The sequence below is a fragment of the Ranitomeya variabilis genome, chromosome 2 (genome assembly GCF_051348905.1).
Source record: "Ranitomeya variabilis isolate aRanVar5 chromosome 2, aRanVar5.hap1, whole genome shotgun sequence".
NCBI lineage: Eukaryota > Metazoa > Chordata > Amphibia > Anura > Dendrobatidae > Ranitomeya > Ranitomeya variabilis.
Window position 1 is genome coordinate 898,975,079 of NC_135233.1, and position 72,089 is coordinate 899,047,167.

Genomic DNA, 72,089 nt, shown 5'->3' on the forward strand with positions numbered 1-72,089 from the left:
ACAGAGCGGTTATAAGAAGAAAGCACTCAGAAGTTTACACTGTTAGATGTCACAGGAGTAAATCAGTAATGATGCTAGTTGGGGTCCCTATAGCTACCCCGCAGGGAAGTCTAGGCGGGTGGTTGTGCTCACTCTGATACTCGGCTGTGCTAACACAACATGAGCCGCCCAGAGTCAGATTCTAAGCCAAGTGGGAGTTCTCGCCCTACACTGCCTGCCTAGACACACAATCGCCATGCTAGAAGCGGTACACGTGCACACACAGAGTGGTAACGTATCCACCAACACACATAACATAAATGATCTTAACATGCAAACGTGTGCTCCATGAAACCTAATATATGCTCCTGTTCAAGTCCAGTCAGACAGGACCTTGCTCGTGGACCAATCCGGAACTGCCACATCACCTAAGCAACTAACGACCGACCACTAGTGATGAGCATTCTGATACCGTAAGTATCAGGCATCGGCCGATATTTGCGGTATCAGAATTCCGATACCGAGTTCCGATATTTTCAGTATATCGGATACCGGAATCAGAAGTTCCCACAATTCAAAGTGCCCGAATTCAGCCAATGAGAAATGATTAGAAGTGTGGGCACATCCTGTTCTGCATGGTGGGCATGGAAGTACTGGCATGGCTGTGATTGGCTGCTGAAATGATGTCATGATGCACTATAAAAGTCACTGATGCCATTTAGGGCTCACTCTGCTGTGAATTCAGTTAGGGACAGGAAGCTGTGTTCTGACAGAGGGCCAGTTTAGAGATAGCGATTTGCTTCATTGTGCTTTACCAAGGCTAATTTAGCAACCGCTGTGTGAGATCCTTGCTTTTGCCTTGCAGCGCTGTTCACAGCTGTCTGCAAGGTCTCTGTGTGTGTGAGTGCACATCGCTCTGTAGTCTGTCTGCAGCCACAGCCGGTTGTAGTCAGTTCAGAGTGCGTCACTGCCTCATACTGTTCTATCCATTGTCCTTTTTTGCAATTAGTGCAGCCTGATGCACATTTTTTCAAATATTTCCTATTAGTGGCTTTCCATCCGTATCCAGCTAAATTGTAGAAAAACACTACATAGGATTACATAGAGCAGCTTTTTTTGGCCTTGCAGCGCCGTTTACGGCTGTCTGCACGGTCTCTTTGTGAGTGCACATCGCTCTGTAGTCAGTCTGCAGCCACAGCCGGTTGTAGTTAGCTCAGGGTGTGTGACTGCCTCATACCGTTCCATTGTCTGTTTCTCAATTAGTGCAGCCTGCTGCACATTTTTTCAAATATTTCCTATTAGTGGCTTTCCATCCATATCCAGCTAAATTGTGGAAAAACACTATATAGGATTACATAGAGGAGCTTGTTTTGGCCTTGCAGCGCCGTTCACGGCTGTCTGCACGATCTGTATGTGAGTGCAGCTCACTCTGTAGTCAGTTCTGCAAAAAAAAAAATTAAAAAAGTTCACCAAACACACCACTTTACAGTTGTGTAGGCCACATTAGCTCATAATAAAGTCTAGTCCACATTTTAGCAAATTAGTGTTTCTTATACCTGTTAGGAGCTGTTCGGGAATAAGCACACTAAGCCCTTAGTACTTTTCTGCTTATCTTTATCAGTCAACCAAGATGAAGAAGGCAGGGAGTAAGGCACGTGGGTGTGGGCGCGGAGCAGGGAGTGGACGTGGGGATTCTGTGCCTGCTGCGGGCACCGGTGACTCATCATCACCCAGTTTCAGCAGGGAACAGTCCTTCATACGCAGCTTTGTAGGATGGATGGCAGCTAATGCATCAACTTCAATTAGTTCCACATTGTCTCAGGCACAGAGCACTGGAGAGCACCCATCTGTCTCTTCACCACCTGCCAAATTGCCCAGGCAGTCAGAGAGCCCAGGAGAGGAGCCATCTCTACTTCTGTTCTCTGAATCTCTTGGCTTGGAAACAGGGGGCCAGCCAAGCAGCATTGGAGAAATGGAAGAAGAGGCAGTAAGCAGTGATGCCCAACAGCTTTGTCTCTCTGACTCTGAAGAGACGGGTGGGCCAGTGCCCCCGGTCACCACACCACAGTACACATCTGATGATGAGACTCAGGTGCCACTTTCTGGTGTGTACTGTGCTGCCGAGACTACCCAGGAGAAGCAGTTGGTGGCAGAGGGTAGTGTAGATGATGAGGTCCTCGACCCATCATGGCGTGAGGTACAGGAAGGTGGTGGGAGCAGCTCTGAGGAAGAGATTCCCCAAATGGGCCAAAGAGGGAGAGGGGGGGGAGACTGCATTTCCTGTAGCCTCCACTTCGGCACCCGTTAGGGAGCATGCCTCTTCCAAAAGCCAAAACGGGCACTCCCAAGACTTGCAGTGCCTGGTCCTTTTTTGACACAGTTGCAGATGACATTTGCTTTGTCAAATGCAAGGTGTGTCATCAGAAAGTCAAAAGAGGGAAAAATGTCAGCAACCTCAATACCACAAATATGTGGAAACATGTGCGGACCAAGCATGTGGTGGAGTTACAAAAACACACTGAAGACCTAGGCCAACCAACAGCGGCACCTACCACCTCTTCAGCTCGTGTTGTTGCCTCTTCCTCTAGCTCACACACAGCTGGTTCGGCTTCCTCACAGGATCGCCATGGAAGAACCTCTGGCATTGTTGTCCACAGACCCAGTGTAATTCCACCAACAGGACGACATTCCCAGTCATCCTCACACTCCCAGTCCAGTCTACAGCCATCGGTAGCACAGGCATGGGAGAAAAGGCGGCCTTTCTCGGCAAACCATCCCCGAGCACAGGCTCTGAATGCTGGCATTGCGAAACTACTGTCCCTTGAAATGCTGTCATTCAGGCTGGTGGAGACTGACAGCTTCCGTAACTTGATGGCATTGGCAGTCCCACAATACAATGTGCCCAGCCGCTTTTATTTCAGCAGGCAAGCCATCCCTGCCCTGCACAAGCATGTGGAGGGACACATAAAACACGCTCTACTGAACACCGTCAGTAGCAAGGTCCACCTCACCACCAATGCGTGGACCAGTCACCATGGACAGGGGCGATACCTTTCCCTCACTGCCCATTGGGTTAATGTTGTTGAGCCGGGTACAGATCATGCGAGTGGCGCAGGACGTGTTCTGCCAACTCCAAGGATTAACACAATTTCCAGGATCATTATTGCGACACCCATTTGTCACAAAGTACTATTATTATCTCCCTTAACTGTGCCATATCATATCAAGAGAACCAAAGGAAGCTTTGTTTAATTATAAAATTAGTAAACTTTTATTTGTAACAAAAACACTTCCCCCTTGAGAAAGCGAGGCTCACAAGCAGCGAAACGCGCGTCGGGGTGCGTTCTGGAGTGTCTCCGCATCAGGTGAGACATGCTTCCCCCATGTCCCTATCACAGGATTTTTGGATCCAGCACTTTTATGGCCTGAAAGCCCATTGGCATTAGTGACCACATTGAATGCTGATGACTTTCCTGTGATAGATGCTCACACACCTAACGCCATATATGGGGCAGTAGATACATAGGGAAACTTCCCGTTTCAGAGCAGCACATGGGGTTTAAAGCTTGCCTGCACCGTATTGACATTATAATTATGGATATATACAACTAATGGTCCATGCGGGGTATCTCATTAGTCCTGGTGTCTTTTCTTGAACTTTTGTGTTATATGCACTGTCAGTACTATGTGATGTGCTTGCACTTTTTAATAATGTTTTTATTGTGTGTTTTTGTTACAAATAAAAGTTTACTAATTTTATAATGAAACAAAGCTTCCTTTGGTTCTCTTGATATGATACAACTCCAAGGATTGCAGGAATCCAGTCTGTACGCATTGACTCCTCCTCTTACACAAGTTCTTCAGAATCATCGCTGCAGGAGCCGTCACAGTCCACCTCCACATGGACCCGTGAACGTTTACCTGTTACGACCGACATGAGCACAGCTGTGGCCAAACGTTAACAGGCCGTCTTGAAATAAATTTCTTTGGGGAATCGAAGCCACACAGCGCAGGAGCTCTGGAATGCCATCAAGCAGGAGAGCGACGTGTGGTTTGTGCCAGCGAATCTCCAGCCTGGCATGGTAGTGTGTGACAATGGCCAAAATCTGGTGGCAGCTCTTGCCCTAGGCAACGTCACTCACATCCCATGTCTGGCACATGTGCTCAACTTGGTCGTGCAGAGGTTTTTGAGGGACTATCCGGATCTTGATGCACTGCTGCACAAGGTCCGCCTAGAGTGTGCTCACTTGCGGCGTTCCAGCAAGGCAAGATCGGGCATTGCAGCTCTGCAGCGCCGATTCCGCCTTCCGGAACATCGCATCATATGTGACTTACCCACCAGGTGGAATTCCACGTTACATATGTTGGAGCAGTTATGTGAGCAGCAGCCAGCAGTAATGGAGTACCAGCTGCATCAGGCGCAAAGAAATCGCACTCCGCGCCGTTCAGACTTCACAACCACTGAGTGGGCCACTATGAAGGACGTCTGCCAGGTTTTGCATTCCATCGATGATTCCACGCGGATGGCGAGTGCAGATGATGCACTAGTCAGCATGACTGTCCCCCTTATCTGCCTGCTTCAACAAACACTGAAAGCGCTAAGGGATGATGTTGTGGAAAAGGTGGAGGATGAGGAGTCACCAATTCCATCAGCTTCTGGACAGTCAGCACTACGTGGTTCCTCACAAAGGCCTAGGTAGGGGACACTTTGTGAGGAGGAGGATGAGGAGGAGTCAATGGAGGAGGAAGACATCGGTCCAGAGGAGGGAGTTACACAATTCTCCAGTAGTCAGTGTGTAGAGCTAGGGTAAGGTGATGCAGAGCAGGCAGAGATCATGCCTCAAGCAGGGGACAGAGTTTCTTGGCCAGTTGGCAGTCTGCAGCACATGGCTGATTACATGCCGCAGTGCCTGAGAAATGACCGCCGCATTGCCCACATTCTCAACACGGCTGATTATTGGGTGTACACCCTCCTAGATCCTCGCTACTGGGACAACTTACAAAGCCTCATAACACCGTTGAACCGGGAGCGTAAAATGAGGGAGTACCAAGACACACTGGTGAATTCCATCATCTTTTCCAGTCCAACTGAGAGCAGTGCTGCTAGTGCTTTACAAAGCAGCTCAGTGCATCGAGGCAGTGGTGGAAGCTCTGCACAAAGAGGGAGCAGAAGCAGTGCCTCAGCACAAGGCAAGACCAGTATGGCCCAACTTTGGCACAGTTTTGTGTGCCGACCACACATGTCTACACCATCACAGATGGCTCCAGTCAGCAGGAGGCAACGTTTCCGTCAGATGGTGACAGACTACATGTCTTGCCCTCTTACTGTACTCCCAGACGGCTCTTCCCCCTTCAAATTTTGGGTCTCTAAGCTGAATACATGGCCAAAGCTAAGCCAGTATGCATTGGAGGTGCTGGCTTGCACTGCTGCTAGTGTATTATCGGAACGCATCTTTAGTGCCGCAGGTGGTGTACTAACAGACCGTCGCATGTGACTATCCTCCGATAACGTTGACCGGCTTACTTTTCTGAAAATGAACAAGGCCTGGATCTCGCAGGAATTTGCCACTCCTCTTCCAGATTAAATAATTGGTTGGCTACAGTATCCAGGTCTCCTGTTGCGTTCATGTTTCTATCACCTGAACTGCTTGCACATGCTGAACTTAACACTTATAAAATGTGTCCCCTAATACCGTAAAACCATCCCGGAGGTGGGACTTTCCTTCGTAATGGGGCGCAGCACAGCTGTCATCTCTACCCCCTTGGCGCCTCGCAGTCTCTTCTGATTTAATCATACTGCGGTCCTGGGATCCATGGGCATGCGCAGTGCATATCTTCACCTCAGGCTCTCACTCATCTCCCTCCACCTTCTTCAAACTGTGCGCCGTCAGCTGATCCCTACTAGCATGCCACAGCCGTGACGCTGCACAGTCTGAAGAAGCCGAAAGGAGGTGAGTGAGAGGCGAAGATATGCACTGCGCATGCCCATGGATCCCAGGCCCGCAGTGTGATTACATTAGACTGTGAGGCGGGATCTCAGGCAGCGGGGCCGCACAGGCCCAGTCCGCCTGACACCAAATGATGTCAGAAGACGGGCAGCGCAATCTGCGCAAGGCCAAGGTTGAACAAAACAGCGCAGGCTACGGGACAGATTCAAACAACCCTAAGGAGGCGGCGCACGGCGCCAAGGGGGTAGGAATAATCGCTGTGCTGCTTCCCATTATGAAGGAAAGACCCACCTCCGGGACGGTTTCACTGTATCAGGGGACACATTTTATAAGTGTTTAGTTCTGCGTTTGCAAGGAGCATAATTAAAAGAGACACCTTAGTGCTGCACAAGTTGGCTCTTTCAGCTACAAATGCCTGGGGGGTTAAAGGTTACCTTTCAACTTGCTCCAATTAGGCCTCAGCCTACACTCTGCTCCTCCTGCTATCCCTGGGCTCTAACACTGCCAGTTGGTGCTCGGAAGTGCTGTCTGCACAGTTTACAGTTGCTCCTCTGTTATTGGGGTTCAGTAACGCCAGCTGCTCCCCTGCTGTGTTGCAGCAATAACTCTAGCCTGCTCCTCCTGTTATCCCTGGGCTCTAACACCGCCATTTGGTGCTCGGAAGTGCTGTCTGCACAGTTAACAGTTGCTCCTCTGTTATTGGGGTTCAGTAACGTCAGCTGCTCCCCTGCTGTGTTGCGGCAATAACTGTAGCCTGCTCCTCCTGCTATCCCTGGGCTCTAACACTGCCAGTTGGTGCTTGGAAGTGCTGTCTGCACAGTTAACAGTTGCTCCTCTGTTATTGGGGATCAGTAACACCACCTGCTCCCCTGCTGTGTTGCGGCAATAACTCTAGCCTGCTCCTCCTGCTATCTGTGGGCTCTAACACCGCCAGTTGGTGCTCGGAAGTGCTGTCTGCACAGTAAACAGTTGCTCCTCTGTTAGTGGGGTTCAGTAACACCAGCTGCTCCCCTGCTGTGTTGCGGCAATGTGTCCTGCGACCACCACGCTGACACAACAACTTAAATGTAAGGGAACCTGTCCCCCCCAGGCGTTTGTTACTGAAAGAGCCACCTTGTGCAGCTGTAATGCTGCACAAGGAAAAGGTAGCTCTTTTAGTTTTGCTCCTTGCACACGCTGAACCTAACACTTATGAAATGTGTCCCCTGATACCGTAAAACCATCCCGGAGGTGGGACTTTCCTTCGTAACAGCCATCATCCCTACCCCCTTGGCGCCGTGCGCCGCCTCCTTAGCGTTGTTTGAATCTGTCCCGTAGCCTGCGCTGTTTTGTTCAAACTTGGCCTTGCGCAGTTTGCGCTGCCCATCTTCTGACATCATTTGGTGTCAGGCAGACTGGGCCTGTGCTGCCACGCTGCCTGATATCCCGCCTTGCAGTCTCTTCTGATTTAATCATACTGCGGGCCTGGGATCCATGGGCATGCGCAGTGCATATCTTCACCTCAGGCTCTCACTCATCTCCCTCCGCCTTCTTCAGACGGTGCGCCGTCAGCTGATCCCTACTAGCATGCCACGGCCGTGACGCCACACAGTCTGAAGAAGCCGAAAGGAGGTGAGTGAGAGGTGAAGATATACACTGCTCATGCCCATGGATCCCAGGACTGCAGTGTGATTACATTAGATGACACTGCGAGGCGGGATCTGTGGCAGCGCGGACGCACAGGCGCAGCCAGCCTGACACCAAATGATGTCAGAAGACTGGCAGCGCAAACTCCGCATGGCCAAGGTTGAACATAACAGTGCAGGCTCCAGGACAGATTCAAACGCTGAGGAGGTGGTGCACAGCACCAAGGGGGTAGGAATAACGGCTGTGCTGCGTCCCATTACGAAGGAAAGTCCCACCTGCGGGACGGTTTCACTGTATCAGGGGACACATTTTGTAAGTGTTTAGTTCTGCGTTTGCAAGGAGCATAATTAAAAGAAACACCTTTTCCTTTTGCAGCATTAGTGCTGCACAAGTTGGCTCTTTCAGCTACAAACGCCTGGGGGTGGTTAAAGGTTACCTTTGAACTTGCTCCAATTAGGCCTCAGCCTACAATCTGCTCCTCCTGCTGTCCCTGGGCTCTAACACCGCCAGTTGGTGCTTGGAAGTGCTGGCTGCACAGAGAAAAACACTTGCCACTGTGTCAGTGGGGTTCAGTGCTTTGTGGACCTCCATCATTTTCATTTTCAGAGAGCTAGGTAGCTTGGTAGAACTGATAGCTGCTCCTTTTGGAACAAAGTTAGAGGAGGCTGAGTTTTTATATAACTGGGAAATTTCCATTACCTGGCCTTTTCTAGCAAATATAGTGAACAAGCCATAACTCTAACAGGCTAATTAAAGTCTAAAACTTTGGTCAAAGTTATCTGAGCACACAAATCTCCAAGGGTGCCCAAACTTTTGCATGCCATTGTATACCTAGTGTATCAACTTTAATCTGGTCTTCACTCTGAGGAACAGAGAAGATGTACTTTTAGAAAATCTTTCACACAGAAAAAATCATTGGTACAGATTTAATAACATATTTTTCTGGTACAATACTGGTACAATACTTTAAACTAGTACAGTGTTCTGACTGAACATCATATTTAATAAGCCCCTGTAACACTTTTTCGAATATGTACAGTATTTGATTCAGTTTTCAAGAGGGTTGGAAGAAACCTTAGATCAGTGGTCCCCAACCTTTTTGAGCTTGAGAGCCACATTCAGCTCTGCAAGAGGGTTGCGAGCCACATGCAGCTCCTGCCTCACTCACAGTAGTGGCAACCAAACCGCCATTACAGGTATAATGATAACTAGTGATGAGTAGTGTTGAGCGATACCGTCCGATACTTGAAAGTATCAGCCGATAACGGCAAAGTATCGGATCTAATCCGATACCGATACCCGATACCAATACAAGTCAATGGGACACCAAGTATCGGACGGTATCCTGTATGGTTCCCAGGGTCTGAAGGAGAGGAAACTCTCCTTCAGGCCCTGGGATCCATATCAATGTGTAAAAGAAAGAATTAAAATAAAAAATAGGGATATACTCACCCTCTGACGCGCCCTGGACTTTACCGCCGTAACCGGGAGCCGTTGTACCTAAGAATGCGCGCTTGAAGGGCCTTAGATGACGTCACGGCACTCTGATTGGTCTGTAGCGGTCGCGTGACCGCTACACGACCAATCACAAAGCCGTAACATCACCTAAGGTCTTTCAAGCGCTTGAAATACCTTAGAAGACGTCCACAGCTTCTGATTGGTCGCGTAGCGGTCGCGTGACCACTACGCGACCAATCACAAAGCCGTGACGTCACCTAAGGTCTTTCAAGCGCTTGAAAGACCTTAGGTGACGTCACGGCTTTTTGATTGGTCGTGTAGTGGTCACGTGACCGCTTCGGACCAATCAGAGCGCCGTGACGTCATCTAAGGCCCTTCAAGCGTGCATTCTTAGGTACAACGGCTCCCGGTTACGGCGGTAAAGTCCAGGGCGCGTCAGAGGGTGAGTATATCCCTATTTTTTATTTTAATTCTTTATTTTACACATTGATATTAATCCCAATACCGATTCCCGATACCACAAAAGTATCGGATCTCGGTATCGGAATTCCGATACCGCAAGTATCGGCCGATACCCGATACTTGCGGTATCGGAATGCTCAACACTAGTGATAAGCGAACGTGCTCGACAATACTCGGTACTCACCCGAGTATCACTGTGCTCGGTGTACTCGACGAGCACCGAGCATTTTCGGGATTATTCCGCGGGAGCTCAGGTCTCCTCCTTTTAATTTTGGCACTTTTTAGAGCACCAATCAACATGCACTGTAATACCGCAGCCATCTTTGTTGTGGTACTACAGTGATTGGCTGGCCACACAGCATCATCAGGTCTATAAGAGACCTGGTGCTGCCCTACTCGCTACATTCTGCTCCGGACTCAGCTAGTGTAGGGTTAGCTGCTGCTGAGGTAGGGTCAGATTCTTATTTTTATTAGTTAGTGTGGGTGTACTAGTGTTCAATCCACAAATCCTGATAAACCAACAGTCCTTTTTAGGGCTAATTTGGAGGTACACAAATTGCAGCTCTAGGTAGGCCGGGGAGTCTATGTGCATGCAGCGCCCCAGAGTCCTGGTTGCTGCAGTAATGTCATTCTTCCACCAGGAGGAGTGGTATTACGTCTGATGGCACTAAAGGAGTTCATCTTTCCAGGTATCATGACATCACAACACATTTCACACTCCAATCCACCAGGGGGAGCCATGCTCCTATCTAGTAGGGCACTCCTCACAGAAGGGTAAAACTGGTGGTTTGGATAGAAAGCTAGTGAGAAGCTGGCTGGGCTTTGCCCAGGCAACACCTGTCAGGCAGACAGGGGGAGAAGGAGGAACATCTGAGCTGCAGACAGAGGGTCCCTGTCAGGGGTGGGATCCTGACAGAGGCCTAGCACAAGACAGAAAGACACTGACCTGCGCCTGCCCCATGTGCAGCAGTATCCTAAGAAAGGACACGAAGAGAAGTGTATTGTAGAGAGTGAGAAACGAAGTCACAGCACAAGGAGATAACACCGGGAGGAGTTCTGCCCCGAGATCGGCAGCCTCCTTCTGAGGCGCGTAGCCGGTGGCCAGAACACTGAGGGAGTAATTGACTCTACGCATTACTTCAGAGACTGGCAGGACAGTCAATTCCAAGTTGGCTGCCCGACCTAAATACCTAAGAAGACACGGTGGCAAATTTTGGGGGTCGGGGCATCTCTAGGGTCCCTATAAACAAGCCTCAGGCCATCCCAGTCATACAGGTTTGTCCTATCCATAGCATCTGGGGGACAGAGAGAGAACATCAGAAACATCCACGAAAGTTGTGAGGACTATCCCGTGGTGCTCAGCAGGGAAGTACTACAACACACAGGCACTAGTAGGAAGGCTACTGATTTCCACCTGGTTAAGAGAACTCTGGATTTGCCTTCGGACCAGCCGAACTTAGCCTGCCCTGTGAATGGTACTCTGGACTGTGGACGCTGAAGTCTTCAGTAAAAGGTAAAGAGACTGCAACTTTTGTGTCCTCGTTATTTATTGCGCCTTACATCTTCCACCATTACTACTTATTCATCTGGGAAGCCCTGGGGACATACTTCAACTGTGGGAAGGTATACCATCTAGCTGCCACTCCATCACCCCAGCGGACCCCTAAGCAGCATCGGTCACCCTGACCGAATACCACAGGTGGCATCACGAACACCGTACAAACTACACCTTTAATTGGACGCCCTTCAAAGGGCCACGGACCGGGTCGGGCCACCGTGACATTCCCCAGAACTGAGAAGGACCCGGGAACCGTGTACTCCATTGCCCTACTACGTGGAGGCGATCCATGCACATATCCACATCAGTGCAAGGAATGCAGGCACTGTATGTGAGTATATAGATCTCAATGCATACCTCAAAAAGCTCCATTACTGTCTGATGCTGCGTATTCTATATATATGTAGCTGCAAGTATCCGTGGCTATTTTTTTTTTGCACCTTATACCTGCTAATTTTATTAGAAAGCAATCCATAGCCCCCTTTTTTTACATTTATTTGCTTGGTCACACTGCAGACTACATCCAGGTCACTTCAATACAAGAGCATGAAAATCTAACAATTTAAAAATGTTTGTTTTGTCCCAGGCATCAGATGTGAGTGCGCAGAAAATTCTGGCCTTTTTTTTGGTACTATATTAGTTTTTGGAGTGTCTTACAACATTTCTGGACATCATTTTGCTGACCAAAAAATCTGTAGCTGGCCCAAAAATATTTAGCCACAGTTCTTATATTTATCACTGTGATTTGTACATGCCACGCGCATCGCATATCATTGCGCTAATTACTTAAAAATTTTAGTACTCCATTTTTTTTGTGTCATAGCCTACTTATCGACACAATGTTGGTGGGCCAAAAAAAATCAAGGCCACATCTGTTATCTCCGTCTGACGCCTGGTCTGTCTGTGGTCTCCAAATTCTTGCTTTTCAGGCATACATTCCACTTTTTTGTCTGTCTGCTACCCTTGTTCTATACAATATATTGTGGTTACATTTTTTTTAAAAAAACTAGGTCACTTATTGAAACAGTCTGTTTTCTCCATCAGACACCCAGTGTATCTGTAGTGTCTAAATCCTCACTTTGCAGGTATACATTGCATTTTTTGTCTGCTAGCCTTGGTCTATAAAGTATTTTGTGGTTGGAATAAAAAAAAAACAACAGGCCACATATTGAAACAGTCTGTTATTTCCATCAGACTCCCGGTGTATCTGTGGTGTCCATATCCTCCCTTTGCAGGAATACATTGCATTTTTTGTCTGCTAGCCTTGGTCTATAAAGTATTTTGTGGTTGAAATAAAAAAAACAACAGGCCACATATTGAAACAGTCTGTTATCTCCATCAGAAGCCCGGTGTATCTGTGGTGTCCAAATCCTCGCTTTGTAGGCATATATTGCATTTTTTTGTCTGCTAGCCTTAGTCTATACAGTATTTTGTGGTTCAAAAAATGTACAAAAAAAACTGGCCACATATTGAAACAGCCTGTTATCTCTGTCAGACGCCTAGTGTATCTGTGGTGTCCAAATCCTCGCTTTGCAGGCATACATTGAATTTTTTGGTCTGCTAGCCTTGGTCTATACAGTATTTTGTGATTCAAAAAATTTACAAAAAAAAACAGGCCACATATTGAAACAGTCTGTTATCTCAGTCAAATGCCTGGTCTATCTGTGTTGTCGAAATCCTCGCTTTTCAGGCTACATTCCAGTTTTTTGTCTGCTACCCTAAGTCTATACAGTATTTTGCGGTTACAAATTTCAAAAAATAAAGGCCACATATTGAAACAGTCTGTCATCCCAATCAAACGCCCGGTTGGTCTGTGGTGTCCAAATCTTTGCTATTCAGGCATACATTTCAGTTTTTTGCCTGCTACTCTTGGTCTATACAGTATTTTGTGGTTCAAAAAATTTTGAAAAATACAGGTCACATATTGAAAAAATCTATTATCTCAGTCACACGCCCGGTCTATCTCTGGTTTTCCTAATCCTTCCTTTTCAGGCATACATTCCAGTTTTTTGTCTGCTACCCTTGGTCTATACAGTATTTTGTGGTTAAAAAATTAAAAAAATACAGGCCACATATTGAAACAGTCTGTTATCTCCATCAGACGCCCGGTGTATCTGTGATGTCCAAATCCTCAATTTGCAGGCATACATTGAATTTTTTGGTCTGCTAGCCTTGGTCTATACAGCATTGTGTGATTCAAAAAATGTACACAAAATAAACCAGGCCACATATTAAAACAGTCTGTTATCTCAGTCAAACGCCTGGTCTATCTGTGTTGTCAAAATCCTTGTTTTTCAGGCATACATTCCAGTTTTTTGTCTGCTACCCTAAGTCTATACAGTATTTTGTGGTTGCAAATTTCAAAAAATAAAGGCCACATATTGAAACAGTTTGTCATCCCAAACAAACGCCCGGTTGGTCTGTGGTGTCCAAATCTTTGCTATTCAGGCATACATTTCAGTTTTTCGTCTGCTACTCTTGGTCTATACAATATTTTGTGGTTCAAAAATTTTAGAAAAATACAGGCCACATATTGAAAAAGTTTATTATCTCAGTCACATGCCCGGTCTTTCTGTGGTGTCCTAATCCTTCCTTTTCAGGCATACATTCCATTTTTTTGTCTGCTACCCTTGGTCTATACCGTATTTTGTGGTTCAAAAATAAAAAAAAATTACAGGCCACATATTGAAGCAATCTGTTATCTCCATCAGACGCCCGGTGTATCTGTGGTGTCCAATTCCTCGCTTTGCAGGCATACATTGAATTTTTTGGTCTGCTAGCCTTGGTCTATACAGTATTTTGTGATTCAAAAAATGTACAAAAAAAAACAGGCCACTTATTGAAACAGTCTGTTATCTCTGTCAAACTCCTGGTCTATCTGTGTTGTCAAAATCCTTGCTTTTCAGGCTACATTCCTGTTTTTTGTCTGCTACCCTAAGTCTATACAGTATTTTGTGGTTGCAAATTTAAAAAAATAAAGGCCACATATTGAAACAGTCTGTTATCTGAGTCAGATGCCGGGTCTATCTGTGGTGTCCAAATCCTTGCTTTTCAGGCCTACATTCCACTTTTTTGTCTGCTACCCTTAATCTATACAGTTTTTTGTGGTAAAATGTTTTTAAAAAAATACAGGCCACAAATTGAAACAGTCTGTTATCTCAGTCAGACGCTCGGTCTATCTGTGGTGTCAAAATCTTTTCTTTTCAGGCATACGTTCCAGTTTTTTCTCTGCCACCCTTGGTCTATACATTATTTTGTGGTTCAAATTTTTTTAAAAAATACAGGCCTCATATTGAAACAGTCTGTTATCTCAGTCAGATGCCTGGTCTGTCTGTGGTGTCCAAATCCTTGCTTTTCAGGCATACATTCCAGTTTTTGTCTGCTACCCTTTGCATATACATTATTTTGTGGTTAACATTTAAAAAAAAAATACAGGCCACATATTGAAACAGTCTGTTATCTCATTCAGATGCCTGGTCTATTTGTGGTGTTGAAACCCTTGCTTTTCAGGTATACATTCCAGTTTTTAGTCTGCTACCTTTGGTCTATACAGTATTTTGTGGTTAAAAAAATGTAAAAAACTCCAGGCCACAAATTGAAACAGTATGTTATCTCAGTCAGATGCCTTGTCTATCTGTGGTCTACAAATCCTTGCTTTTCAGGCATACATTCCACTTTTTTGGCATTGTGTTAGCCTACTTGGTGACAATAATTTTCTTTAAAAAAAGGCCACATATTGAACATTGTGGTTTCACTGTCCGATGCCTCTATCTGTCGGTTAAAAATTGTTGTTTTTGAGTGCTCCTTTGAACTGATTTTGGTGTGTCTTACTCTAGTTATTAATAAAATTTGCTAAAAACAAATTATAAAAATTACTAACATTCCATTGAATAAAAAGTGTGTTTTTTTCAGCACACTGATCACATATAAGTTTTTTCAAAATTAATCCATTTGTATTGAACTTTTAAAATATTTCAGTAGCCCATTAAAAATGGGCAAGGCAAGGGGCAAGGGATGGGAAAGTGGACGTGATGCTGATGGTGTATGCAGAGGACGAGGTTGTGGCCAAGCTGAAAATGGGCCACAACAAAGACCCACATCTTTTCGTTTGACCTTCCTGTCCCAGTTTCTAGGGGACCACAGCACACCACTATTGAAGCCAGAGCAGTGTGAAACGGTTGTTGGCTGGAAAGCAAACAATGCTTCCAGTCACTTAGCCACCACGTCTTCCACACGGTCAAGTCTGAGTAGCTGCGAGTGTGGACCGCATATTACTCACCCTGATCCTCCTTAATCCCACCATCCCGAGTGCCCTGAGACAACTGATCCAAAACGTGGACACTCCAAAGAGCTGTTCACTTTTATCTTTAAACATTCCAGTCACTCGGCTGGTCAACTTGAAGTGGGGTAAGATGAGATTGCACGTAGCGATGCCCAAAGATTTGAGTAGCCACAGTCACACGAAGGCCATGGTGGGAAAGTGTCACAAGAGGTGGACGGTGATGAGACACAATTGTCAGAAAGTCAGGAGGAGGAGCAGGGTGCGGACTTGAAAGACGAGGTGGTGTATGACATAGTAACTGACCCAACTTGGTAGGAGGACATGCAGAGTGAGGACAGCAGCACACATGGGGAAGGAGGCATAGCAGAAGCAGTTTGGTGGCCGCAGACAGAAGGCGTGCATCCATTCTCCGTAACACCAACATGACGGAAGTTGCCATTCCAAATGTTAGATCTTCCTGAGTCTGGTTATTTTTTAAAGACTCTGCCGATAACCCCAAACAGGCCAATTGCAGCACCTGCCTTGCCTGCATCAGCAGGGGTAGCAAAACTACCAGCCTGACAACCACCAGTATGATCAGGCACATGGCAGCAAAGCACCCGACTTTGTGGGCCAAACCCCAGGCTCCAGGAACCCTGTCTGCAGGTGACACTACTGCTTCTTTCATTGTTTTGCATAGAAGCCAATCTCCAGACCCACGGTGCATGCAAAGATGACTCATGCCCTGCACCTGTTGTTGCCCACAGTCAACCAACACCATCATCAAGCCTGTCCATATCCTTGTCCCAGCGCAGCCTTCAGTTGCCCATACCCCAGTCATTGGAATGCAAGTGTAAATATGCAGCCAACGCCCCACAGGCCATAGTACTAAATTCACACATTTCTTGTCTGCTTGTGCTCAAAATGTTGCCTTTAGGCTCATGAAGATGGAAGCTTTCTGCAACTTGATGGCAGTGGCCGCCCCAAGGTACTCAGCCCCCAGCTGCCACTATTTCTACCAATGTGCCATCTCGGCATTACACAAGCACGTATCCCACAACATTATACGTGCCCTCAACAGTGCTGCTACTGGGAAAGTCCACCTAACCATGGACATGTGAACAAGTGCTTGTGGGCAGAGACAGTAAATCTGACTGACGGCACATGGTTAACACAGTGGAAGCCGGGACCCAGTCGGACCTTGGGATGGAACACATCCTCCCGACATCAAGGATTGTGGGCCCCATATCAATCAGGGTTGCCCCCACAGTCTACAGATCCGGCACCTCCTTTTCCTCCTCACCCTGCTCTTCAGCCTCCATCTCTGAAATGAGCACATCAGTCAGAAGCTGGAAGCACTGCAGCACTGCCTCAGCCAAATGGCAACAGGCTGTGCTGAAACTAATCTGCTTAGGTGACAAACCGCACAATGCTGAGGAGTTGTGGACAGCGCTGAAAGAGCAGTCAGATTTTTGGCTCAGACTGTTGAACCTACAGCCAGGCATGGTCGTGTGTGACAATGGCCGGAACCTGGTGGCTGCTCTGAGGCAAGGTGAACTCACACACGTACTTTGCCTGGCCCGTGTGTGTCACCTCATTGATCAACGTTTTCTCAAAAGCTACCTGGAGCTGCTGGATCTGCTAGTGAAAGTACGCTGCCTGTTTGCCCAGTTTAGAAAGTCAGCTACAGCTTCACTGGCCCTTGCTGTTCTTCAGCAGCGTTTGCAGCTTCCGGCTCACTGACTGGTGTGTGAAGTCTCCACACATTGTAACTCTACACTACATATGTTGGAAAAGATTTTTGAGCAGAAGAGGGCAGTTGTTGACTGCCAGCATCAACAAGGCCATCGTTATTCAGTTCAGACTCCACACATAAGACCTCAGGAGTGGACATGGATGTCAGACATATGTAACATCCTCCAAAACTTTGAAGACTGCACCAAGATAGTGAGCAGTGATGACGCCATAATTAGCATCACCATCCCGCTTCTCTGCATTCTGAAAACCTCTCTGCTCACAATTAAAGAGGATATATTGCAGACAGAGCACGAGGACATGGTGCAAGGAACCATACAGCCCAGCTTCATGTTGTCCCAATCTGGATTGGTAGAAAATGAGGAAGAGGAGGAGGAGGAAGAACAGGAGATACTTTCATGTGCTATAGATGGTACTACCATCACAGATGTAATACCGTCTGTTCAGCGTGGATGTTCTGTGGACAGGGAGGAGGAGTAGGGGGACGAGGAGGAAGAAGACAGCATGGTCAGTCACTCTGTTGGTGAGGACATGGAAGTCTTGTCTGTTAGAAGTCTGACACGCATCTCTGACTTTATGTTACACTGCGTTTCCCATTACCCTCGCATTGTTAAAATTTTTGATGACACTCATTACTGGTTGGTGACACTTCTAGACACACGCTACAAGGAGAACTTTCAATCTCTTCTTCCAGAGGCAGACAGGTGTACTAAAATGGTGCAGTACCACAGGGACCTTGTAGCGGAATTGCGAAAAAAATTCCCATCTGAGAACGCTGGCAGCAGGCGTCAGAGTTTGTGGTACAACCAAGGAGTACAAGTGAGAGAGACAGAAGTATAATCCAGCACAGGCAGGGGAACAATGGCAAAGTTTTGGAACAGTTTTCTCAGACCCTCCCAATGCACGGGCACAGAGGCAAGGGGTGCTGTCACAAGAAGTGCAATGTTTGGGAAGATGTTGAGGGAGTACCTTGCTGATCATACAAACATCCTCCGTGATTCCTCTGTGCCTTTTAATTATTGGGTATCCAAGCTGGACACATGGCATGAACTGGCTCTCTACACCTTGGAGGTCCTGGCCTGCCCTGCTGCTAGCATTCTGTCAGAGCGGGTTTTAAGTGCCACTGGTGGAATTATACGTAAGGCTATGTGCACACGTATTTGTGAGGGCTGCAGATTTTTCTGCAGCGGATTTGATAAATCCGCAGGGCAAAAACACTGCGTTTTTCCTGCGGATTTATTGTGGATTTACCGTGGATTTACCGAGGTTTTAGTGTGGATTCCACTGCGGTTTTACACCTGCGGTTTTCTATTATGGAGCAGGTGTAAAACCGCTGTGGAATCCGCACAAAGAATTGACGTGCTGCGGAATGTAAACCATGGATCACAGGTCTGCAGTGGGATTAAATCAGAAGACACTACGAGGCGGGATCTCGTCCAGCGCGGCCACACAGGCGCAGCCATCCTGACACCAAATGATGTCAGAAGACGGGCAGCGCTAAGTGTGCCTGGCCAAGGGATAACATAACAGCGCAGACTCCGGGACAGATTCAAACAACGCTGAGGAGGAGGCGCACGGCGCCAAGGGGGTAAGAATGACGGCTATGCTGCGTCACATGACAAAGGAAAGTTCCACCGACCGGACGGTTTAACCGTGTGAGGGGACACATTTCATAAGTGTTAGGTTCAGCATGTGCAAGGAGCACCACGAAAAGAGGCACTTTTTCCCTTTGCATCATTACTGCTGCACAAGGTGTCTCCTTCAGTAACAAACGCCTGGGGGGGGGGGGACAGGTTCCCTTAAATTTAACTTGTTGTGCCTGCGTGGCGGTCGCAGGACACGTTGCCGTATACACAGCAGGGGAGCAGCTGACGTTACTGAACCCCAATAACAGAGGAGGGACTGTTGACTGTGCGTACAGCACTACCAGGCAACAACTAGCGGTGTTGGAGCCCAGGGACAGGAGGAGGAGGAGGAGGTGGAGGAGATAGGAGGGATTGCCACACACACAGCAGGGGAACAGCTGACGTTACTGAACCCCAATAACAGAGGAGGGACTGTTGACTGTGCGTACAGCACTACCAGGCAACAACTAGCGGTGTTGGAGCCCAGGGACAGGAGGAGGAGGAGGAGGTGGAGGAGATAGGAGGGATTGCCACACACACAGCAGGGGAGCAGCTGACGTTACTGAACCCCAATAACAGAGGAGGGACTGTTGGGACTGTGCGTACAGCACTACCAGGCAACAACTAGTGGTGTTGGAGCCCAGGGACAGGGGGAGGAGGAGGAGGTGGAGGAGATAGGAGGGATTGCCACACACACAGCAGGGGAGCAGCTGACGTTACTGAACCCCAATAACAGAGGAGAGACTGTTGGGACTGTGCGTACAGCACTACCAGGCTGTTATGACCCCAATGGCGAGGGTCTCAGAGGAACGTGGAAGTCTGCAGAATACAAAAATCCAGCTCATAGGGCAGTGGTAACTGGGTTGACCATATATCTACTCCTAACGCCAACACTAGAAGTAGCCGGGGATCATTCCTACGTTGATTCTAGATGACACGCGCCAGCCGGAGAATCTAGCTACCCCTAGTAGAGGAAAACAAAGACCTTTCTTGCCTCCAGAGAAGGGGACCCCAAAGCTGGATAGAAGCCCCCCACAAATAATGACGGTGAGGTAAGAGGAAATGACAAACACAGAAATGAACCAGGTTTAGCACAGAGAGGCCCGCTTACTGATAGCAGAATAAAGAAAGGTAACTTATATGGTCAACAAAAACCCTATCAAAATCCACACTGGAAATTCAAGAACCCCCGAACCGTCTAACGGTCCGGGGGGAGAACACCAGCCCCCCTAGAGCTTCCAGCAAAGGTCAGGATATAGATTTGGAACAAGCTGGACAAAAATACAAAACCAAAACAAATAGCAAAAAGCAAAAGGCAGACTTAGCTGATATAACTGGAACCAGGATCAGTAGACAAGAGCACAGCAGACTAGCTCTGATAACTACGTTGCCAGGCATTGAACTGAAGGTCCAGGGAGCTTATATAGCAACACCCCTAACTAACGACCCAGGTGCAGATAAAAGGAATGACAGAAAAACCAGAGTCAAAAAACTAGTAACCACTAGAGGGAGCAAAAAGCAAATTCACAACAGTACCCCCCCCTTAGTGAGGGGTCACCGAACCCTCACCACGACCACCAGGGCGATCAGGATGAGCGGCATGAAAGGCACGAACTAAATCGGCCGCATGAACATCAGAGGCGACCACCCAGGAATTATCCTCCTGACCATAGCCCTTCCACTTGACCAGGTACTGAAGCCTCCGCCTGGAGAGGCGAGAATCCAAGATCTTCTCCACCACGTACTCCAACTCGCCCTCAACCAACACCGGAGCAGGAGGCTCAGCAGAAGGAACTACAGGCACAATGTACCGCCGCAACAAGGACCTATGAAATACATTGTGAATAGCAAACGACACAGGAAGATCCAGACGAAAAGATACAGGATTAAGGATTTCCAATATCTTGTAAGGCCCAATAAAACGAGGTTTAAATTTGGGAGAGGAGACCTTCATAGGAACAAAGCGGGAAGAAAGCCATACCAAATCCCCAACGCGTAGTCGGGGACCCACACCGCGGCGGCGGTTGGCAAAGCGCTGAGCCTTCTCCTGTGACAACTTCAAGTTGTCCACCACATGATTCCAGATCTGCTGCAACCTATCCACCACAGTATCCACCCCAGGACAGTCAGAAGGCTCCACATGACCCGAAGAAAAGCGAGGATGGAAACCAGAGTTGCAGAAAAAAGGTGAAACCAAGGTGGCGGAACTAGCCCGATTATTAAGGGCAAACTCAGCCAACGGCAAGAATGTAACCCAATCGTCCTGATCAGCAGAGACAAAACACCTCAAATAAGCCTCCAAAGTCTGATTGGTTCGCTCCGTCTGTCCATTAGTCTGAGGATGGAAAGCAGACGAAAACGACAAATCAATGCCCATCCTACTACAAAAGGATCGCCAGAACCTGGAAACGAACTGGGATCCTCTGTCTGACACAATATTCTCAGGGATGCTGTGCAAACGAACCACGTTCTGGAAAAACACAGGAACCAGATCGGAAGAGGAAGGCAGCTTAGGCAAAGGAACCAAATGGACCATCTTGGAGAAGCGATCACATATCACCCAGATAACGGACATGCCCTGAGATAGCAGAAGATCAGAAATGAAATCCATGGAGATATGTGTCCAAGGTCTCTTCGGGACAGGCAAGGGCAAGAGCAAACCGCTGGCACGAGAACAGCAAGGCTTAGCTCGAGCACAAGTCCCACAGGACTGCACAAATGACCGCACATCCCTTGACAAGGAAGGCCACCAAAAGGACCTGGCCACCAGATCTCTGGTGCCAAAAATTCCCGGGTGACCTGCCAACACCGAGGAATGAACCTCGGAAATGACTCTGCTGGTCCACTTATCCGGGACAAACAGTCTGTCAGGTGGACAAGACTCAGGCCTATCAGCCTGAAATCTCTGCAACACACGTCGCAGATCCGGAGAAATAGCTGACAAGATAACTCCATCTTTAAGAATACCAACAGGATCAGCGACTCCAGGAGCATCAGGCACAAAGCTCCTAGAAAGAGCATCGGCCTTCACATTCTTTGAACCTGGTAAATACGAGACAACAAAATCAAAGCGGGAGAAAAACAATGACCAGCGGGCCTGTCTAGGATTAAGGCGTTTAGCAGACTCGAGATACATCAGATTTTTGTGATCAGTCAAGACCACCACACGATGCTTAGCACCCTCGAGCCAATGACGCCACTCCTCAAATGCCCATTTCATGGCCAACAACTCCCGATTGCCCACATCATAATTTCGCTCGGCAGGCAAAAACTTCCTAGAGAAAAAGGCACAAGGTTTCATAACAGAGCAACCAGGGCCTCTCTGCGACAAAACGGCCCCGGCCCCAATCTCCGAAGCATCCACCTCAACCTGAAAGGGAAGTGAGACGTCAGGCTGGCACAAAACAGGCGCCGAAGTAAACCGGCGTTTCAACTCCTGGAAAGCCTCCACGGCAGCAGGAGCCCAGTTAGCTACATCGGAGCCCTTCTTGGTCATATCCGTCAAAGGTTTCACAATGCTAGAAAAATTAGCGATAAAACGACGGTAGAAGTTAGCGAAGCCCAAGAACTTCTGAAGACTCTTAACTGACGAGGGCTGAGTCCAATCAAGAATAGCTCGGACCTTGACTGGGTCCATTTCCACAGCAGAAGGGGAAAAAATGAACCCCAAAAAGGGAACCTTCTGTACACCAAAGAGACACTTTGAGCCCTTGACAAACAAAGAATTTTCACGCAAAATTTTAAAGACCAACCTGACCTGCTCCACATGCGAATCCCAATTATCAGAAAAAACCAAAATATCATCCAGATAAACAATCAAAAATTTATCCAGATACTTCCGGAAAATGTCATGCATAAAGGACTGAAAAACTGAAGGCGCATTGGAGAGCCCAAAAGGCATCACCAAGTACTCAAAATGACCTTCGGGCGTATTGAATGCGGTTTTCCATTCATCACCTTGCTTAATGCGCACAAGGTTGTACGCACCACGAAGGTCTATCTTGGTGAACCACTTGGCACCCTTAATCCGGGCAAACAAGTCAGACAACAGCGGTAAAGGATACTGAAATTTGACAGTGATCTTATTTAAAAGCCGATAATCAATACAAGGTCTCAAAGATCCGTCCTTTTTTGCCACAAAAAAGAATCCCGCACCAAGAGGGGAAGAAGACGGACGAATATGTCCTTTCTCCAAAGACTCCTTGATATATGAACGCATAGCGGTATGTTCAGGTACCGACAGATTAAACAGTCTTCCCTTAGGAAATTTACTGCCTGGGATTAAATCTATAGCACAGTCACAGTCCCTATGAGGAGGCAGTGCACTGGACTCAGACTCACTGAAGACATCCTGATAATCAGACAAATACTCCGGAACTTCCGAAGGCGTAGAAGAAGCAATAGACACAGGCAGGGAATCCCCATGAATACCACGACAGCCCCAACTTGAGACTGACATAGCCTTCCAGTCCAGGACTGGATTATGGGTCTGTAACCATGGCAGCCCTAAAACAACCAAATCATGCATTTTATGTAAAACCAGGAAACGTATCACCTCGCGGTGTTCAGGAGTCATGCACATGGTAACCTGTGTCCAATACTGCGGTTTATTTGCTGCCAATGGTGTAGCATCAATACCCCTAAGAGGAATAGGATTTTCTAATGGTTCAAGAGTAAAACCACAGCTCTTAGCAAATGAGAGATCCATGAGACTCAGGGCAGCACCTGAATCTACAAACGCCATGACAGGATAAGATGACAGTGAGCAAATCAAAGTTACAGACAGAATAAATTTAGGTTGCAAATTACCAACGGTGACAGGACTAACAACCTTAGCTATACGTTTAGAGCATGCTGAGATAACATGTGTAGAATCACCACAGTAGTAGCACAAGCCATTGCGGCGTCTATGAATTTTCCGCTCATTTCTAGTCAGGATTCTATCACATTGCATTAAATCAGGTGTCTGTTCAGACAACACCATGAGGGAATTTGCGGTTTTTCTATCACATTGCACCGAATTAGGTGTCTGTTCAGACAACACCATGAGGGAATTTGCGGTTTTGCGCTCCCGCAACCGCCGGTCAATTTGAATAGCCAGTGCCATAGTATCATTCAGACCTGTGGGAATGGGAAAACCCACCATAACATTCTTAATGGCTTCAGAAAGGCCATTTCTAAAATTAGCGGCCAGTGCACACTCGTTCCAATGTGTCAGCACGGACCATTTCTGAAATTTTTGGCAATACACTTCAGCCTCGTCCTGCCCCTGAGACATAGCCAGCAAGGCCTTTTCTGCCTGAATCTCAAGATTGGGTTCCTCATAAAGTAAACCGAGCGCCAGAAAAAAACGCATCAAGATCAGCCAATGCCGGATCTCCTGGCGCCAGCGAAAAAGCCCAATCCTGAGGGTCGCCCCGTAAGAACGAAATAACAATTTTTACTTGCTGAGCAGAATCTCCAGATGAACAGGGTCTCAGGGACAAAAACAATTTACAATTATTCACGAAATTCCTAAACTTAAACCTGTCTCCGGAAAACAGTTCAGGAATCGGTATTTTAGGTTCTGACCTAGGATTTCTGATAACATAGTCTTGTATGCCCTGCACACGAGTAGCCAGCTGGTCCACACTTGTAATCAAGGTCTGGACATTCATGTCTGCAGCAAGCATAGCCACTCTGAGGTAAAGGGGAAGAAGAAAAAAAAAAACTCAGAATCTTCTTTCTTATAATCCCTCTTCTGCAATGCATTAAACATTTAATAAGGGCCTGGCAAACTGTTATGACCCCAATGGCGAGGGTCTCAGAGGAACGTGGAAGTCTGCAGAATACAAAAATCCAGCTCATAGGGCAGTGGTAACTGGGTTGACCATATATCTACTCCTAACGCCAACACTAGAAGTAGCCGGGGATCATTCCTACGTTGATTCTAGATGACACGCGCCAGCCGGAGAATCTAGCTACCCCTAGTAGAGGAAAACAAAGACCTTTCTTGCCTCCAGAGAAGGGGACCCCAAAGCTGGATAGAAGCCCCCCACAAATAATGACGGTGAGGTAAGAGGAAATGACAAACACAGAAATGAACCAGGTTTAGCACAGAGAGGCCCGCTTACTGATAGCAGAATAAAGAAAGGTAACTTATATGGTCAACAAAAACCCTATCAAAATCCACACTGGAAATTCAAGAACCCCCGAACCGTCTAACGGTCCGGGGGGAGAACACCAGCCCCCCTAGAGCTTCCAGCAAAGGTCAGGATATAGATTTGGAACAAGCTGGACAAAAATACAAAACCAAAACAAATAGCAAAAAGCAAAAGGCAGACTTAGCTGATATAACTGGAACCAGGATCAGTAGACAAGAGCACAGCAGACTAGCTCTGATAACTACGTTGCCAGGCATTGAACTGAAGGTCCAGGGAGCTTATATAGCAACACCCCTAACTAACGACCCAGGTGCGGATAAAAGGAATGACAGAAAAACCAGAGTCAAAAAACTAGTAACCACTAGAGGGAGCAAAAAGCAAATTCACAACACCAGGCAACAACTAGCGGTGTTGGAGCCCAGGGACAGGGGGAGGAGGAGGAGGTGGAGGAGATAGGAGGGATTGCCACACACACAGCAGGGGAACAGCTGACGTTACTGAACCCCAATAACAGAGGAGGGACTGTTGACTGTGCGTACAGCACTACCAGGCAACAACTAGCGGTGTTGGAGCCCAGGGACAGGAGGAGGAGGAGGTGGAGGAGATAGGAGGGATTGCCACACACACAGCAGGGGAACAGCTGACGTTACTGAACCCCAATAACAGAGGAGGGACTGTTGACTGTGCGTACAGCACTACCAGGCAACAACTAGTGGTGTTGGAGCCCAGGGACAGGAGGAGGAGGTGGAGGAGATAGGAGGGATTGCCACACACACAGCAGGGGAGCAGCTGACGTTACTGAACCCCAATAACAGAGGAGGGACTGTTGGGACTGTGCGTACAGCACTACCAGGCAACAACTAGCGGTGTTGGAGCCCAGGGACAGGGGGAGGAGGAGGAGGTGGAGGAGATAGGAGGGATTGCCACACACACAGCAGGGGAGCAGCTGACGTTACTGAACCCCAATAACAGAGGAGGGACTGTTGGGACTGTGCGTACAGTTGGGACTGTGCACTACCAGGCAACAACTAGCGGTGTTGGAGCCCAGGGACAGGGGGAGGAGGAGGAGGTGGAGGAGATAGGAGGGATTGCCACACACACAGCAGGGGAACAGCTGATGTTACTGAACCCCAATAACAGAGGAGGGACTGTTGACTGTGTGTACAGCACTACCAGGCAACAACTAGCGGTGTTGGAGCCCAGGGACAGGAGGAGGAGGAGGTGGAGGAGATAGGAGGGATTGCCACACACACAGCAGGGGAACAGCTGACGTTACTGAACCCCAATAACAGAGGAGGGACTGTTGACTGTGCGTACAGCACTACCAGGCAACAACTAGCGGTGTTGGAGCCCAGGGACAGGAGGAGGAGGAGGTGGAGGAGATAGGAGGGATTGCCACACACACAGCAGGGGAGCAGCTGACGTTACTGAACCCCAATAACAGAGGAGGGACTGTTGGGACTGTGCGTACAGCACTACCAGGCAACAACTAGCGGTGTTGGAGCCCAGGGACAGGGGGAGGAGGAGGAGGTGGAGGAGATAGGAGGGATTGCCACACACACAGCAGGGGAGCAGCTGACGTTACTGAAAACCAATAACAGAGGAGGGACTGTTGGGACTGTGCGTACAGCACTACCAGGCAACAACTAGCGGTGTTGGAGCCCAGGGACAGGGGGAGGAGGAGGAGGTGGAGGAGATAGGAGGGATTGCCACACACACAGCAGGGGAGCAGCTGACGTTACTGAACCCCAATTACAGAGGAGGGACTGTTTGGACTGTGCATATAGCACTACCAGGCAACAACTAGCGGTGTTGGAGCCCAGGGACAGGGGGAGGAGGAGGAGGTGGAGGAGATAGGAGGGATTGCCACACACACAGCAGGGGAGCAGCTGACGTTACTGAACCCCAATAACAGAGGAGGGACTGTTGGGACTGTGCGTACAGCACTACCAGGCAACAACTAGCGGTGTTGTAGCCCAGGGACAGGGGGAGGAGGAGGTGGAGGAGATAGGAGGGATTGCCACACACACAGCAGGGGAACAGCTGACGTTACTGAACCCCAATAACAGAGGAGGGACTGTTGACTGTGCGTACAGCACTACCAGGCAACAACTATCGGTGTTGGAGCCCAGGGACAGGAGGAGGAGGAGGAGGTGGAGGAGATAGGAGGGATTGCCACACACACAGCAGGGGAGCAGCTGACGTTACTGAACCCCAATAACAGAGGAGGGACTGTTGACTGTGCGTACAGCACTACCAGGCAACAACTAGCGGTGTTGGAGCCCAGGGACAGGGGGAGGAGGAGGTGGAGGAGATAGGAGGGATTGCCACACACACAGCTGGGGAACAGCTGACGTTACTGAACCCCAATAACAGAGGAGGGACTGTTGGGACTGTGCGTACAGCACTACCAGGCAACAACTAGCGGTGTTGGAGCCCAGGGACAGGGGGAGGAGGAGGTGGAGGAGATAGGAGGGATTGCCACACACACAGCTGGGGAACAGCTGACGTTACTGAACCCCAATAACAGAGGAGGGACTGTTGGGACTGTGCGTACAGCACTACCAGGCAACAACTAGCGGTGTTGGAGCCCAGGGACAGGAGGAGGAGGAGGTGGAGGAGATAGGAGGGATTGCCACACACACAGCAGGGGAACAGCTGACGTTACTGAACCCCAATAACAGAGGAGGGACTGTTGACTGTGCGTACAGCACTACCAGGCAACAACTAGTGGTGTTGGAGCCCAGGGACAGGAGGAGGAGGAGGTGGAGGAGATAGGAGGGATTGCCACACACACAGCAGGGGAGCAGCTGACGTTACTGAACCCCAATAACAGAGGAGGGACTGTTGGGACTGTGCGTACAGCACTACCAGGCAACAACTAGCGGTGTTGGAGCCCAGGGACAGGGGGAGGAGGAGGAGGTGGAGGAGATAGGAGGGATTGCCACACACACAGCAGGGGAGCAGCTGACGTTACTGAACCCCAATAACAGAGGAGGGACTGTTGGGACTGTGCGTACAGCACTACCAGGCAACAACTAGCGGTGTTGGAGCCCAGGGACAGGGGGAGGAGGAGGAGGTGGAGGAGATAGGAGGGATTGCCACACACACAGCAGGGGAACAGCTGACGTTACTGAACCCCAATAACAGAGGAGGGACTGTTGACTGTGTGTACAGCACTACCAGGCAACAACTAGCGGTGTTGGAGCCCAGGGACAGGAGGAGGAGGAGGTGGAGGAGATAGGAGGGATTGCCACACACACAGCAGGGGAACAGCTGACGTTACTGAACCCCAATAACAGAGGAGGGACTGTTGACTGTGCGTACAGCACTACCAGGCAACAACTAGCAGTGTTGGAGCCCAGGGACAGGAGGAGGAGGAGGTGGAGGAGATAGGAGGGATTGCCACACACACAGCAGGGGAGCAGCTGACGTTACTGAACCCCAATAACAGAGGAGGGACTGTTGGGACTGTGCGTACAGCACTACCAGGCAACAACTAGCGGTGTTGGAGCCCAGGGACAGGGGGAGGAGGAGGAGGTGGAGGAGATAGGAGGGATTGCCACACACACAGCAGGGGAGCAGCTGACGTTACTGAACCCCAATAACAGAGGAGGGACTGTTGGGACTGTGCGTACAGCACTACCAGGCAACAACTAGCGGTGTTGGAGCCCAGGGACAGGGGGAGGAGGAGGAGGTGGAGGAGATAGGAGGGATTGCCACACACACAGCAGGGGAGCAGCTGACGTTACTGAACCCCAATTACAGAGGAGGGACTGTTGGGACTGTGCGTACAGCACTACCAGGCAACAACTAGCGGTGTTGGAGCCCAGGGACAGGGGGAGGAGGAGGAGGTGGAGGAGATAGGAGGGATTGCCACACACACAGCAGGGGAGCAGCTGACGTTACTGAACCCCAATAACAGAGGAGGGACTGTTGGGACTGTGCGTACAGCACTACCAGGCAACAACTAGCGGTGTTGGAGCCCAGGGACAGGGGGAGGAGGAGGAGGTGGAGGAGATAGGAGGGATTGCCACACACACAGCAGGGGAACAGCTGACGTTACTGAACCCCAATAACAGAGGAGGGACTGTTGACTGTGCGTACAGCACTACCAGGCAACAACTAGCGGTGTTGGAGCCCAGGGACAGGAGGAGGAGGAGGAGGTGGAGGAGATAGGAGGGATTGCCACACACACAGCAGGGGAGCAGCTGACGTTACTGAACCCCAATAACAGAGGAGGGACTGTTGACTGTGCGTACAGCACTACCAGGCAACAACTAGCGGTGTTGGAGCCCAGGGACAGGGGGAGGAGGAGGTGGAGGAGATAGGAGGGATTGCCACACACACAGCTGGGGAACAGCTTACGTTACTGAACCCCAATAACAGAGGAGGGACTGTTGGGACTGTGCGTACAGCACTACCAGGCAACAACTAGCGGTGTTGGAGCCCAGGGACAGGGGGAGGAGGAGGAGGTGGAGGAGATAGGAGGGATTGCCACACACACAGCTGGGGAACAGTTGACGTTACTGAACCCCAATAACAGAGGAGGGACTGTTGGGACTGTGCGTACAGCACTACCAGGCAACAACTAGCGGTGTTGGAGCCCAGGGACAGGGGGAGGAGGAGGTGGAGGAGATAGGAGGGATTGCCACACACACAGCAGGGGAACAGCTGACGTTACTGAACCCCAATAACAGAGGAGGGACTGTTGACTGTGCGTACAGCACTTCTGGACAGCAACTAGCGGTGTTGGAGCCCAGGGACAGGAGGAGGAGGAGGTGGAGGAGATAGGAGGGATTGCCACACACACAGCAGGGGAGCAGCTGACGTTACTGAACCCCACTAACACATTGGTGAGGTGTTTGGCTCTGTGCGTACAGCACTTCTGGACAGCAACTAGCGGTGTTGGAGCCCAGGGACAGGAGGAGAAGCAGAGGAACACAATGTAGGCCGAAGCCTGATTGGAGAAAGTCGAAAGGGAACCTTTAACTCCCCCCCCAAGGCGTTTGTAGCTGAAAGAGCCAGCTTGTGCAGCACAAAAGATGCAAAAGGAAAAGGTGGCTCTTTTCATTATGCTCCTTGCAAACACAGAACTAAACACTTATAAAATGTGTCCCCTGAAACCGTGAGACCGTCCCGGAGGTGGGACTTTCCTTCGTAATATGACGCAGCACAGCTGTCATTCCTACCCCCTTGGCGCCGTGCCCCGGCTCTTCAGCGTTGTTTGAATCTGTCACGGAGCCTGCGCTGTTATGTTATCCCTTGGCCAGGCACACTTAGCGCTGCCCATCTTCTGACATCATTTGGTGTCAGGCTGGCTGCGCCTGTGCGGCCGCGCTGGACGAGATCCCGCCTCGCTGTGTCGTCTAATGTAATCCCACCGCGGGCCTGGAATCCGTGGCCATGCGCAGTGCATATCCTCGCCTCTCACTCCCCTCCCTACGGCTTCTTCAGACTGTGCGGCGTCACGGCCGTGGCATGCTATTAGGGATCAGCTGACGGCGCACAGTCTGAAGAAGGCGTAGGGAGATGAGTGAGAGGCGGAGGTTCAGATATGCACTGCGCATGTCCATGGATCTCAGGCCCCCAGTGGGATTAAATCAGAAGACAATGCGAGGCGGGCTCTCGGCCAGCGCGGCCGCACAGGCGCAGCCAGCCTGACACCAAATGATGTCAGAAGATGGGCAGCGCTAAGTGTGCCTGGCCAAGGGATAACATAACAGCGCAGGCTCCGTGACGGAATCAAACAACGCTGAGGAGCCGGGGCACGGCGCCGAAGGGGTAGGAATGACAGCTGTGCTGCGTCATATTACGAAGGAAAGTCCCACCTCCGGGACGGTTTTACGGTATCAGTGGACACATTTTATAAGTGTTAAGTTCTGCGTGTGCAAGGAGCATAATGAAAATAGCTACCTTTTCCTTGTGCAGCATTACTGCTGCACAAGGTGGCTCTTTCAGTAACAAACGCCTTGGGGGGGGGGGACAGGTTCCCTTACATTTCAGTTGTTGTGTCAGCGTGGCGGTCGCAGGACACATTGCCGGCTACACAGCTGGGGATCAGCTGACGTTACTGAAACCCAATAACACTGGGTCGTATGTTTTGACTGTGCAGACGGCACTTCTGAGCCTCAACTGGCGGTGTTGGAGCCCAGGAATTTAAGTTCAGGTGGTAGAAAGATGAACACAACAGGAGACCTGGATAACGTAGACAGTCACCTAATTATTTAATCAGGAAGAGGAGTGGCAAATTCCTTCGAGATCCAGGCCTTGTTCATTTTCAGGAAATTAAGCCGGTCAACGTTATCGGAGGATAGTCGCATGCGACGGTCAGTTAGTACACCACCTGCAGCACTAAAGACGTGTTCCGATAATACACTAGCCGCAGGGCAAGCCAGCACCTCCAATGCATACTGGCTTAGCTCTGGCCATGTATCCAGCTTTGAGACCCAAAACTTGAAAGGGGAAGAGCCGTCTGGGAGTACAGCAAGAGGGCAAGACATGTAGTCTGTCACCATCTGACGGAACCGTTGCCTCCTGCTGACTGGAGCCATCTGTGATGGTGTAGACTTTTGTGGCGGGCACAGAAAACTGTGCCACAGTTGGGCCATACTGGTCTTGCCTTGGGCAGAGGCACTGCTTCTGCTCCCTCTTTGTGCAGAGCCTCCACCACTGCCTGGACGCACTGAGCTGCTTTGTAATGCACTAGCAGCACTTCTCTCACTTGGAATGGAGAAGATGATGGAATTCACCAGTGTGTCTTGGTACTCCCGCATTTTTCGCTCCCGGTTCAACGGTGTGATGAGGCTTTCTACGTTGTCCCGGTAGCGAGGATCGAGGAGGGTGAACACCCAATAATCAGACATGTTGAGAATGTGGGCGATGCGGCGGTCGTTTCTCAGGCACTGCAGCATGTAATCCACCATGTGCTGCAGACTGCCAACTGCCCAAGAAACGCTGTCCCCTGCTGGAGGCGTGATCTCTGCCCGCTCGTCATCAACCCACCCTCGCTGTACACACTGAGTACTGGACAATTGTGTAACTCCCTCCTCTGGACGGATGTCATCCTCCTCCATTGACTCCTCCTCATCCTCCTCACAAACTGTCCCCTGCCTACGCGTTTGTGATGAACCACGTGGCGCTGACTGTCCAGAAGATGATGGAAATGGTGAATCCTCATCCTCCACCTCTTCCACATCATCATCCCTTAGCGCTTGCAGTGATTTTTCAAGCAGGCAGATAAGGGGGACAGTCATGCTGACTAGTGCATCATCTGCACTCGCCATCCGCATGGAATAATCAAAGGGACGCAAAACCTGGCAGACGTCATTCATAGTGGCCCACTCTGTGGTTGTGAAGTCTGTACGGCGCGGAGTGCGACTTCTTTGCGCCTCATACAGCTGGTACTCCATTACAGCTTGCTGCTGCTCACACAACCGCTCCAACATATGTAACGTGGAATTCCACCTGGTAGGTAGGTCACATATGATGCGATGTTCCGGCAGGTGGTGTCGGTGCTGCAGAGCCGCAATGCGCGCTTTTGCCGTGCTGGAACGCCGCAAGTGAGCACACTCTAGGCGGACCTTGTGCAGCAGCGCATCAAGATCCGGATAGTCCCTCAAAAAACTCTGCACGACCAAATTGAGCACATGTGCCAGACATGGGATGTGAGTGAGGTTGCCGAGGCCCAGAGCTGCCACCAGATTTCGGCCATTATCACACACTACCATGCCTGGTTGGAGATTCGCTGGCACAAACCACACATCGCTCTCCTGCTTGATGGCATTCCAGAGCTCCTGCGCTGTGTGGCTTCGATTCCCCAAAGAAATTAATTTCAAGACGGCCTGTTGACGTTTGGCCATGGCTGTGCTCATGTCGGTCGTAACAGGTAAACGTTCATCACGGGTCCATGTGGAGGTGGACTGTGACGGCTCCTGCAGCGATGATTCTGAGGAACTGGTGTAAGAGGAGGAGTCAATGCGTACAGAATGGATTCCTGCAATCCTTGGAGTGGGCAGGACACGTCCTGCGCCACTCGCACGATCTGTACCCGGCTCAACGACATTAACCCAATGGGCAGTGAGGGAAAGGTATCGCCCCTGTCCATGTTGACTGGTCCACGCATCGGTGGTGAGGTGGACCTTGCTACTGACGGCATTCAGTAGCGCGTGTTTTATGTGTCCCTCCACATGCTTGTGCAGGGCAGGGACGGCTTGCCTGCTGAAGTAAAAGCGGCTGGGCACATTGTACTGTGGGACTGCCAATGACATCAAGTCACGGAAGCTGTCAGTCTCCACCAGCCTGAATGACAGCATTTCCAGTGACAGAAGTTTGGCAATGCCTGCAGTCAGAGCCTGTGCTCGTGGGTGGTTTGACGAGAAAGGCCGCCTTTTCTCCCATGCCTGTACTACTGATGGCTGTAGACTGGGCTGGGAGTGTGTGGATGACTGGGAAAGTGGTGCTGCGGGTGGAATTACAGCGGGTCTCTGGACAACAGGGCCAGAGGTTCTTCCACGGCGATCCTGGAAGGAAGACGAACCAGCTGCGTGTGAGCTGGAGGAAGAGGCAACACGAGCTGAAGTGGTGGTAGCTGCCGCTGTTGGTTGGCCTAGCTCTTCAGTGTGTTTTTGTAACTCCGCCGCGTGCCTGTTGCGCACATGTTTCCACATGTTGGAGATATTGAGGTTGCTGACATTTCGACCTCTTTTTACTTTTTGATGACACACCTTGCATTTGACATAGCAAATGTCATCTGCAACTGTGTCAAAAAAGGACCAGGCACTGCAAGTCTTGGGAGCGCCCTTTTTGGCTTTTGGAAGAGACATGCTCCTAACGGGTGCCAAAGCGGAGGCTGCAGGATCCGCAGTCTTCCCCCTCACTCTCCCTCTTTGGGCTGTACGGGGAATCTCTTCCTCAGAGCTGCTCCCACCACCTTCCTGTCCCTCATGCCAAGATGGGTCAAGGACCTCATCATCTACACTACCCTCTGCCCCCAACTGCTCCTCCTGGGTAGTCTCAGCAGCAGAGCACGCACCAGTAAGTGGCACCTGAGTGTCATCATCAGCGGATGCGGCCTGCGATGTGGTGACCAGAGGCACTGGCCCACCCGCCTCTTCAGACTCAGAGAGAAAAAGCTGTTGGGCATCACTGCACCCTGCCTCTTCTTCCATTTCTCCAATGCTGCTTGGCTGGCCCCCTGTTTCCAAGCCAAGAGATTCAGAGAACAGAAGTAGAGACGGCTCCTGTCCTGGGCTCCCTGTCTGCCTGGGCAATTTGGCAGGTGGTGAAGAGACAGATGGCTGCTCTCCAGTGCTCTGTGTCTGAGAGGATGTGGCACTAATTGAAGTTGATGCATTAGCTGCCATCCATCCGACAACGGCTTCAATTTGTTCCTCACGCAGCAGCGGTGTACGGCGCTCTGCGACAAAGCTGCGCATGAATGACTGTTCCCTGGTGAAAGTGGGTGCTGATGAGTCACCGGTGCCCGCAGCAGGCACAGAATCCCCACGTCCCCTCCCTGCTCCGCGCCCACGCCCACGCCCACGTGCCTTACTCACTGCCTTCTTCATCTTGGTTGACTGATAAAGATAAGCAGAAAAGTACTAACGGCTTTGTGTGCTTATTCCTGAACAACTCCTAACAGGTATAAGAAACACTAATTTTCTAAAGTGTGGACTAGACTTTAATATGAGCTAATGTGGCCTACACAAATGTAAAGTGGTGTCACTGGTGTGTTTGGTGAACTTTATTATTTATTTTGGGGGGGGGGGGGCTGAACTGACAACAGAGAGAGCTGCAGTCACACGGAGACCGTGCAGACAGCCGTAAACGGCGCTGCAAGGCCAGAAAACCCTCCTCTACGTTATCCTATGTAGTGTTTTTCCACAAATTAGCTGGAGACGGGTGGAAAGACACTAATAGGATTTTTTTGAAAAAATGTGCAGCAGCCTGCACTACTTAAAAGAAAAGGAAAATTGATTTTACGGTATGACGCAGTGAAGAACCCTGAGCTGGAGACAACCAGGCTATGGCTGCTCACAGACTACAGGGCGAGCTGCAGTCACATGGAGACCGTGCAGACAGCCGTAAACGGCGCTGCAAGGCCCAAAAACCCTCCTCTACGTTATCCTATGTAGTGTTTTTCCACAAATTAGCTGGAGACGGGTGGAAAGACACTAATAGGATTTTTTTGAAAAAATGTGCAGCAGCCTGCACTACTTAAAAGAAAAGGAAAATTGATTTTACGGTATGACGCAGTGAAGAACCCTGAGCTGGAGACAACCAGGCTATGGCTGCTCACAGACTACAGGGCGAGCTGCAGTCACACGGAGACCGTGCAGACAGCCGTAAACGGCGCTGCAAGGCCCAAAAACCCTCCTCTACGTTATCCTATGTAGTGTTTTTCCACAAATTAGCTGGAGACGGGTGGAAAGACACTAATAGGATTTTTTTGAAAAAAGTAGCAGCAGACTACACTACTTGGAAAAAAAAACAAAAAAAAAACAGTATGAGGCAATGAACCACCCTCCCTGAACTGAATACAACCAGCTATGGATGGCCTATGTGGCTGCACTCAGACTAGAGAGTGGGCTGCACTCACACACACACAGACCTTGCAGATCGCTGTGTAAACAGCGCTACAAGGCAAAAGCAAGGTAAATAGTAGGTGAACACAGCGGTTGCTAAATTAGCCTTTGAAAAGCACAAAAAAGCAAATCGCTATCTCTAAACTGGCCCTCAGTCAGCAAACAGCGTCCTGTCACTAACTGAATTCACAGCAGAGTGAGCGCAAAATGGCGCCAGCGACTTTTAAACTGCATCATGACATCATTTCAGCAGCCAATCACAGTCATGCCAGTAGTTTCATGCCCTCCATGCTGAACAGGATGTGCCCACACTTGGAATCATTGTCATTGGCTGAATTTGTGCAGTTTGAATCTGGGAACTTCCAATTCCGGTATCCGATACGCGGCAAGTATCGGAATCCCGGTATTGGAATTCCGATACCGCAAGTATCGGCCGATACCCGATACTTGCGGTATCGGAATGCTCAACACTACCCCCAGGTGCTTTACAGAAGTTTATAACGCAGAGCCGTGAAAATAAAAAATAATTTTTCTTTCCTCAAAAATGATTTTTAGCCCAGAATTTTTTATTTTCCCAAGGGTAATAGGAGAAATTGGACCCCAAATGTTGTTGTCCAGTTTGTCCTGAGTACGATGATACCCCATATGTGGGGGTAAACCACTGTTTGGGCGCACCGCAGGGCTCGGAAGGGAAGGCACGCCATTTGGCTTTTTGAATGGAAAATTAGCTCCAATCATTAGCGGACACCATGTCGCGTTTGGAGAGCCCCTGTGTGCCTAAACATTGGAGCTCCCGCACAAGTGACCCCATTTTGGAAACTAGACCTCCGAAGGAACTAATCTAGATGTGTGGTGAGCACTTTGAACCCCCAAGTGCTTCACAGAAGTTTATAACGCAGAGCCATGAAAATAAAAAATAATTTTTCTTTTCTCAAAAATGATTTTTTAGCCCACAATTTTTTATTTTCCCAAGGGTAACAGGAGAAATTGGACCCCAAAAGTTGTTGTCCAGTTTCTCCTGAGTACGCTGATACCCCATATGTGGGGGTAAACCACTGTTTTGGCACACGTCGGGGTTTGGAAGGGAAGTAGTGACGTTTTAAAATGCAGACTTTGATGGAATGCTCTGCGGGCGTCAGATTGCGTTTGCAGAGCCCCTGATGTGCTTAAACAGTAGGAACTCCCCACAAGTGACTCCATTTTGGAAACTAGACCCCCAAGGAAACTTATCTAGATGTGTGGTGAGCACTTTGAACCCCCAAGTGCTTCACAGAAGTTTATAACGCAGAGCCGTGAAATTAATAAATGTGTTTCCTTTCCTCAAAAATATTTTTTTAGCCCAGAATTTTTTATTTTTGCAAGGGTAACAGGAGAAATTTGACCCCAAAAGTTGTTTTCCAGTTTCTTCTGAGTACGCTGATACCCCATATGTGGGGGTAAACCACTGTTTGGGCACATGCCGGGGCTCGGAAGGGAAGTAGTGACGTTTTGAAATGCAGACTTTGATGGAATGGTCTCTGGGCATCATGTTACGTTTGCAGAGCCCCTGATATGCCTAAACAGTAGAAACCCCCCACAAGTGACCCCATTTTGGAAACTAGACCCCCCAAGGAACTTATCTAGATGTGTGGTGAGCACGTTCAACCCCCAAGTGCTTCACAGACGTTTACAATGCAGAGCCGTGAAAATATAAAATCATTTTTCTTTCCTCAGAAAAGATGTTTTAGCAAGCAATTTTTTATTTTCACAAGGGTAACAGGTGAAATTGGACCCCAACAGTTGTTGCCCAGTTTGTCTTGAGTACGCTGGTACCCCAATTGTGGGGGTAAACCACTGTTTGGGCGCACGTCGGGGCTTGGAAGGGAGGGAGCACCATTTGACTTTTTGAACGCAAGATTGGCTGGAATCAATGGTGGTGCCATGTTGCGTTTGGAGACCCCTGATGTGCCTAAACAGTGGAAACCCCTCAATTCTAACTTCAACACTAACCCCAACACACCCCTAATCCTAATCCCAACTGTAGCCATAACCCTAATCACAACCCTAACCCCAACACACCCCTAACCACAACCCTAACCCCAAAACACCCGTAACCCTAATTCCAACCCTAATCCTAACCCTAATCCCAACCCTAACCCTAATCCCAACCCTAACCACAACTGTAACCCCAACACACCCCTAACCCTATCCGTAACCCTAACCACAAGCCTAATCTTAACCCTATTTCTAACCCTAGCCCTAATTCCAACCCTAACTCTAATTCCAACCCTAACTCTAAGGCTATGTGCCCACGTTGCGGATTCGTGTGAGATTTTTCCGCACGATTTTTGAAAAATCTGCTGGTAAAAGGCACTGCGTTTTACCTGCGGATTTACAGCAGATTTCCAGTGTTTTTTTTGTGCGGATTTCACCTGCGGATTCCTATTGAGGAACAGGTGTAAAACGCTGCGGAATCTGCACAAAGAATTGACATGCTGCGGAAAATACAACGCAGCGTTTCTGCACGGAATTTTCCGCACCATGGGCACAGCGGATTTGGTTTTCCATAGGTGTACATGGTACTGTAAACCTGATGTAAAACTGCTACGAATTCGCAGCGGCCAATCCGCTGCGGATCCGCGGCCAATCCGCTGTGGATCCGCAGCCAAATCCACACTGTGTGCACATGCCATAACCCTAACCCTACCCCTAACCCTACCCCTAACCCTAACCCTAACCCTACCCCTAGTTCTAACCCTAGTTCTAACCCTAACCCTAGTGGAAAAAGAAAAAAAAATATTTTCTTTATTTTATTATTGTCCCTACCTATGGGGGTGATAAAGGGGGGGGTTTATTTATTATTTTTTTATTTTGATCGCTGTGATAGAACCTACCACAGCGATCAAAATATACTTGTAACGAATCTGCCAGCCGGCAGATTCGGCGGGCGCACTGAGCATGCGCCCGCCATCTTGGAAGATGGCGGCGCCCAGGGAGAAGACGGACCGACTTCGGGAGGCTCGGTAAGTATGAGGGGGTGGTGGGGGGGTGGATCGGAGCACAGGGGGGGATCGGAGGACGGGGGGAGCGGACGGGAGCACGGGGGAGCGGACAGGAGCACGGGGGAGCGAACAGGGGGACGGAGGGGGGTACCGGACAGAACGGAGGACTGGGGAGGAGATCGGGGGCGGTGGGGGGGGCCAGAACATGATTTCCAGCCATGGCAGATGCTATTGCAGCATCGGCCATGGCTGGATTGCAATATTTCACCATTTTCATAGGTGAAATATTGCAAATTGCTCTGATTGGCTGTTGCACTTTCAACAGCCAATCAGAGCGATCGTAGCCACGTGGGGGCAAAGTCACCCCCCCTAGGCTGAAGTACAACTCCCCCTCTCCCTGCAGATCGGGTAAAATAGGAGTTAACCCTTTCACCCGATCTGCAGGGATGCGATCATTCCATGACGCCACATAGGCGTCATGGGTCGGGAAGGGGTTAAGGTATAGCAAGAAGAAATGTAAGGATGTTAGAGTGTTGTAATGCAACATATTACAACTCCTCTCTTTTGTGATGGAAAATTAAACATTAACACATTGTGAAATACAAGACTCTGACAAGTAGTGTTGAGCGATACCATCCGATACTTGAAAGTATCGGTATCGGATAGTATCGGCCGATACCCGAAAAGTATCGGATATCGCCGATACCGATACCCGATACCAATACAAGTCAATGGGACACCAAGTATCGGAAGGTATCCTGATGGTTCCCAGGGTCTGAAGGAGAGGAAACTCCCCTTCAGGCCCTGGGATCCATATTAATGTGTAAAATAAAGTATAAAAATACAAAATATTGATATACTCACCCTCTGACGCGCCCTGGTTGTAACCACCAGCCTCCGTTCATAAGAATGAGCGCTTGAAAGTCCTTAGATGACGTCGCGGCCTGTGATTGGTCGCGGAGCGGTCACGTGACCGCAATGCGACCAATCACAAGCCATAACGTCATCTAAGGTCTTTCAAGCGCTTGAAAGACCTTAGATGAAGTCACGGCTTGTGATTGGTCGCGTTGCGGTCATGTGACCGCTCCGCGACCAATCACAGGCCGCGACATCATCTAAGGACTTTCAAGCGCTCATTCTTATGAACGGAGGCTGGCGGTTACAACCAGGGCGCGTCAGAGGGTGAGTATATCAATATTTTTTATTCTTTATTTTACACATTAATATCGATCCCGATACCGATTCCCGATACCACAAAAGTATCGGATCTCGGTATCGGAATTCCGATAGAGCAAATATCGGCCGATACCCGATACTTGCGGTATCGGAATGCTCAACACTACTCACAAGTGATAAATCTTCAGATAACATGATAGAATATTATATGTGGGATCTAGTGGGTGGTAGAACTTGCACACTCTGGAGAACCACAACAGCATTCTTATAATCATACAGTTCTCTTTAGAAATACCAAAGCAGAACACAGTCTAGATTCAAATAACATTTTAAATCTATATGAATTTGCAGCTAGCTTATAAAAGTAGATTAGAAGTAGTGAAAAAATGACTTATAAAAATACTGCTTTAAAAACAAACCAAAAACTATTTGGAATAGGTTTTATAATGATTTGTCAAGTTTATGTAACTATGATTGTGAAAATAATAAATATTATAATAATATTATAGTATAAGGCATACATGAAAACAATTAATAGTTTAATAGGTAATACTTTTTTAGTCTTAATTATATTTGGACCATTTGAACATGGGAACAGCACACTTGGCATTTTATTCTCCTCAATGTTGGCTGGTCTGTTGTATTATGGCATAGGCATGACCACTCATTGTTGAATGTTGCTGGGCCACAAGTTAATCCTCTTCATCTGCAACCAATTTTTGTTTTTGCACTTTTGTTTTTCAACCCTTTCTTCCAAGAGCCTTAACAACTTTGTTTCCAAAGAGCTTTATTGGGTTTTTCAAATTATTAACCAGGAAAGGAATAGGGAGGGGAGGGGGGGAGTGAGGGGGAGGGAAGGATAATGGGAAGTGGGGGGGGGGGAAACAACACATAAAACTGTGAAGATATTAACATTTTGAAATATAGTAAAGCAAGGGACGCAGCCCTTGAAAAGAACCATCTTGTGTTGGCAACTAAAGCAACTTTATCACATTGACGGAATACAAATTGGCAACCGTAAGCCTATTAAAACAAGGGATCTAAACCAAGTGAAGAGCCTAAATATAATTAGTACTATACAAGGTCAGAGGTTGGCATGGGTAGAACAGGAGAGAAGAAAGAAAATCCTGGTCTAGTCTGTAAACAGACCACAACAGGATTAGGAGAATTAGCATTTTTTGTTTCAGGTGAAGCTGAAGCTAGAATTAGTTCTTGTGGTATATCTCCTAAAGGAGAAGAATTGCCAATAGGTAGTGTTGAGCATTCCGATGCTGCAAGTATCGGGTATCGGCCGATACTTGCTGTATCGGAATTCCGATACCGGGATTCCGATACTCTTGTGGTATCGGGTATCGGGTATCGGAACAACATTAATGTTAAAATGTGTAAAATAGAGAATTAAAATAAAAAATATCGCTATACTCACCTGTCCGACGCAGCCGGGACCTCAGCGCAGGAACCGGCAGCGTTGTTTGGTTAAAATTCCCGCTTTTACATGGTTACGCAAAGTCCCGGCTTGTGATTGGTCAGGGCGGCCATGTTGCCGGGCCGCGGACCAATCACAGCAAGCCGTGACGAAAATACGTCACGGCTTGCTGTGATTGGTCCGCGTCCCGGCAACATGGCCGCCATTAACCAATCACAAGCCGTGACGTCACGGGAGGCTGGACACGCGCCCATTTCAAAATGAGCGCGTCCAGCCTCCCGGCTTGTGATTGGTTGATCGCGGCGCAACCAATCACAAGCCGTGACGTCACGGGAGGCTGGACACGCGCCCATTTCAAAATGAGCGCGTCCAGCCTCCCGGCTTGTGATTGGTTGATCGCGGCGCAACCAATCACAAGCCGTGACGTCACGGGAGGCTGGACACGCGCCCATTTCAAAATGAGCGCGTCCAGCCTCCCGGCTTGTGATTGGTTGATCGCGGCGCAACCAATCACAAGCCGTGACGTCACGGGAGGCTGGACACGCGCCCATTTCAAAATGAGCGCGTCCAGCCTCCCGTGACGTCCCGGCTTGTGATTGGTCAGGGCGGCCATATTGCCGGGACGCGGACCAATCACAGCAAGCCGTGACGTAATTTCGTCACGGCTTGCTGTGATTGGTCCGCGTCCCGGCAACATGGCCGACCTGACCAATCACAAGCCGGGAATTCACGTAACCAAGTAATAGCGCGATTTTTAAACAAACAACGCTGCCGGTTCCCTCGCTGAAGTCCCGGCTGCGTCGGACAGGTGAGTATAGCGATATTTTTTATTTTAATTCTTTCTTTTACACATTTATATGGTTCCCAGGGCCTGAAGGAGAGTTTCCTCTCCTTCAGACCCTGGGAACCATCAGGGATACCGTCCGATACATGAGTCCCATTGACTTGTATTGGTATCGGGTATCGGTATCGGATTGGATTCCGATACTGTGACGGTATCGGCCGATACTTTCCGATACCGATACTTTCAAGTATCGGACGGTATCGCTCAACACTACCAATAGGGCAATATAACTGAAGTTGTCCAGATGGGACAAAAGCAGACAGGAAATAGACCTGGAGAAGAAAATCAACAGGAATCCCGAGTGTTCAGGGGGGGTAATATTGTTCCCATTTATTCCATTTTTGGTAAAATTTACCAAACTCATTATTGAATAGGGCAAATTTAAGCTCGAGTTCTCTGTGCTGCATCATCAGCTTGACAATAAAGGCTGTGTTGGGGAGAGTATTTTTTCTCCAGTTATAGGCAATGCAGTTTTTGGCTACCATACATAAGTGCAAGATTATGTGCACCAAGGATCTGTCGATGAGATTGGTGTCTAAAGAGAGAAGGGCTAGTTGTGCAGAAAGGGTGAAGGGAGATCCTATCAGATTAGAAATGATTCTGGAGATCTCTAACCAAAAAAGGGCTACAGTGGGACAATTCCAAAAGATGTGCAGTAGGTCTCCCTTCTGGCCACAGTCTCTCCAGCAAAGGGGGGAGTTGGATGGGTTGATGTGTGATAGTCTTGCTGGGGTGTAGTACCATCTGGAGCACACTTTAAAGTGTGACTCCAGGAGAGACATGGAGATAGTTGATTGGTATGATGCAGAGAAGGCTTCTTCCCAATCATCTGTGGAGACGTAATAATTGAGGGATTTCTCCCATGTTATGAGGTAAGCATTTTTAGAGAGAGCGGAGTCTTTGTTGAAGCTATCATAAATGAACTTATGGCTCAAAAAAATTGAGTGGTTCGGGTTAGTGAGAATTTTTAAAGAGGGTTCAGAGAATTTCAATTTGAGATCTAGGAAAAGTTTTAAATTCTCCATCAGTATTATATAGTCTAAGAAAGAAGATGAGGGGACGTTAAATTTGTTTTTAAGATGGCTAAAGTCTAGGAATTTAGACCCAGTGGAGATATCCCCGAGAGTTTGGATTTTTAGGTCAGCCCATAGGGGGGGTAACTCTTGATTTAGAATTGAATAGATGAAGGATAGGGATAGTTTATGTTGTAGGGGTTCATTATGACTACGTTCCCTAGTCTTTGATATTTTCGACCACATCGCTTGGAATATTGGGTGTGTCTGGGTTTTTTGTGGGGAACTAGCTATGGCCTTGAAAATTAGGAGTTTGGGGGGCCTGCCTCCATTAATTTCCTCCTCTAAGTCGAGCCAGGCTGGTGCATTTAGGTCTGAGAGCCAAGAAGAGCTCTGTTTTAACAGGAGCGTATGGTAATGGGCGTTGATATTCGGGAGGTTCATTCCTCCATGTACTCTTTTTTTATAAAGAGATCTGGTATTTATTCTCGGTTTTTTATTGTTCCAGATTAAATTGTTCAGTCGTGTTTGAATCGCTGTTAGGGAAGACACAGGTATGGGAAGAGGAATACATCTAAGGATATACAAAATTTTTGGAAGTGTGAACATCTTAACTGTTAAATTTCTCCCCCACCAGGATAGGTCTCTATGGTTGAAGATGATGTGTCTTTTATAATTAACTCATTGAGTTTTTTTAAATTTGATGAAACCGTTTTATCTAAGTTTTTGTTTATGATGATTCCTAGGTAGGGAAATTCCTCGCTACACCAATTGAATGAGATTATATTCTTCAAATGGTTGATGTCTTTTTTGTTGACATGAATGGGTAGGATATTTGATTTTAGATTATTAATCTTGAATTTGGAAAGGCCTGCAAATTGTTCCAATTCTTTGAGAGTTTCTAATGTGGAGGTTACTGGGTTGGTAAGGATTAAAATGATATCGTCAGCAAATAAGCGGAGTTTGTGGTGGCGTTTTTTGGAGATTATGCCGGAGATGTTGGAGTTTTGCCTAATACGTTCTACCAGAGGCTCCAGGGCCAGGTTGAAGAGCAATGGGGAGAGGGGGCATCCCTGTCTCGTACCGTTATTGATTTCGAATCTGTCTGAAATATGGTTATTACAGACGATTCTGGCAGTGGGACCTTTGTATAGTGACATAAACGTGGAAGTGAGGTTATTGCTAAAACCAAATTTGAAAAGGGCCTGTTCGAGGAAATTCCAGTCGATGCGGTCGAAGGCCTTTTCTGCGTCAAGTGATATGAAAACTGTTGGGGTTTTGGATAGATTGATGAGTTTAATAGAGTTTAGGATCCTTCCAGTGGCATCGGCTGGTTGTCTATTTTTTATGAAGCCCATTTGATCATTCGCTATCAATTTAGGAAGAAAGGAACTGTCTGTTGGCTAGTATTTTAGAAAATATTTTTAAATCTGAGTTCAAAAGGGATATTGGTCTATAATTACTGGGAGAGGTGGGATCCCCTGACTGCTTGGGAATGAGGACAATGGATGCCTCCAACATCTCTACTGGAAAGGAGCCCGATTTAATGGCATAGTTGAAGAGTTGTACAAGATGTGGAGCTAAGTTTTTCCCGAATGTTTTATAATATGTGTTGTTAAATCCGTTGTTAAATCGAGGTGATTGATAACTTCCTCGACCTCTAGGGAGGAGAAAGGGGCTGATAAAGTTTCTACTTCCTCTTTCGATAGAGAAGGGAGATTGATACTAGCGAGGAAGGTTTTTATGTCCGATTCTTTTGGAGGGGGGGAGGAGGGGTCTGAGTTTAAATTATAGAGTTTGGAGTAAAATTTCGAAAATTCATTGGCTATATCCTGGGGGTGGGATAAAATAGTGTTATCTGTTAGGGATGAAATTCTATTTATTTTGCGGTGGATTCTGAGTTTTTTTATTCTATTGGCCATATACCTAGTGGGTTTGTTTAAGGAGGAATATACCTTATACTTAGATGAATTAAGGGCTGCTTCGTATGGGGAGAAGAGGAGAGATCTTAAGTCCTGTCTAAGGGAGTTTAGGTCAGATTGGATTTTAGGAGAGGGAGAGGGGAGACTTATTAAGGTATTTTCCAGATCTCGTATATCTCTCTGAAGCTTTTGTACGTTTTCCCTCTTTTCCTTTTTGATTTTCGTTGAAATATTTATTAAAGTGCCTCTAATAACCGCCTTGTGGGCACACCAGTTGATTGATGGGTTGGGGACTTCAGGGGGGTTTTCCTTAAAGAAGTTAATTATGGCGTTTTGGACCGTAACCATGTGAATGGGGTCGTGGATGATAGAGGAACTGCATTTCCACAATTTAGTGTTTTTTAGGGAAGGTCCAATGGAAATTTCTCCGATGACTGGGGAATGGTCTGACAAAGTCCTGTCTCCAATACTTATCTTTTTGAATTTCTCAAGAGAGAAAATGTCAGATACTATCAAGTCAATCCTGGCTGCTGATTGGTGAGTTGAAGAATAATGCGTGTATTCTCTAGATGTTGAATTAAGACATCTAAAGGTGTCGTACAGCTCATTCTTATCCAACCACCAATTCAGGTCCTCTGAGGCTGGTCTGGAGCCAGAAGAGGAGTCCATTGATCTATCTGGGGTGGAGTTAAAATCACCCAGGAAAATGAGATTTCCCCTTTTTACCTTGTTGATCTTCCCCAGGAGCTTAGACAGGAATTTAACCTTGTTTTTATTAGGGGTGAATGTATTGACCAAAGTGCACACTTGGCCGTTAATACTGCATACCAATATATGGTATCTGCCTTTAGTGTCGATATGTTCTTCGAGGAACTCGAATGGGACCATATTTCTGATCAGGGTGATCACCCATGCTTTTTTGCTAGTATCGCAGGCTTCAAAAACATGGGAGAAGTTGCGATGGCCAAAGTAGGGGTGATTGCCCGCCAGAAATTTTGACTCCTGGATACAAGCAATGTCTGCCTGCAGTTTGATCAATTCTCTCCATAGTGCGTGTCTTTTTTGGGGACTGTTTAATCCTCTGACGTTATAAGATACAACTTTGAACGACATTTTATTACAATTTAACAATTTGAACACAAGAGGCTTAGGGTTGTTGTGACTCGAAAAAGGAAAAGCCGGTAAGGAGATAACTGTGATAAAGACACGAGAATTGTTATGTGGCTTTACCCTGGGGGTTTTCTTGAGTCAGCCGGAGCTGAGTAGGTACCTAAAAAAGAAAGAACTATACCGGTAGGTCAACCAAGCTACCTGGAAGAAAGAAAGAAGGGGGGTTAATACAAATGGACGGGAATTGGGGATATATCCCAAAGTAGGTCAAAAAAAGGGAGACCCCCTAACAATGTAAAATAGAATTATCCATATGTTGGATATGTAGTTATTCAACGATTCAAAGATTTGACGAAGTTCATGCCTTCTTCAACAGAAAAGATCGGGATTGTTTTACCCCGATGGGAGATTAAAAGTTTCAGTGGGAAGCCCCATTTGTAAATGACACCTTTGTCGCGTAAGGCCGTCGTGACTGGCCTAAATTCCCTGCAACCTTCCAGGGTGTCTTTAGAAAAGTCGGGGAAGACTTTAAGGTCCTTGAAGGGTTCCGGGAAAGATTTCCTATCTCTCAGGTATGAAAGTATAGCTTCCTTGGTTTTGAAGAAATTAAGTTTAAGTATAGTGTCCCTCGGAAGTTCTGCGGGGACTTTGGGAGGTTTGGGCAGCCGATGGGCCCTATCAATTGTCAAGTCCAAGTCCGAGAAGTCCGCCAAGGCAGATTTGAATATGTCCTTGAGGTGTGATGATAGCTGGTCTTGGGGCACATCCTCTGGAATGCCCCTTATTTTCAGGTTATTCTTCCTGCTTCTGTCCTCAAGGTCAGCCAGCTTAAAACGGAGGTTTCTCATCTCCATATTGACCCGGTCCAGTTCATCGAAAGACATTGAAGATCTATGTTCAAGCCTGTTGATCCTCTCTTCATGCTTTGTCAATTGACTATCAATTTTGTCCAGTTTGTCACAGTATTTTTGGAAATTGTTATCCATTTCCGTTTTCAGACTTTTAACCACGGAGTTTAGTTTTTTGTCCATTTTGGTCATTAATTTGTTAACTAGGTCTTCAGTGTCTAGCAGGTTAGGGCCTGCGTGAGGGGCAGAACTATCGTATTTTGTTTTGCTCTTCAAGGGAGTTGGATTAGGTGAGGTGTCACTGGAGTCAGCTTCCTCCTCAGCTTCCGAGTAATTTCTAGTAGTGATGTATTTTTCGCTTGTTGCTCCTGGGTTCGATCTTTTTAGACTGGAGGATGAGTCCATCCTAATGGGAGAGGACTTGTTGATTGGGGATTTGGAAAATGATTAATATTCCAGTAAATTTGGTAAGTCTCTCCTGGGGGATCTGGATCTACGTCTTGAAGAGGGACGTGTATTGAGGTTGGTTCTTTCCTGATCCCTGCGGCTTTGGGTCTTGTTTTGGATATAGCGGGATTTCACTGGGGTGATGGGGGCCGCTTTCCCTTTAGAATTTGTGTTATTCATAATTGCAGTTGGGAAGTGCAAGGAGAGCAGAATCCGTTGAGTTGGGCTGATATTAGTGTAACACCCCGTATGGTGCGTGCAGATGGGATAAGAGAAAAGGAAACTCCTACTCCTTTACCGGTATCAGTTTTTGTAAGGGATAGAAAGGAGTGTGTGTTTTTTGTTTGTTAACCTTTTTTTTTTAGTTCAGTTGCCGTTTCAGTTTCAGTTTCGGTTTCAGATTATTTTTGCCTGAAAAGGGATTTATAATCCCTAGTTCTAGTTGAAAAAATGTGAGAACAGTGTGGAAGAGCGCTTATAAAATAGTCTTTTGTTGTTTTAATGCAGCGATTTGGTCTTCGGCTACTGCTCTCTGTTATCTGCACTTATAGAGAAACCACAAGATGGCGCCGGCGTAGTAATTCCCAGTCAATGTGGCCGGGACTACTTCCCATAGACTATTATTGTATGTCCTTGAGAGAGTTTCTATATGTGGTAGCAGTGTTTGTCTTAATTAGCTTTTCCCATTTATTGCAGGGGTGATTTTGTGAGGATTATGGCTGAGTAGGTCCTCTTTATTATCTTTTTAGCTGCCGCAGCAGCAAAGGGCAATGATGGACTACTTTTTTATTAATGCTCCACTGTGGGTGCCTGGAGGAGAGGAGGAGAGGGGGGGCGCGATCAAGCGACCCCCTGACTCCTCGGCGTTGCTCAGGAGGGGATTCCCCCTCAGGGATAAGGCTGCCGTGAGGAGGAGGGTCCATTCAGGGAAGCGCGGCGTCGGCGCTTCTATAGAGCCGCCGACCGCCGCACCTCCGGTTCAGGGGAGCGGGTCCTGCCTGCTTTAGTACGCCGGCGCCTGGAAGGCAGGGAGCCGGGGAGCGTACCTGTGAGCGGCGGCGCCGCTGCAGCTCCGCTCCTGCTGTCTGTGTCTGACAAGCGCCGGTGAAGAATCTTCGGCGGCGCTGCGGTCCCGATGCAGGGAGGATCTTGAGGCTCGGTCTTTAGTCAGCACTCCGGTGCTGGCTGCTTGAGGCTGTAGTCCGGATCTTCCTGCCTGGGAAGGACAACCAGGGGGGTCCTCGGCTTGCAGCTGTGGGGACTTCCAGAAGGGGGGATTATGTTCAGAGTTGATCCCAGTGGATGGGAGGCAGTGGAGGGGGATCCTCCTGTTCACTGTGTGGCCAGTATTTCCGGTTGGTGGGTATCAGGGCCCAGTTAAGTTGGTGCAGCTTTAGGGCACCAGAAGCGACAAAGTCTTATAAAATTATTGATAAAAGGGGTCCCAACTGTGTCAGGAGGGATTTAAAGGGGATTATATGGCATGGGGTCTCCTGGAAATGCGTTGGAAAGTCGCTTTTTGGGAATTTTCCCCAGGAGCTCCCTCTTCACGTGTGCTTCCTCATTAGCACCGAAGCCACGCCCCCCAGCCTTAACAACTTTGTGAGTGAGCTAATTTTGACCTTAATAACAAATTTTAGAAATCTGCCCAGTGTCACTTTTTGTGGTAATAAATCTAGAACACTTCAATTTATCCCAGTGATTGACATATTGTAGTTCATGATAGTGATACGATTTGCTCAATATGACTTGCGTTTATTTGTGAAAATATCACAATCTCTATATCCTTGTCTTAGAACTCTCTTTAAAAAAGTCCAAGAATGGGGAACACCTAATTTTTTGATGGAGAAATTCAGGAGTGTCGGTGATCTGTGGAACAGTTGCCCTTTCCCTCTGGTCACCCCATTGCCTCTTCCTGTCTGTTTTGGTGCTGCTGATCTATCCCCCGTAGTGCTGCTGGCCTCATTCTGCATGCCAGTTTCCCAGATTGGGTCAGTGACTTTGTCGTCCAAGACCTCGTCTTCCACCACCGCATCCTCCTGACTTTGCGACTTAACAGCAACAAGACTTAGCAGTAACTGTAACTGTGTCTCATCATCATCTTCCTCCTTATCCCAAATTTGCCATTCCTCACCATTATGTTCCTGTGGCCATGGCTGCTCTAAGGTTTGTGCATCACTAAACAGTGTGTCCTCCTGTCCCTCTTAGAGCATGCAGGTTAAGAATCCACAATCAAGAAATTATGTTGTAAAGATCTCCTGGTTTCCTAAGTGTGGGATCACTAGTCTCCTGGGACTCAACATGGTGGGGAGAAGGAGGATCAGGGTGAGGATTAAATGATCCAGACTTTAGGAGGCTGGAGCATCTGGAAGACTGTGTCGTGCTACCAAGCCTACTGGCTGAAAGCATTATCTGCTAACCAACTGGCCACCTGTTGCTCTGCTCAGGCAACAGAAGTGGTGTACCATGCCTCCCTGCAAAGTGCACCAGAAACCTTTGGCTCGTGGATGCGCAAGTTTCTTGTGCTCCAGCAACAGGAGTAGTCGCAGCTGCCCCACGTCCTTAGCATCTGCGTGCACCATCATCAGCACTTGCTCTTCCCCATCCCTTAATGGACTCCTTTTGCATTTTGTAATTGCTAGGTCTTTTGAAACAACGTTTATTTTCGAAACAAGAAAACAAGAAAAAAATGGTCACCTGCAGCAATCAAAGTGATTTTTGGCAGTTTATTCCACCACAGTGTAACAGGAAGGACGCAAAAGTGTATGGATGACAATCAAATTCAATCTAGAAAAATGTTTCAATACTTTTTCTCAGTTTTAGAGGTCACAGAATTGTTGACACACCACATAACACTATATGGCTTAAAAATGTAAGCCTCATTTTTTAAAGCTTTTTAGCAGCTTTAGAGATTACAGAATTGTTCACAGACCACGTAACACTGTATGGCTAGGAAATGAAAGCCTACATTTTTTTAAAGCTTTTTAGCAGTTTTAGAGATCACAGAATTGTTCACAGACCACATAACACTATATGGCTTAGTGCTGGAAGCCTAAATAAAAAACAAACACTTTTTAGCAGTTTTAGAGATCATAGAAATATTCACAGACCACGTAGCACTGTATGGCTCACAAATGGAAGCCTACAACATTTTTAAAAGTTTCTGTTCACTTTTAGAGATCACAGAAATCTTCACAGGCCACATAATACTGTAGATCTGAGAAATTGAAGCCTACTAATTCAATTTTGTAGATTTATTACACTAAAAGATGCTAAAAAAGCAGCACTAACATAATGTAGGATGATGGAGAATGGTTCTGACATGCCCCTGATCAATTAGGAACCAGACTGTGAATATAATTGTGGAATACAAGCAAAGGAAAGATACAGTTATTCTCTTTGTTTCTGCCTTGTAATCATGTCAATGTGTACAATTGTTTTCTTAGCATGGACTTGTTCTGTACATGACTACAAGAAATCACTTTTCATAGCAACATTGCAACATACTGTATATATATATATATATATATATGTATATATATATATATATATATATATATATATATATATATATATATATATATATATATGCATATATTATTATTTTTGTAGGTAGTGATTATTGAAACTGTATATCACTATAAAAAATACAAGTATGAAGAGAGGCTTTACAGATTTCACATGTAATGGATTTTCACTTATCTAAAATATATTATCTTTCAGTGAAGCCAACTTTTGTTGGAATGATGGAATGTAGCAGGCTTGAAGAAAGCTTGACATTATCTTTTACAATGATACAAAGTGTCAGTAACTCCACAGTTATTTTAAAAACATTGTTCACATTTTTCACAAAACCCAGCTGTCAAGAACACTTCAAGCTAAAGGAAGCAACACATTTTCTAAGTTTTATTAATGTTGTGGACAGAACCTACTTAAATGATATATAGTGCATATTTTACCTTTGTTCCTTTGGTAGATTAGACAGCTAGAATAATCTTCCTAATTTTACAATGAATTCTCTCCTTGACCTTTAGGAATATCTCTAAGTTATAAGACAGGGTAAGCAGGATGGACCATTGTTAATGTTCTAGCATACCTGGAATTGCAGACTTGTGGTGTGGCATGGGAAGCAAAAAAAGAACAGTATAGCATTGTTTACAGGGCAGAAGATAGGAGAGCAGTACTGCAAGCACTAGATGAGGATGACACAGATGTGCAGATAGTACAGGAGCAGGAGAGATCTGTAGGCAACTGGAATCTTTCTCAGCAGAGCAGTTACACACTGTAATAGCAGAGATGAACAGGCAAACTTGTATCTTGCTAACAGAAGTGTGGTTGCATGCTGGAATAGCGGAGATGCATAGGAAAACTAGTGATCAGAGGCATATGTATGGTTTTGATTCAGGGGGTGAAGCTTCTGAGTGGGCTCCTAACCAGGTAACCTTGATTACAATTCAGTGACGCGCCCTAATAGTGGAGGAGAACCTCAGCAGATGACCCCGATATTATTGAAGATAATCTCTATATAACGACCAACATGGATATTACCGCCATATGGTCAGTGGTTGATACCAGTCCTACAGAACATATAAGAGATCACAGCACAGTTACAGATAATGTCTTACCGCTGATGTTCTTTTATGGAATCATTCACTTTTCCTGTCTTTTCCATCTGGCCCAGACGGACATGACAACTTCTTCCAGCCAGGACTGGTCTGCAGAGAATACAAAAAAGACACATTTCACTTCTCATATTCCAGCCCCATCACATCTATTCCCAACCTGCACAAACTCCTCATCCTGCTGATGACCAAATACTGAGCCGCTGCTGCCGTATGTGTCCCTATTACTGCACCTGCTGTGTGGTTCTCTGTGCCCTCTAAATTCTAAAGCAACCCTCTATAACATAGTAATGCTGGGTGCAAGTGCCCTAGAAAACACTGCCCACATTTTGCTCCCTAGAAAGTAATATTGCCATGTGTGCCCCTTTGATAGTCACAGTAACCTGAGATCCCCTATAACAAGAAGTGCCCACTTTACATGGAGGAGAAGGTGTGATGGTGTGGCGGTGCTTGCTGGTGACACTGTTGGAGATTTATTCAAAATTGAAGGCATACTGAACCAGCATGGCTACCACAGCATCTTGCAGCAGCATGCTATTCCATCCGGTTTGTGTTTAGTTACGCCATCATTTATTTTTCAACAGGACAATGACCCCAAACACACCTCCACCTGTGTAAGGGCTATTTGACCAAGAAGGAGAGTGATGGGGTGCTACGCCAGATGACCTGGCCTAACAGTCACCAGACCTGAACCCAATTGAGATGATTTGGGGTGAGCTGAACCGCAGAGTGAAGGCAAAAGGGTCAACAAATGCACTGCTATGCATCTCTGGGAACTTCTTCAAGATTGTTGGAAGACCATTTCCGGTGACTACCTCTTGAAGCTCATCAAGGGAATGCCAAGAGTGTGCAAAGCAGTCATCAAAGCAAAAAGGTGGCTACTTTGAAGAGCCTAAAATATAATACATATTTTTAGTTGTTTCACACTTTTTTTTGTTAAGTATATAATTCCACATGTGTTAATTCATAGTTCTGATGCCTTCAGAGTGAATTTACAATTTTCATAGTCATGAAAATACAGAAAAATCTTTCAATGAGCAGCTGTGTCCAAACTTTTGGTCTGTACTGTATCTATATAAGGTCCTAAAGGGGTCTAGTTTCCAAAATGTTGTAAGTTGTGGGAGTATTCCACTGTTTAGGCACATCAAAGGCTCTTCATACCCAACATGACGTCTGCTAATTATTCCATCAAATTTTGCATTCAAAAAGTCAAATGGTGCTCCTTCCATTCCAAGCCCTGCCGTGCACCCATAAAGTAGTAGTCCTCCACATACAGGGTATCGGTGTGCTCAGGAGAAATTGCACAACAAATTGTATGGAGCAGTTTCTCCTGTTACCCTTATGAAATGCAAAATATGGAGCTATAAAATAATTATTTGGGAAAAATGTGATTTTTTTTATTTTCATGGCTCTACGTTATAAACATCTGTGAAGCACCTGTGGGTTCAAGGTGCTCAATAAACATGTATATAAGTTTCATAAGGGGTCTAGCTTCCAAAATTGTGTCACTTGTTGAGGGTTTCCACTGTTTACTTACTTCAGCTGCTCTCCAAACATGACAGGGCATCCGCTAGTTTTGCATTCAAAACCTGATATGGCGCTCCTTCCCTTCCGAGCCCTGCCGTGTACCCAAAGAGTAGATTTCCCCCACATATGGGTTATCGGTATGCTCAGGAGAAATTGCAATATGTATGGTCTATTTTCTCCTGTTACCCTTCCGAAAATAAAAAATTAAGGTCTAAAAGAAAATTTTTATTAAAGAAAATTAAATGTTTATTTTTTTCTTCCACATTCCAAAATTCCTGTGAAGCACCTGATGGGCTAATAAACTTCTTAAATGTGGTTTTGACACCTTGAGTGGTTCAGTTTTTAGAATTGTGTCATTTTAGGGTATTTTCTGTCATATAGGCCCCTCAAAGTCACTTCAAATGTGAGGTGGTCCATAAAAAAATGGTTTTGCAAATTTTGTTGTAAAAATGAGAAATCGTCGGTCAACTTTTAGCTCTTATAATTTCCTAACAAAAAAAAAATTATGTCAACAAAATTTTGCTAATATAAATCAGACATGTGGGAAATGTTACTTATTAACTATTTTGTGTGATATGAGTCTCTGATTTAAGAGTATAAAAATAAAAATGTGAAAATTGCGAAATGTTCATAATTTTTGCCAAATTTCCGTTTTTTTCACAAATAAGCACACGTCATATAATTTTTTTTTCCACTATCATAACTTATAATATGTCATGAGAAAACAAACTCAGAATCACTGGTATCCATTGAAGCGTTCCTGAGTTGCGACCTAATAAAATGACAATGGTCAGAATTGTAAAAATTGGCCTTGCCATCAAGGTGAAAACAGGCTTCGGGGTGAAGGAGTTAACTAAGTACTTTGTACTGAATTATCATTTTTTTCAGTTGGATGTTAATTATTTACCGTTATGTCTATAGGACCATATTTATTGCAAAGTGGTTGCCTCCGGCAGCTGATACGTATGCATGTAATCTGTGACTAACAGTAATTACCAATATATTATATACACTAAGCATTTTATACTGTATCACTGGTCATATGCATATGTCTAAATATATGTCACTTCTATATATGGCTTAACCAGTATGATAGCCTTTTTTAGTGTGGTTACATATGGCTTTTCCCGTATGATCACATATATGTACACATATATTCTGTACTCCCCCTGTTACTTTCTACTAATTTATTCTCATGGACTCTTACATTGTCAATCTACCCAGATGTGGCACTAAGGTGTTGCTGCCCTTTCAGTCATTATTTTAAATTTGTATTCATGTGTCTTTTTTATTAAAATTATTACAATAATGTTATATAAACAATTTTTCTACTATATGCTCTGGTGTCCATTTCTCCTTCGGTTACTTCTGTGATTATGAATGAGCTCCTTTTTTTGACCATGCTTTTTTGTTTGGATTTATCTGACTATCTAGTAGCAGCAGCAGGATTGGCCTCTCTTCAATCTTATACTGACAAAATGACTCCAAAACAACATTTCCGCTGTTTATATGGAGAATGATATGTGACTTCAGCTGCCAATGACAAAAGCCCTTGTTTCTGGATGTTGTGGATGGTTTCTGCGCCTTGATTTGCTGCCGGAATCTCCACACAATCAGTTTACCGAATATCCTCCCCTCATCAATCACGACCCCCCTGCTCATCATACAGCACCACAATACTACTCAAAATCCTAACAAAAGCATTAGTGGAAAATTTTGTAGTAAAGCTATCATGTAATAATCTGTGGCCAAATTTTTCAGATTTTTTTGTAAAAATGCTTGGTTGTCTGAACATTAATTCAAATGTGCTACATTCATGCCAAATTTGAGATTGGTGAACAGTTTCCAAACAAGTTCGCTCATCGACTCTTCTCAGTCAATTTTGGTAGGGACATTTGGAAGAGAATAAAAACATGATGTCTTACAGTTCCTGTCCACAGTCCCTGGAGGAAGCTATGACACTCGTTGTTCAATTAGACAGATGCCTGAAAGATGGACACATTTAAAGGTATTTCAGTGGAATCTTTTCCTTTAGCTGAAACTGGTGAACCTATGCAAATTGATGCTTTCAGATATCCTAGAGAAGGTAAAGAAAATCAGCTCATTTTTGTTTATACTGTTCTCATTCTGGTCATGTAATGGTTGAATGTTTAAAATATTAAAATATAATAATTAGTTTATAAAGGTAAAAAGGGAAATAAAGATGCAGGTTACAAGAATTTAAGATTGTCTCATGTACAGGCATCCATTTTTTTCTTACAGGTATCCCTTCAAAACTAAGTTTAGGTTTACTTTTACACCTGCATTTGTAGATTCAGGTTCTGCCTTTAATCAGACTGATCATGATTTCACTGTAAACTGTGGTTATGATTAGAGTTGAGGGAATATGTTTGAAAAACAATCACCAAATATAAAATCATCACGAATATGGCACATGCGGATTCGTGATTAGAAACAGGAGCAAAATTTTATAAAATCGGGAATATTCAGTAGCATTCGGTAAAAAGTGTGAGAAAATACTTGCATTTCCACTAAAGTATTTTGTGCAATTTGGCTAGGATAATGGTGGTGTATGATTAGCGTGGGGCATGTGTTTGATGAGAGGAAGGGGTGGGGAGTGAAATTTTTTTTCAAACTTTGTGTGCACATTCCGGCTAGCCAATCAGGGAGCAAAAAACATCCACAATGTCCAAACATCCTGTTTTAGCACCATTTTGACAATGTAACAGAACATAGACGCTGCTCCTTATGCTGATCCTGGGTGCTGATAGATTTTTGCTAGTTAGCTTGGCGGTTGTTTCCAAGTCAGAAAATTTAGATAGCTAGTGTACTGTGTGGCTGTAAAATCAACCTTCAAGCAGATTTTTTGGTGCAATTACTGAGGTCAACAGATAAAGACAGTATGGCACATTTTATAGAAGTGTGTTGTGCACTGCTTCTATTGTGTTCCATGCATGAGTAGACCTTCCTAAATATTTTTTTTCAGTTGCTAAATGTGATACAGCATGCCATTTCCCACCTTGTCATTTAGTGGCAGTGATTTTTTTTTCTGTGATTTGAACTGTTGCCCAGTAAAACAATTTTTGGGGGCAGGTTCTAACATGATTCATGTAATATGCTGATAAAGAGAATGGACAGCACTTTCAAAAATCATACAATGATCTAATATAGCTAGGCAAAAATATACATAGCTGAACATGAGGTTCTTAGTTTAACATTCTGATCAGACTGTATGAAGCCCACTGCCTTGTCATGGCAAACCTCATAGTGGGTCCCTAGCCCATTTTTTATTTTACTGTAGAGCTTGAAGAAGGTGAGTTTCAGTGCTCCTTTCCTTTTTTTTGGTTGGTTCTGTGTGGTTGCCATTGTTCCTCTTGTTTTGTGCTGGTGGGGCAGCGTGGCCTGGAGTCATGGGGACTCAGTCTTGCAGTATGGGCGCTGTGAGGCATCAGACCATCTACCCTGCCGTTAAAGTGCCGCTGTGGTGGTGGTCAGCTTGCGGCTCTGCATCGGTTGGGGCAATACGGGCACCTTTCATTTTGTATTGGTGCTGTGTGGCAGCCATTCATGCTTTGGATTTGTGCTGGTGGCACAGCGTGGTCTGGAGACACTGGGCCATATGCACTCCCTTAGGGTGATAGGTACACACTAAAAGGTTCGCCGTGAAGTGGCAGTGGGCTTCATACAGTCTGATTAGAATGTTAAACTAAGAGCTTCATGTTTGGTTATATATAAATTTTTGCCTAGCGGCTTTAGATCAAAGGTATGATTTTTGGAGGTGCAGTTCATGCTCTTTTTTTTGGTGTCTAACATGATTCAGCATGCCATATCTCAACTTGTCATTTAGTGACTGTGAAATTCTGCTTTGTGCAGAGCTGTTCTATAGTAAAAATACAAATTTTGCAGTTGCTAACATGATTCACCACACCATATCTCACCTTGTCATTTAATGGCGGTGAAATTCAGCTTTATGCAGAGCTCATGCAGAGTAAAAAAAAAACAATTTTTTTCAGTTACAAATATGATATAGCATGCCATATACCACTTTGTCAGTTATTGGTGTTAAAATTGTTCTGTTATTTGACCTGTTGCACAGTAAAAAAAAATTTGGGCAGTTGCTAACGTGATTCAGCATGCCATATCATACCTTACCATTTAGTGGCAGTGAAATTGATCTGTGTTCAGAGCTATTGCACAGTAAGAATATATTTTTTTTACAGTTGCTAATGTGATTCAGCACACAGTACACCATATATGACCTTGTAATTTATTGACAGTGAAATTCATCTTTCTGTACTGCTGTTGCATAGTAATAAAAAAAATTCTGTAGCTAAACGTGATACAGCACACTATATCCGAGCTTGTCATTAATAGCAGTGAACTTGTTCTGTGTGCAGAGCTGTTGCACAGTAGAAATAAAAAAAATTCTGTGACAAATGTGATACATTGGGCTAGATAAGATTTTGAAATTGTTTGAAGCACATCTTCTTTGTTATACAGGCCTCATCAACACTGAAACAATTTTTTCTTCTGTTACTAACGTGATACAGTAGAGGAGATCTCATTTTTATAATTGTTTGGAGCATATTTTCTTTATTATACTGTTAGGGCTAGCGGAACGCACCAAATGAATATATAGATTTTATTATGATAGATGCGTTCGCAGCCCGGGGTCCACCGTGCAGGAGAACCTGCTGCTAGCAAATAGCGGAACTAAATGGTGGTGTTAGCTAACTCTGTTACTTCACAGAGCAGCCGTGAACTCAAAGCACTGCGCCCTGTTAGACTCCACAGAGGCAAAGGCTAACTGCCTAAACAAGAGCAGTCAGTGGTCATGCATGCACACGAAACTCCTCGCCGGAGATGCCAGCATTCTAGGGGCTTATTTCGGCCAGGTCCCTGAATACCCAAGCATACAAACTCCTTGCCGGAGGTGCCAGCATTCTAGGGGCTTATTTCAGCCGGGTCCCTGAACACACTCATACAAGACCACACTGGAGTAAAGTACATAAATAAAGAGCAATACTAGTGTATGGCCGTGCAGCCATGCGAGCCTTAAATAGCTGCAGCACGTACAGGACCTTCCAGAAAGGACCAATGAGAGGCTGCCACAGAGCGTGAGCACCAACAGGACCTTAGCTGCAGTGTCTGATCATGTGACCCTCGATCTCCACTGAGAGATCCTACTCTGGGCATGCTCAGAACGAGAAAAGCAGGACTTAGTCCCAGAAGCATCTGCTTGCCGCTGCCCAGCACTGACTTCAATGGCAGAAGCAGGAAAAGCAGCAGTAACTCTCTGTACAGAGTCAGACTGAGTGAGACGCTGGGACCAACGTCTCCGCTGAGCAGACTCCACTGCGGCAGGAGAAGAATGGGAGACCGCAGCGGAGATGGCCCGAGATTCCCCCTGTGCAGAGATGGGAACTCGAACCCTAACATATACAGGCCTCATCCACACTGAAACAATTATTTTTTCTGTTACTAACGTGATACAGTAGGGAAGATCTCAGTTTGAAATTGGAGCATATGGTGCATGTTACACAGGCCTCATCCACACATAAAAAAAATATTCTTTTACTAACGTGACAGAGTAGGGAAGATCTCAGTTGGAAATTGTTTGGAGCATATAGTCTATGTTATACAGGCCTCATTCACACACACAAAAAAATTTCCTCTGCTACTAACGTGACAGAGTAGGGAATATCTCAGTTGGAAATTGTTTGGAGCATATAGTCTATGCTAAACAGACCTCATGCACATGCACAAAAAATATTCTTTTACTATTGTGATACATTACGGGAGATCTTATTTTTAAACTTGTTTGGAGCATATCTTCTTTGTTATACAGGCTTAACCCACGTTGAAGCAATTCTTTCTTCTGTGGCTAACGTCATAATGTATGGGAGATCTCAGTTTGAAATTGTTTGGAGCATTTCTTCTTTGCTATACAGGCCTCTTCATCACACAAAAAACATTCTTCTGTTATTAACATGACACAGTAGGGGAGATTTAAGTTTGAAATTGTTTGGAACATATCTTTTTTGTCATACAGGCTTTATTCTCACTGAAACAATTCTTTCTTCTGCTACTAGCATGATACAGTAGTGGAGATCTCAAATTTAAATTTTTTTGGAGCATATCTTCTTTGTTATACAGGCCTCATCCACACTGAAACAATTCTTTCTTCTTAAAGTAACATGATATAGTAGAGGAGATCACATTTTAATAATTGTTTGGAGCATATCTTTTTTGTTATACAGGCCTCATCCACAGTGAATCAATTCTTTCTTCTTTGACTAACATCATAAAATATGGGAGATCTCTGTTTTGAATTGTTTGGAGAACACCTTCTTTGTAATAAAGGCCTCATCCACATGCACAAAAAAATCTTCTGTTACTAATATCATACAGTATGTGAGATCTCGGTTTGAAATTATTTGGAGCATATCTTCTTTGTTATGCAGGCCTTACCCACAATGAAACAATTCTTTATTCTTTTACTAACGTCATACAGAAGGGGAGATCTCGTATTTATTATTGTTTGGAGAATATCTCCTTTGTTATACAGGCCTCATCCCCACTGAAACAATTCTTTCTACTGTTTACTCATATTTGTCCCCGCACCAATTGACTTGCATTGGCGAGTGCGATCCGATTCTTGCATCCAATCGCAGCATGCTGTGATTTTTTTCCACAGTCCGATTAGAGCTGGGGAAAAACTCGCAGATGAACAATGCCACATTGGTCACAACGATAGTGATTACCTATAAAGGACATGCTGAACTGAATTCTGATTCCCCACGCAGCATCCAGGTAATGCTGGACGCATGCCAAGCATATATGGTGCACACGTAGCACAAAGGAGGCAACATTTGATATATATTTTTTTGTTCTTCATAGTATTCTACCACAGCGACGGCAGTTGCCATTTATGGGCGCGCTACATTTAATTCAGCCACATTCAATCTTGCCTCCTTAAATAGCATTCAAGTAAATGTGGGACATAGAATTTAAATGTACAAAGTTATCATGCACTAAGGAGCACCCATATCTTTTACAGTTATAAGAAATATATTAATATTAATACCATGTGCACTCCTGTCTATTCACACCTTTCCTTAACAATATCATATACTCTTCACTCCTAGGTATTTTGTCTGGACCAAATAAGGTCTTATCGTGTTCCGCTGCGGCAACGTTTTGTGCCGCTATGACAGAATGTAACTCAATATGGTTCTAATTATGTTCTAATTTTATTTTATTCATTGCTTTATTTCATTATTTATCTTTTCTGTTTGTATATTGTAACAAGATACTCTGACGAAGGTCCAACGTGAGATGGAATATGTTCAGTTATTTCTTCTGTTTTTTGTCTGGATGCAAAATAAATGAAATTTCCTCATCTTTCATCAATTTGAGTGCCAAGTTCATTTTTGCATAGATTACGGGTTGGATATCCTACTTGAGCACATCCACAAGTCATTTTTGTTGAGTGCCTTGTTGTTTTCTACTTTTCAGATATTTAATAACAGCAGTCGGAGTGTGATGCGATGTTTTCTCAATTTGTTCTCCCCCACATTATACGCCAGTGTGAGCGAACCCTAAGAGAAATAAAGAATGCAGATCTCAACAGTTTAGGAATCCTAATACCTTCCATCAGTGCACCTATCCTGTCACTGACTATAATCTTCTTGTCAATATTGATGGACTTGTTGACAGATCAATTGAGTCCATGTGAACATAGCCCAATTTTCAATCTACATTTATAATCTAAGAGTTCCTTGGGGTGTTCCATATGAACTTCTTGTCATTATAGTAAGTTGGCTTGAGAAAGTTTAGAAACACTGTTGTAGTTGTTTGAGTTCAACCAAGTGAGGAGGATACACACCTAATGGTGTTTTATGTTTGTTTTTGGGCAACTGAGAACTTAGGGATTGTAATTAGTAAGAAGTTACTACTTTCATGAATCATGATCTAAGTATGGTCCTTGATCTATGAACTGACCTCCAGACTCCACTCAAACTCAATAACCTTAGATATTGTTATGAAGCAGGTCCAGCGCAATCCATGTCTTAAGGATGTTTGTTTTAAGAGGAAATTTTTTGGCATAGTAACATGATAACAGTTCAGCCTATATTGCGTCAGAATTAGTGTTGAGCGATACCTTCCGATATTCAAAGGTATCGGTATCGGATTGGATCGGCCGATACCCAAAAAGTATCGGATATCGCCGATACCGATACCCGATACCAATGCATATCAATGGGACACAAAATATCGGTATGGTTCCCAGGGTCTGAAGGAGAGGAAACTCTCCTTCAGGCCCTGGGATCCATATTCATGTATAAAATAAAGAATAAAAAAAAAAAATATTGATATACTCACCCCTCTGACGGCCCCGGCTCTCACCGGTCCAAGCGTCTGCCTCTGTTCCCTAAGAATGCAGAGTGAAGGACCTTCGATGACGTCGCGGCTTGTGATTGGTCACGTGACCGCTCATGTGACCACTCACACGACCAATCACAAGCTGCGACGTCATCGCAGGCCCTACACTCACTCATTCTTAGGAACGGAGGCTGCCGGTTACATCGCTAAGGTCCAGGGTCCGTCGGAGGGGTGAGTATATCAATATTTTTTATTTTTATTATTTATTTTTTACATGAATATGGATCCCAGGGCCTAAAGGAGAGTCTCCTCTCCTCCAGACCCTGGGAACCATGAGCACCGCACACTTCCGATTTCCGATATCGCAAAAAATATCGGAACTCAGTATCGGAATTCCGATACAGCAAATATCGGCCGATACCCGATACATGCAGTATCGGAATGCTCAAAACTAGTCAGCATAAGTCCCCAGATTTTCCTTGTGAAGAGTGCCAATACGGCATAAGGTGACTTATTGGCCATGCAATGCTCTTCTGGAAATATAAATGTGTGAAAAGCCTCTTCAGGAAGAAACCTATAGTGTCACTTAATGGATGCATCAATCCTTAAAGTAGGTATCAACCCTTTAATGAGTCTTGACTAGTGTTGAGCATTCTGATACTGCAAATATCGGGTATCGGCCAATATTCGCTGTATCAGAATTCCGATACCGAGTTCCGATATTTTTGTGATATCGGAAATCGGAATCGGAAGTTCCTATAAGTTCCCAGGCATGTGCGGTGCGTATGGTTCCCAGGGTCTGGAGGAGAGGAGACTCTCCTTCAGGCCCTGGGATCCATATTCATGTAAAAAATAAAGAATAAAAATAAAAAATATGGATATACTCACTTCCGATATTTGTGTCCCATTGACTTGTATTGGTATCGGGTATCGGTATCGGCGATATCCGATATTTTTTGGATATCGGCCGATCCAATCCGATACCGATACTTTCAAATATCGGAAGGTATCGCTCAACACTAGTCTTGACACATAATTTAGGATACAAAGCCATACACTCCATTTGAGGACACATGTTTTTCTGTTTTTACTCCTCATTATGAATGGCCTTGAAGTTTCCAATGGTTTAGCAGTCTCCACAAGGGGGAACATCTCCCCGTAGACCCCATGTCAAAGGTCTCTCATATAGCCAAATCAGACAAGAGATTACCCTATTGATGAGAGGTAAAAATTCTCTTAAATGCGTGTCTGCAAATGAAGTGTCGGATTTGGCTTTTTTTCTTCGCTAAAGGATTGATTTTTAGGATTGCTACATCCAATAAATGGCACTATCGTTCAAGTGCCCACTTTCTCTTACAAATTTTCTCTCACGGATTTGGCTTTTTATACTCGTTAAAGGGTTGATATTTAGGATTGCTACATCCAATAAATGGCACTAGAGTTCAAGAGCTCTCTTTTTCTTGTGAGGCTATTTGCATACTTAAATTCTCAAAGGAGAATTGTATGGCCTTTAAGTTTTTGTACATCAGCTTAGCACTATCCACTGGAAGGAAAATCCCAGCAATATACACCATGACAGAGGCCTCTAAAATAGCAAAATCAGACCTTGTCCCTTGCACTGAGAAAGGGAAAATAACCTGAAATACAAATTTGCAAATGCAGTGTCTGAATTGGAACTTTACTCCTTAATTTGAAGGAATCAGCGTAGGGTATTTAGAACCTATTTACAAATTGCCAATGGCAAATAAACCCTAATTAAAGATTCTATAATACTATTAAACTATTAAAAAGTAACTTTTATTCAAATTAATATACATGTTAAAACTACAATGTTTGTTTTGGTCTCTATGAGTTTCTATTAGACCTTGGGGATACTTTTAGATGTCCCTTTATAGCTTGGGGATACTTTTAGATGTCCCTTTATAGGTTCATTAATGGGATACAATTTTTTTTTCATATTAGGTAAATGGTCAACCCACCAAGATACATCTATCTTGTTTAAGTAGCTAATTCAACTATATTCAATGAGTAATGAGGTATCTACTGATATTATTCCAGTTCTTGTTATTCCCACTGGCTTCTTGTTGTCCTAACTTTTGGTATGAATATTAATATATTCTCATCTCAAAATTGAATATCCCTTATTAGGGTTTCTCATCTAACTTCCTTTGGGACTATAGATTTATCCTAATGTCTCTTGCACTGTGTGACTGAGGACCATCACTTTTTCCTTGTATTGACCACCACAAACATTTGCTTTTAAAACATTAGCAGCCTCCCCAACATGTTTCACCATTATTGGCATCTTCATGGGAATGAGGCTGCAATCGGTGGGCCATTGACTATTTTAGTATTTATATTCTCAGATAAGTATATTATGGAATCTAAGTCTCCTTACATCAGCTATGCATCCTCCACAATGAGAAATATTCCTTCTTAGACTTTATGTCAGAGACAAAATGTCCTGCGTTACACTGATGCAGGGTAAACACCTCAAAACACATCTACAAATGGAGTGACTGATTGGATTTCTTATCCAAAGTCATGTGCAAGGCTCATTAAAGAGATAATATTGACTTTTAGGTGTACTATATCCAATAGGTGGCACTAGGATTCTTCCTATCTGCAGAGACTATTTGCACCACACTGATGCGTGAAACAAGCCTGTTTAATTTTATATCATATACAGTACAGACCAAAAGTTTGGACACACCTTCTCATTGAAAGATTTTTCTGTATTTTTATGACTATGAAAATTGTACATTCACACTGAAGGCATCAAAACTATGAATTAACACATGTGGAATTATATACCTAACAAAAAAGTGTGAAACAACTGAAAATATGTCTTATATTCTAGGTTCTTCAAAGTAGCCACCTTTGCTTTGATGACTGCTTTGCACACTCTTTGTGCCCTAAAATGTACAATTTGATGGGTGCATAAGTTTCTCTGGTGTGCTTGATAGCAATGTACTGTAGTAACTTATAGCTTTATTAGTATTTACCTGGATGTAGGTTAATTTTAAATACGGGGGAGGGACAACAAAACAAGTATAGCTTACAGCATTACATTCTACTGAATGACGGTATTTTTGCCATCACGTCATCATTTTCATAGACAAATTATTTTTGAGGAGCTGTGTTACAACACTAGTGTGTCATAAATTGCCACATTTCCACTAGGGTTTTAAAATTCTGCCCCACTTCTTTGACTCTAGTCATTTTAAAGTGTAGTAATCAGGAAATTGAAAATTTTAAAGCAACAACAAAAACTTCAGGTTACACTACTTTACAAGAAAGAATTATTGAATGCTGAGAGGTTCAATGAGTAAAACCCATCTGAGGTCACACTAAACTACAAAAATCCAAACTGCTTCAGAAATTGCCAAATAGCTGCCCAGTAACCCAGTATCACCATGCACAATACCATGCCTCAGCAGGTGTGGTGAAAAGCATAACACCGTTGGCCTCCGGAGCATGTGAAATGGGCTTTATATAGTGATGACTCACTTACAATGCTTCCTGTCTAAATGATTAGTGACAATTGTAAAGTTTAGTGGAGGAGAAATAATAATTTGAGGCTGTTTTTCAAACATTAGCTAAGTCTCTTACTGCTACTAGAGGGAAATCTTAGTCCATCCTCTTAAAATGGCTTTAATAAAAATCTAATTTACTAAATAGTATACAACTGTGCAAAAATGCAAATAAGGCATTAAACAGAAAATCTAATGAAGGGCATGTTCATTTCCAAAAGATGTTGCATAACTAATTTCAAATCAATTTTATACTAGCATTATCTAATTGTTTCACAAAAGTGAATGTTGTCTGTGATGTACATCCTTTATTGTCCATAATATTAGATGTCTACAGCATTCTAGAACAGCATAGTACCTTTCTGCTAGCAGTTTGGATCATTTTCTTTTCTGTTCCACATAACAATGTGTGCGTAAAAAAAGAACCATAGGAAAAAAAAAGGAAATAATAAGAACTAAATATAGGTTAGTAGTCTCTGGCCACTGAACCAATCGTCTTTTAAATATCCTTTTACCTCCTGTTGTCTGTACCGCTAGCATCTCTTATGTGGCCTATGTGCAATTTCATTGCAAGTTTGTGAATATTTTTGCTTAAAGTGAACCTGTCATCAGGATTTAGTGAAGTAAAAGCTGAAGGAAAAAAATGTGGCTGCAAAAACATGGCGACGTCGATAGCACCTACGCAGTTGCAGCTATGAGCCATTTTGCTGAAGCCACATATTTTTTCTCCAGCAAAATGGCAGCAGTGCTTGTGCAGTAGCATCTATCGGCAAGCTATAGTTGTTACTGCGCATGCGCCACCAGCGCCATTTTGCAGAAGGAAAACAATTTGGCTGAAGCTGAATGGTGGCAGCGCTTACGCAGTTTCATTTGTTGGTAAGAGACACATGCTACTGCGCAGGCGTCGCTGCTGACACCATTTTGCTGAAAGTCTTTTTTTTTTTCTAAGCTCACAATATTATACGCATTATGTAAAAAAGGAGGCAGGTCACTGAAGGATCAGTTACCTGACTTATGTCATAAGAATAAATATCTAAGTGGAGCACCACATTAAACCCCTCACAGCCCCACCCCAGAGCAAGAGAATCTCATTAACTGAAAACTGCAAGTAAAGATTAAACAACATCCAAAAAACGGATCTCATCAACCCAGATATCATTTTAATCAGTATAATGGCGCCAATCTGACAGTGTCTGTACTAAGCACAATCCTGCTGACTGCTTTGCTTTAACTCTGCTAAATCTCGAGTAATCTTTTAATGGGAAACTGTCAGCAGTATTTCATCCCCCAAACTATTTATATTCTCATGTAGCTCTTTCAAAGACAGAGCTTGGCATTGGTGATAAGTAGTGTTGAGCATTCCGATACTGCAAGTATCGGGTATCGGCCGATACTTGCTGTATCGGAATTTCCGATACCGAGATCCGATACTTTTGTGGTATCGGGTATCGGGTATCGCAACAACATTAATGTAATAATGTGTAAAAAAGAGAATTAAAATAAAAAATATCGCTATACTCACCTGTCCGACGCAGCCTGGACCTCAGCGAGGGAACCGGCAGCGTTGTTTGTTTAAATTTCGCGCTTTTACTTGGTTACGTGAAGTCCCGGCTTGTGATTGGTCAGGGCGGCCATGTTGCCGGGACGCAGACCAATCACAGCAAGCCGTGACGAAATTACGTCACGGCTTGCTGTGATTGGTCCACGTCCCGGCAACATGGCCGCCATTAACCAATCACAAGCCGTGACGTCACGGGAGGCTGGACATGCGCGTATTTTGAAAAGCGCGCGTGTCCAGCCTCCAGTGACGTCCCGGCAACATGGCCGCCATTAACCAATCACAAGCCGGGACGTCACGGGAGGCTGGACATGCGCGTATTTTGAAAAGCGCGCGTGTCCAGCCTCCCGTGACGTCACGGCTTGTGATTGGTCAGGGCGGCCATGTTGCCGGGACGCGGACCAATCACAGCAAGCCGTGACGAAATTACGTCACGGCTTGCTGTGATTGGTCCGCGTCCCGGCAACATGGCCGCCATTAACCAATCACAAGCCGTGACGTCACGGGAGGCTGGACATGCGCGTATTTTGAAAAGCGCGCGTGTCCAGCCTCCCGTGACGTCACGGCTTGTGATTGGTCAGGGCGGCCATGTTGCCGGGACGCGGACCATTCACAGCAAGCCGTGACGAAATTACGTCACGGCTTGCTGTGATTGGTCCGCGTCCCGGCAACATGGCCGCCATTAACCAATCACAAGCCGTGACGTCACGGGAGGCTGGACATGCGCGTATTTTGAAAAGCGCGCGTGTCCAGCCTCCAGTGACGTCCCGGCAACATGGCCGCCATTAACCAATCACAAGCCGGGACGTCACTGGAGGCTGGACACGCGCGCTTTTCAAAATACGCGCATGTCCAGCCTCCCGTGACGTCACGGCTTGTGATTGGTTAATGGCGGCCATGTTGCCGGGACTCGGACCAATCACAGCAAGCCGTGACGTAATTTCGTCACGGCTTGCTGTGATTGGTCCGCGTCCCGGCAACATGGCCGCCCTGACCAATCACAAGCCGGGACCTCACGTAACCAAGTAAAAGCGCGAATTTTAAACAAACAACGCTGCCGGTTCCCTCGCTGAGGTTCAGGCTGCGTCGGACAGGTGAGTATAGCGATATTTTTTATTTTAATTCTTTATTTTACACATTAATATGGTTCCCAGGGCCTGAAGGAGAGTTTCCTCTCCTTCAGACCCTGGGAACCATCAGGAATACCGTCCGATACCTGAGTCCCATTGACTTGTATTGGTATCGGGTATTGGTATCGGATTGGATCTGATACTTTGCCGGTATCGGCCGATACTTTCCGATACCGATACTTTCAAGTATCGGACGGTATCGCTCAACACTAGTGATAAGATGTGCTGAGAACAAGAAAAGGGACAGTGAAGAGCGAAGCGGCTAGAGAGGCCAGCAGTGATGTGAGTATCAGTACTTTTTTCTTTTTTAACCTTTGATGGCCCTTTAGGGTTCATAAAATTGGCAGCCAACTTGCTGCCATTTTGTTAAATCAATGCGGGAGTGAATTACGAAAAAAAAAAATCAATATTTTGATGAATATGAATTTTTGTAAAAATCAAGGAAAACTCAAATTTGCTCGAATATATTCACTCAACTTAAGGAGATATCAAGATTTCCAGGTTTTTTATGGTGAAAAAATTTTGAAGTTTGGAAAAAAAATAAATTTGTTTGTCACCATTTTCTCAGACTAGTATCTTTTAAATTTTTGATTGATGAAGCTACAGTAAGTCACGGTTAGTGTTTTTATGCAGTAAGCTGATGTTTTAATTAATACTATTTTGGAGTAAAAATGATATTTTGATTGCTTTTTATTGCATTTTGGGGGAAAATATGGCTATTAAAAAATTGTAATTTCCTTTATAGATCGGACTTTTTTGGACACAAAAGTACCAAATACATTTATAAATATTCTTTAATTTATTTGACTGTGAAAGAGAAGCAATGGGATGATTTAAACTTTTATATCATTATTATGTTTTTAAAACTATTTATTTCTTGCATTAGTACTTTATTTTTTAGTCTTCTTAGGAGACTTTCACCTGTGATGACTGATCACTTATATACTATAAACGGCAATACAATAGTATTGCAGCATATACACTAGTAAAACTGCAGTTCTCCTATGAGGAAGACCAAGATAGCAGTAATTTTTCAAGCCCTTAGCTGCCATGGTCAATCATCAATTTCCCGAGATTGTATTGTGGGTGGCCTATGTAAGTCAGTGCATGAGCATTGGCAACAGCATATTTATATGTCATTGTCAGAGATTGACAGCTGAATTTACAATGTTAAACTGCATCAATCAGAGCTAACTTAGGTCAATACAGTTGCAGGCAGATGCTAGCTATGTAATACAGCTAATATCTGCTTAGTATAAAGCATCCTCAGCTCCTGGGCCCGTTTCATACTTTCCTTAGTGACCTATGATGAAAATGTATATTAAGCTGGGTCACACTTCCATAGAATATGGGTGAGTGCTATGCAAAAAAACATCGCATAGCACTCGGACCAGTGTTATTCTATGGGGCAGCTCACATCACTGCTTATTTTCTAGGGCGTATTCAGTGTGCGTGTAAAATCGCAGCTTGCTGCGATTGTCACTGAGACTCATCCGAGACTCGCCAATGAAAACCTATTGGTGCGAGAAAAAAATCGCACAGTACTCGGACCAATAGACATATACACACAGAATACATAGATATATACATGTCAGTAGCACACACATGTATACATGTATTTATATTACATACAGGGTGTACGGAAAGTATTCATACCCTTTTAAATTTTTCACTCTTTGTTTCATCACAGCCATTTGGCAAATTCAAAAAAGTTAATTTTTTTTCACAATAATATGTACACTCTGCACCCCATCTTAACTGAGAACACAGAAATGGAGAAATTTTTGCAAATTTAATAAAAAAGAAAAGCTGAGATATCACATGGTCATAAGTATTCAGAGCCTTTGCTCAGACACTCATATTTAAGTCACATGCTGTCCATTTCCTTGTGATCCTCCTAGTGATGGTTCTACTCTTTTATTGGAGGCCAGCTGTGTTTTATTACAATGATAGGACTTGATTTGGAAAGGCACACACCTGTCTATATAAGACCGCACAGCTCACAATGCATGTCAGACCAAATGAGAATCATGAGGTCAAAGGAACTGGCCAAGGAGCTCAGAGACAAAATTGTGGCAAGGCACAGATCTGGCCAAGGTTACAACAGAATTTCTGCAGTACTCAAGGTTCCTAAGGGCACAGTGGCCTCTATAATCCTTAAATAGAAGAATTTTGGGACCACCAGAAGTCTTCCTAGACCTGGCCATTCAGCCAAACTGAGCAATCATGGGAGAAGAGCCTTGGTGAGAGTTAAAGAAGAACCCTATGATCACTGTGGCTGAGCTCCAGAGATGCAGTAGGGAGATGGGAGAAAGTTCCACAATGTCAACTATCACTGCAGCCCTCCACCATTTGGGTCTTTATGGCAGAGTGGCCAGACGGAAGCCTCTCCTAAGTGCAAGACTATGGAAGCCCACATGAAGTTTGCTAAAAAAAGACATGAAGGACTCCAAGGCTATGAGAAATAAGATTCTCTGGTCTGATGAGATGAAGATATACCATTCTGGTAATAATTAAAAGCGGTGTGTGTGGAGAAAACCAGGCACTGCTCATCATCACCTGCCCAATACAATCCCAACAGTGAAACATGGTGGTGGCAGCATCATGCTATGGGGGTGTTTTTCAGCTGCAGGGACAGCATGACTGCTTGTCATTGAAGGAAACATGAATGCAGCCAAGTATAGAGATATCCTGGATGAAAACCTCTTCCAGAGTACTCTGGACCTCAGACTTGGCCGAAGGTTCACCTTCCAACAAGACAATGACCCTAAGCACACAGCTAAAATAAGAAAGTAGTGACTTCAGAACAACTCTGTGACCATTTTTGACTGGCCCAGCAGGAGCTCTGACCTAAACCCATTGACCATCTCTGGAGAGACCTGAAAATGGCTGTCCACCAACGTTCACCATCCAATCTGATGGAACTGGAGAGGATCCTTAAATCCAGGTGTGAAAAACTTGTTGCATCATTCCCAAGAAGACTCATGGCTTTACTAGCTCAAAAGTGTGCTTCTACTCAATACTGAGCAAAGGGTCTGAATACTTATGACCATGTGATATTTCAGGTTTTCTTTTAATAAATTTCCAAAACATTACTACAATTCTGTTTTTTCCAGTCAAGATGGGGTACAGAGTGTACACTATTGAGAAAAACTGAAGTATTGAATTTATCAAATGGCTGCAATGAAACAAAGAGTGAAAAATTTAAAGGGGTATGAATACTTTCAGTACCCACTGTAGATACATAGATAGAAGAAAGGCTGACAATTCATCTGCCATGTTCTGTAAAATCACTGCATTAGCCTACAGGATAGAAGAGATGGATAACATACAGTAAATACAAATGGAATAGGTAAACATATAGATGTCAGTGACAAATATAATTAGTGCAGTGTGTTTGCAAATTACTGGACATGTATTTAATTAATAACTGATTATTTTTGGAAAAAAATAGGGTGGACTCCTGCGCATTTTTCGGAACCAACAGAGGGAAAGCTGATGTTTATAGCCTGGGAAGGAGGTAATACCAATGGTGCTTCCCAGGCTATTAAAATCAGCTCACAAGTGTATAATTAGCCTTTACTGGCTATTAAATTGGGGGGAAGCTAACAAAATGATATAGGGTCCCCCTACAATTACTAACCAGCAAAGGATATGCAGACAGCTGTGGACTGATATTAATAGCCTAGGAAGGGGCCATGGATACTGCCCCCCAGGCTAAAAACATCAGCTCTCAGCCATCCCAGAAAAGGTGCATATCTAAGATGCATCATTTCTGGTACATAGCCTCGCTCTTCCCACTTGCCCTGTTGCGGTACAAAATCTACAGATGATTTGGCTGATTGAGAGGCGTCTGACTGGAATCCAAAACCTCTTCCTCTATGAAGAGACTATTTGCATATTTTCCAGAGAAGCATTGCGGCTTTAAGTCTCCTTACTTCGACATGCTTAACATGTCACTCTCCACAAGGAGAAACAATGCTGCTTGGGTCCCAGTCTGATGCCTCTCAATCAGTCAAACCAGATCTCCACTTTGCACTGACTAGGAGCAGTACCCCGAAACACAGTGTGTGCAAATTGAGATTCTGGTTTGGCTTTTATCCTAAGTCATGTGACAAGGTTCGTTAAATGGTCGACATTGAGTGTTAGGATTGCTACTTCCAATA